The 68,722-nt window shown below is 50.6% G+C and overlaps 2 protein-coding genes, 3 non-coding genes and 4 pseudogenes across 9 annotated transcripts; 8 read left to right on the forward strand and 1 right to left on the reverse strand.

Moving 5' to 3' along the window:
- The first annotated feature begins 4,829 nt into the window (after positions 1 to 4,829).
- Positions 4,830 to 14,811, forward strand: LOC100403921 (myomegalin-like). 3 transcript variants are annotated; one of them, XM_054247531.2, is made up of 4 exons: positions 4,830 to 5,527; positions 11,210 to 12,040; positions 12,734 to 12,868; positions 14,680 to 14,811. In XM_054247531.2, the coding sequence occupies exons 2-4, from the start codon at positions 11,968 to 11,970 to the stop codon at positions 14,757 to 14,759; spliced, it is 288 nt and encodes a 95-aa protein (XP_054103506.1). In that variant the 5' UTR covers positions 4,830 to 5,527; positions 11,210 to 11,967; the 3' UTR covers positions 14,760 to 14,811. The 3 variants fall into 3 exon arrangements, with proteins under 3 accessions (XP_054103506.1, XP_078211397.1, XP_078211396.1); XM_078355271.1 differs by having other exon boundaries at positions 11,210 to 11,446; XM_078355270.1 differs by having other exon boundaries at positions 11,226 to 12,040.
- On the forward strand, positions 14,785 to 24,337 carry LOC128930166 (endothelial differentiation-related factor 1 pseudogene; annotated as a pseudogene). Its single transcript, XR_013529436.1, has 2 exons — positions 14,785 to 15,472; positions 22,558 to 24,337. The product of XR_013529436.1 is annotated as an endothelial differentiation-related factor 1 pseudogene (transcript).
- On the forward strand, positions 23,516 to 23,588 carry TRNAV-CAC (transfer RNA valine (anticodon CAC)). The gene has a single exon. It is a non-coding gene; the product is annotated as a tRNA-Val (tRNA).
- A 3,363-nt stretch (positions 24,338 to 27,700) lies between the features above and the next one.
- Positions 27,701 to 27,819, reverse strand: LOC118149298 (5S ribosomal RNA; annotated as a pseudogene).
- A 5,222-nt stretch (positions 27,820 to 33,041) lies between these two features.
- LOC118149195 (testis-expressed protein 264 pseudogene) lies at positions 33,042 to 38,356 on the forward strand (annotated as a pseudogene). Its single transcript, XR_013529182.1, has 2 exons — positions 33,042 to 33,193; positions 37,762 to 38,356. The product of XR_013529182.1 is annotated as a testis-expressed protein 264 pseudogene (transcript).
- A 2,678-nt stretch (positions 38,357 to 41,034) lies between these two features.
- On the forward strand, positions 41,035 to 52,324 carry LOC118151109 (metabotropic glutamate receptor 2-like). Its single transcript, XM_054247488.2, has 3 exons — positions 41,035 to 43,349; positions 46,162 to 46,999; positions 49,381 to 52,324. Exons 1-3 carry the CDS (start codon positions 42,744 to 42,746, stop codon positions 50,472 to 50,474), a joined length of 2,538 nt encoding a protein of 845 aa, XP_054103463.2. The 5' UTR covers positions 41,035 to 42,743; the 3' UTR covers positions 50,475 to 52,324.
- On the forward strand, positions 51,325 to 51,395 carry TRNAG-CCC (transfer RNA glycine (anticodon CCC)). Its single transcript has one exon. It is a non-coding gene; the product is annotated as a tRNA-Gly (tRNA).
- Positions 52,325 to 56,449: 4,125 nt separating the features above from the next.
- On the forward strand, positions 56,450 to 56,521 carry TRNAE-UUC (transfer RNA glutamic acid (anticodon UUC)). Its single transcript has one exon. It is a non-coding gene; the product is annotated as a tRNA-Glu (tRNA).
- Positions 56,522 to 65,329: 8,808 nt separating this feature from the next.
- LOC118149275 (uncharacterized) overlaps positions 65,330 to 68,722 on the forward strand; it is a 4,220-nt pseudogene continuing 827 nt past the window's right edge.

A 68,722-nucleotide genomic window follows, 5' to 3' on the forward strand; every position in this document is an offset into this window, starting at 1 on the left:
CACAATAAACTTCCTAATCAGCTGTCTGATAATCAAATAAAGGGGCCATGCGCCATGGCTCATGCCTGTAATCCCAGCACTTGGGGAGGCCAAGGTGAGCAGATCACCTGAAGTCAGGAGTTTGAGACCAGCCTTGCCCACATAGCGAAACCCTATCTCTGCTAAAAAGACAAAAATTAGCTGGGTGTGCTGGCCTATGCCTGTAATCTTAGTTACTCGGAGGCTGAGGCATGAGAGTCACTTGAACCCGGGAGGCAGAGGTTGCAGTGAGCTGAGATCACACCACTGCACTCCAGCCTGGGCCAGAGAGTGAGACTCACACACACACACACACACACACACACTAATGAAATAAAAAAATAAAGGAAATGTTGCCCTCCTGACTTAACTGTGGGGAGGTACAGCAGATGACATGTGGACATTAAGCAGTAGGGTATTGCCCCATCTGCTTTTCAGCTAAACGTTCAAGATATTTTGTGTAACTTCAATTTGTTTCTGTGGTGACCAGGTCTGGAGAAGGCCAAGCCAGAGGCACCTCTTTAATACCTTTGTGCCAAGCAGCTCACACAAGGGAAGAATCACCTTCCTGGTTCCCGACACTCATTCCTCCACTCTTTCCTCTGTAAATGGCAAGGGTGAATGAGTGTGCTGTCTGGACTGGTCAAGGTTCTCCAGAGAAACGGAATCACCCGTCTAACTATTATCTACCTAGTTTATTTATTTTGAGGAATTAGCTCACATGATTGTGAGAGTTCAAGGCAGGCAGGCTGGAGACCCACGGAAGAGTTGTTATTCGAATATTAGGATGTTCTGTTGGTAGAGTTTCCTCTTCTGCCAGGAAGGTCAATCTCTTTCTATTCAGGGGTTCAACTGATTGGATGAGGTCCACTCACATGAAGTAGAGCAAGCTGCTCTACTCAAAGTCTACTAATATAAATGTTTATCTCACCCAAAAGACCCCTTCTCAGAGACCTCCAGAATCATATTTAGCCACATACCTGGGCACTGTGGTCTAGCTAAGTTGACACATAAAATTAACCACTACTGTCTCTACATTATTCACTGACAGTTTTTCTTCTTGCTATTTCCACAACGATTTGCCCACCTGAGACATATCGTAGCTAACAGAATCCTGCATCTTACAGGAGTCCCATACAGACCTATAATCTCAGAGCTATTGGCACATGTTCCCTCAGTTCATCTGTTACGTCTCATGAGCAGAAATTAAGCTATTTGGCTTTTAGACACTAAATGTGATCCTTAGACAAGCATTTTTCCTCTCTCTCTCATTTGTACATTGTCAGTTATTTTTTGCCATCGGTGATCAACATGGAATTCCGGTTTTGATTCTATGAAATGAACATCTGGGTGGAGTGGTTAACTGGGATACATTCTCTGTAGGTGGTAGAGGAAAGCTTATCTAGTGTGTGAGTCTGTTTTAATGGGCTATTTGTTTGTCCTGAGACTCTCAGTACTTCCTGGTATTTGAGTCTGCAGTGTTGAGAAGCGGTTCACATCTTATCTATCTAATACTAGGTAAACTCCTATGGGTCCAACAGGTGTCAATGTCTGCCAAAGTGGAATATCTTTGGATCTACTATTGATGCACTTTTTATCCACAAGGATGATCTCCATACACAAGGGTTTTCCCTTAAGAACTCTGACTTCCATATATTGCTCTAGCTAAAGGGGATCTTGGAGCAGAATGAAAACTGAAATTGTGTCATCCAATATTCTACTTTCTTAGACTAAAGTTCCTAAACCCTATGCCCATTAATTTCCCATTCTTCCCCCCCAGCCCCTGGCACAACCACCATTCTGTTTTCTGTCTCTATGAATTTGACTCCTCTGGGTACTTCATCTAAGCAGAATCTTACAGGCCTTTTCCTTTTGAGACTGGTTTATTTCACTCAGCACAGTGTGCCTGGGTTCATCTATGCTGTAGCGTGTGTCAGAGCTTCTTTCCTTTTTTAAGGCTGCATAATATTCCATTGCATGGATACACCACATTGTGCTTATTCATTTACCTGTCATTGGACATTTGGGTTGTCTTCATTTTTTAGCTCTTGGGAGTAATAGCGCTATGGATGTAAAAGTACGAATGTCTCTTTGAGTCCCTGCTTTCAGTTCTGTTGAGTCTATACCCAGAAGGAGAATTGTGGCATCATCATCATTATTTTTAATATGTTGAGAAACCACCATATGGTTTTCCACAGCAGCTGTAGCATTGTATTAGGTCGGTGCAAAAGTAATTGCAATTTTTGCCGTTAAAAGTAACGACTAAAACCGCATTTACTTTTGCACCAACCTAATACATTCCCAGCAACAAACAGTGCACAGGGGTTCCAGTTTTTCCATATCCTCATCAACACTGGTAATTTTCTTTCCTTCTTTTTAAAATAATAGACAGCCTTGTGGGCTTCACTTTTAATTTCCATTTTCTTCTTGAAATCTTGGAGGTTGAGCAAGGAGGAAATGCACATCTTAGTGGAGAATTCATAGCTACCACCAAGCCTAATGGCTCAGAGCAGGGGTTTGGAGGACAAATTGTCTGGGTGAGTCCTGGCTCTCACTGTCCTAGAGATGATGGGGCCCTTGGAAAGGTAAGTTCAGCCTTTCGGTCCAATGTTCTCATCTGCAACAAGGGGTTGTAACAATCAACACTATCAGCCGGGAGCGGTGGCTCAGCCTGTCCCAGCACTTTGGGAGGCCAAGGCAGGCAGATCACCTGAGGTCAAGAGTTTGAGACCAGCCTGGCCAACATGGTGAAACCCCGTCTCTACTAAAAATACCATAATTAGCTGGGTGTGGTGGAAGGCACCTGTGATCCAGCTAGTCAGGAGGCTGAGTCAGGAGCATCGCTTGAACCCGGCAGGCAGAGGTTGCAGCGAGCAAGATTGCACCACTGCTCTACAGCCTGGGTGACAGAGTAAGACTCCAACTCAAAAAACAACAAAAAACAAGCAAACCAAAAAACAACACTATCTTACAGGGCTGTTATGTGGACTAAGTACGTTACTCCACAGTAAAGCACTCAGGAACCGCCAGTCACAGAATAATGCTCTTGAATCAGTTATTACTATTATTACTATCATTATGTCTTTGTTTTCATTTCTAACTGTACCTGTGAGAACTTCCAACACTCCCGAAAATAAATTAGAAGTGTTCAGTGGTTTGGGTGACCTCTTCTCCCCACATTCATGGCCAGGTTTCTGAAAAACTGGCTACTTGAAGGGTCTACTCAAAGTACAGATGTAGAATCCTATAGCAGGGTCTGTCCTCCTACAGGATCTCTGTTAGGGCATCAGGGGACAGGATCCAACCTCATCAAATTCCTGGACCCTGGACAGGCGTGATTGTTTAGCTGATGGTGGACAATCTTTTGCACATGAGTCGAGCAAGAGCCTTTAATCCATTCAAACTTAACCCAAGATTTACAAGAAAAATGCAAGTATGTACCTACCAGGGACATCTTCTCTTCTTTTGTTTTCTTCAGAAATCAAAGTAGGAAAATTTGATTTGCCTGGAATGTGTAGATTTCCTCTTTCAGTTATGATGGAATTTTGTAGCAAACCAGCACTTCCTCTGAAAAAAAGTAGATAAAATCTGGTTTAAAGCAATTCTGTTTGAAGTCTTTGAAAAGCTGGGTCCCATAGGGTCAGCTACAGAAAGTGGGGGAGGAGGAGGGAGGGAGAGAGAGAGAGAAAGAGAGAGAGAGAAAGAGAGAGAGAGAGAGAGGAGAGAGAGAGAGAGAGAGAGATAGAGAGAGAAGCTCTTGGAATGAAACAAATTTTGCCTCCTCAGGGCATTTGCTAGTTCCTGACAAGGGACAAGAGGGTGAGAAGCTGGGGAGAGGGAGTGGTTAAGAGAGAAAACAGCAGCACTTTAAGTAACCTCGTGGGGGTGGGGAGAGGTAGACATGTGGAGCTGTCCAGGTATTCTGACTTGAAAAGCCAAGATTCTAGAGGGAAATGAGATGTGAACTGAACACTTGGTAAAGGTTTTCCCCTTGCAGCATTTGCAAATTCAGCTCTGTGCTGGAGAGAGGCTAGCAGAGAGCGGCTGACAGCAGCTTTCATTGGTAAGGGTGCAAAGGAGACAGAAATAAAAATCCAATACCCTCCAAAAAAATGGTGCCTCACAAATTGGGAGGTCTAGAGGTTTACAGCCCAGGAATGTGGGCAAAGCAGATACAGACTGAGCCTTCCCATGAGTGCAAGCAAAGGCAGGTGGGTGGGAGTTCAGAAGGTTAAAATTGACTTCATCGTATTAAATGAAACCCCTACACATTCCTACTGCAAGTGTCACATGGGATATATTATTTATTACATATTAAAGGTAATACAGCACTAGGCTAAATTTATTAGTCATAGTTAGATGTTCATACTCCAGTTTTGCTCACTATACTCTTGAAAGAATGTAGGAAGTGAAAACCTGGAGAGTTCCTAAAAAGGAACAGTAAGAATCACCAGAAGTTAAAAAAGAATCATTTAGGAAAAGCCACAAGAATTGTTTTTATTGAAACTGTCCTCAAGAAAATACAACGTGCTGAGAAAATGTTTGGATGTTTTCAAGGAGCGGCATGCTTAGGTTATTTCGCTATGGTTAGAAATTGGTTGGTAACATAAGCAAAAGTGTGCACAAATATTAAAGCTGGCTGAGGAGGGGCATCCTCCATGGATACAGGGACCTCAGGGCTGAAACAGGCAGCCTTGCACTGAGTGTGGGGGACTCGCCTGGGTTCTGGAGCTACCTCCACATTCTAATTCTGTGATTGTGACTCAAGAGCTGCCACCAAGTCTTCCCCATAGCACTGTTGCTGATGTCCCAGTGACATGGGATTTGAGCTCTGGCATCTCAAAATGTGTTTCTGTCTTCATGACTCTCAAAAATTCTGGAAAGAAAAGTGCTTCCTGACCTCTGAAGGAAGTTAGGACATTCCCTGGGAACTTTATAAGAACCTGATCTCAACTATAGGAAACAAAAATACTCACCCCTTAGCTCAATTTAAACCCTGTTTGTTTTCATTCATTCGTTTCATAATTTGCCTGTGTTTTCTTCTGAAACACCTGTGGGCCCTCCCCTTCCTCCTCATCACAGCACCCCCAGTCCCCAGTAGCTGCTGTATCTCTCCTTTACCCAGTGGGTGGCTGGGTCCTCGTGGCTGAGGACGTTCTCCTCAAGGGGGCACATTGTAGGCTCACTCTTTTCTTCCTCGTAGGCTCTGCTCTTGAGATTCCATCCTCCTACAGGATCTCCACTAATAATCTAACTTCTGTAAACCATGACTGTTTCAATTCCTTTCGGTAGCTTTGGAGAAAAACTTGGCCATTGTGGAGACACGGACACCTTTCTTCTCCGTCCTTCTTTTCAAAGACGGCTGTGAGAGAGCGCTTCAGGAGAAAATGCTCCAACTGAAGGCTGGGATGCATCAGCCCTCAGAGAAGAAGGGACCTGATGAGAAGGGAGTGGATGAGCAGAAGCCTCGGCCTGAGGAAGCAGAATTCTCCTCTGTATCCCGCAGTGGGTAAGAGACTTCCCACTCTCAGCGTTAAGTCACTGCTGTCAGAGCAGCTCTCGGGGCCTGCATCCAGCCTCCAGACCTTAATCGTAGGACTTGCTCTTAACATCGTCCTGGAAATTTCTTTAGATGAAAATCTGTAAAATTTTTATGAGTAATGACTTTATATTATTCAGAGAAATGTGGTTTTATTCTAACATTGCATGTATTCACCAAATATATGGTCCTCATGAGCTTATAGAGACCATTCACATGGCTATGGAAATCTTCCAGTCATGTGAATGGTCTCTCTTCTGGATCCACGGGAGCATGTGGAATCTCCTATTTCTTCAGATGTTACTCTGGTAATGCTGAACCATCCCAGTGCCTGAGGAGGTAGATTTTTTTTTTTTTTTTTTTTTTTTTTTGACACAGAGTCTTGCTCTGTCGCCAGGCACCAGGCTGGAGTGCGAGTGCAGTGGCGCGATCTCGGCTCACTGCAACGTCCGCCTCCCAGGTTCAAGCAATTATCTTGCCTCAGCCTCCAGAGTAGCTGGGACCACAGGTGGGTACCACCACACTCAGCTAATTTTTGTATTTTTTAGTAGAGACGGGGTTTCACCATGTTGGCCAGGATGGTCTCGATCTCTTGACCTTGTGATCCACCTGCTTCGGCCTCCCAAAGTGCTGGGGATTACAGGCGTGAGCCACCGCGCCCGGCCAAGGAGGTAGATTTATACAGAGGTCCCTCCATTATACTTCATCGTACATGGAAACTCAGGTGCCTGGCTTCTGGAATGGCAATTCGATAAGCTCAGTTTTAAAAATAAGCTTTCAGAATTGTCAAATAGTTGCCTGTTGGCTAGATTTGTCAGTTTGTCTTCAATGGCCATTTTCCTACAGGTTTTTGGAAGTATTTAAATAATATGGAGTTAATCCATTACACATTTGCCTGTGAGCACCAGTTACTGAAAATATTAACTTTCACTAATTTGCCTAAATGCTGCACAGCTTTGGAAGTGATTCAAATCCTGCTTCATGCTCCATTAGGTCACTTTCCAATATATTCCCCTTAAATTTCACTGACCCAGAGAATAATGTTATTTAGATGTAACATAACTCTAGGCCGGGCGCGGTGGCTTATGCCTGTGATCCCAGCACTTTGGGAGGCTGAGGTGGGCGGATCACTCGATGTCAGGAGTCTGAGATAGCCTGGCTAACATGGTGAAAGTCTCTAATGAAAACACAAAAATTAGCCAAGCATGGTGGTGGGCACCTGTAATCCCAGCTGCTCCGGAAGCTCAGGCAGGAGAATTGCTTGAATCTGGGAGGCGGAGACTGCAGTGAGCTAAGATCATGCCACTGCACTCCAGCCTGGACCACAGAGTGAGACTCCATCTCAAAACAAAAAACCAAACCTCTGGAGTCAGTCAGTCTCATGTCCTCATTTTAGAAGCTGGAACACTTAGGCCCCAAGTGATAGTCATTTGATCAGTTGCGTAATAGCCTCTGGCAGAGATAACATTAGAATCCTGTGCTCTCGATTCACAAACCCACACTACACCCACTTTGTCAAACATATTTTTAAAAATTATACTCCTGTGATCATTCTTTTCTTTTTTTAATAGACTTTCTTAGAGCAGTTTTAGGTTCCAGCAAACTTGAGTGGAAAGTAACAAAGTTCCCACACGCCCCCGCCCCTGCAGACACACAGCCTTCCTCACTCAGTATCTTGCCCCAAAGTGATAACATTTGTTACAGTCAATGAACCTACACTGACTCATCATCATCACCCAAAGTCCACAGTTTGCAGTGGGTTCATTCCTGGTGGTATATATTCTATAGGTTTTGACACAAGAATAAGTGTATAATGGCATGTATCCACCATTATAGTAAAGAGTGACTATTCCCTGCCCTAAAAATGCTCTGTGTTCGGCCTATTCATCCTCCTTTTCCCAGCACTTGGCCACCACTGATCTTTTCACTGTCTTCACTGTTTGGCCTATTCCCTAGTGTCATATAGTCAGAGTCACACAGTGTGTAGCTCTTTTAGATTGGCTTCTTTCATGGAGTAATACACTTAAGGGTCTTTCATGTCTTTCCATGGCTTCGTAGCTCATTTCTTTTTAGTACCAAATAATATTCCATTGATTGCATGTGCCACAATGTATCCATTCACCTACTGAAGGACGTCTTGGCTGCTTCCACGGCTTTGCAGTTACAGCTAAAGCCTCTGTAAACCCCACGTGCAGGTTTTTGTGTGAACACACGTTTTCAGCTCATTTGGGTAAATACTGAGGAGCAGATCACTAGGTCATTTGGTAAGAGTATGTTTAGTTTCACAAGAAAATGCCAAACTGCCTTCCAAAGTGGCTTTACTATTTTGCATTCCCACCAGCAACGAATGAGAACACCTGTTGTACTCATCCTTACCAGCACCTGGTGGTATCGGTGTTCTGGATTTTCCCATTCTAATACGTGTAGGGTGGGACCATGTTTTAATTTTCTGTTCCCTAATGGCATATGATGGGAGCATCTTTCCGTATTCTTATTTATTATCTCTGCATCATCTTTGGTGAGGCGTCTTTTGCCCATTTTTTATTGGGTTGTTCAATAGTGCTGAATTTAAGAGTTCTCTGTGTATTTGGGATAACAGTTCTTTACCAGATGTGCCTTTTGCAAATATTTTCTCCCAGTTTGTTCTAATTTTCTTGATGAGTCTTTTGCAGAGCAGAAGTTTTTAATTTTAATAAAGTCCAGATCATCAATTATTTCTTTCATGGGTTATGCCTTTTGTGTTATATCTGAAAAGCAGTCATGCAGCTGGGCTCCATGGCTCATACCTGTAATCCCAGCACTTTGGAAGTCTGCATGAGCCATGATCATGCCATGATCACACCCAAGGAGGGCTGCATCTCTGATGTTTTTCCTAGTTGGCTATTTTAGCAATGAATGAGCCATAAGGGTTTTGTTGTTTTGAGATGCAATTTTGCTCTTGTCACCCAAGCTGGAGTGCCGTGCCTCAATCTTGGCTCACTGAAACCTCTGGCTCCTGGGTTCAAAGAATTCTCCTGCCTCAGCCTCTCAAGTAGCTGGGATTACAGGTGCTCACCCCCATCCGGCTAATTTTTATATGTTTAGTAGAGACGAGGTTTCACCATGTTGGCTAGGCTGGTCTTGAACTTTTGACCTTAGGAGATCCACCTGCCTCAGCTTCCCAAAGTGCTGGGCTTACAGGCATGAGCCACCACGCCCGGCCCACATGGGCTTTGATCTGGTACTATTCCCTTTCCTCATTTCACCCTGAGGAACAAAGCAATGAAATGTTGCCTCTAGGATTATAGCAGCCAAGAAAAGACTGGAACTTCTCAATGGCTGAGCACGTACTATGCTCCCAGTACTGACCACTATCCATATGTTGCCTCATTTAATTGACACAGGGATCCCCTCAAGTAAGCAGTGGTGTTCTGGTTTTATAGTGGAGGACACTGAGGCTCAGTAAAGTTAAGGAACTTACTGAAGACAAAGAATTTTGCGGTCATATAAATTTGAGTCTACCTGACTCAAAGCTTAGGTTCTGAGCCCTTCACTCCACAGCCTGAGAAGTCAGGGATGCGCACAGAGGATGCTCGCTGCTTCCCAGCACCGCTTTGCTGGGCTTCTCCTTCACTCCGCAGCCTGAGCAGTCAGGGATGCACGCAGAGGGTGCTTGCTGCTTCCCAGCACCACTTTGCTGGGCTTCTCCTTCACTCTGCAGCCTGGGAAGTCAGGGATGCGCTCAGAGGATGCTCCCTGCTTCCCAGGACCGCTTTGCTGGGCATCTTCACTCCGCAGCCTGAGAAGTCAGGGATGCACGCAGAGGGCGCTCGCTGCTTCCCAGCACCGCTTTGCTGGGCTTCTCCTTCACTCTGCAGCCTGAGAAGTCAGGGGTGCACACAGAGGGTGCTCACTGCTCCCCAGTACCGCTTTGCTAGGCTTCTGGAGCCAGTGTTCTTTCCATTCCACTTTTTCTGCTCCGTGCACCCAGCACAGAGGTTTCTGTGCTGTATAAGGACAAGACCTTATACATCCTGCACATCTAAGAATTTGTAAATAGATGAGCTGTGCTTGATATGCACATCATTTGTGCCAAGGAGCCAACAGGAGTTTCATGTGCATCCTTGACTCAGTTGCCCAGAGGCACTTGTTTCAACCTCAGCACAGCCCCAGGCAGTGGCAGAAAGGCAAGCACACGTTTCCCTCACCTGCAATCCGTCCACCACCTGCAGGGAGGTGTGGCCTCCAGAGTGACAAATCTGGAGAGCACCAGCCTGACTTTTTGCCATGGCCATGTTTCCTAAGGGAGATGGAAGCCCTCCTCTTTCCCATTTGAAGTCACTGTCCTTTCAGGCGGGCAACTGTCTATCCACTTCCTCTTGCTTTTTGAGCCAAAATTTCTAGAACAGCCAACCAGTAGTAGTGCACTGGCATAGCAGCTGCACTGTGAGGCTGAATGCCCCTCACCAAAGCCAAGTCTCTGTGGCTTTCCATCTGCAGTGTGGAGTGTGTTCCCCGTGGGGCATGACCAGGGAACGTTAAAACACTGATCACTGCTACAGGCAAGACTTAGAGCCTCCTATGGCCATAGCTGAGAGTAAACTGATTTCCTGGCATACAGGAGGTTTGAGAGGAGGCGGGATCACGTTTTGATTGAGTCCTACTCTAAGTCAGGCATTGCACTAAAGACGGAACAGTTTTCCTTACTCGTCATTTCACAGTGATTCTAGTTAGTGTCTGGTACTTTATACACTGGAGGAAGAGAGGTCTGCTGGAGACTGATTGAAATATCCAGTTCCTAGAAGAATGTGATACTGTTGAGGGCAAACAGAAACCTCATCCCACCTGCTCAGAGGAGAAACTTGTCTGTTCTGCAGCCCTTGATAACAATCCTTGAAAAGGGAAAGACTGTTAGACTTCTCTGAATTGGCCAGGCGTGGTGGTTCACACCTGCAATCCCAGCACTTTGGGAGGCCGAGGTGCACGGACCATAGGGTCAGGAGTTCCAGACCAACCTGGCCAATATGATGAAACCCTCTCCCTACTAAAAATACAAAAATTAGCTGGGCATGGTGGCGGGCACCTGTAGTTATAGCCACTTGATAGTCCCTGGGAAGTGAGTCTGATGACATCCGCCTTCGTCTTCATTCCCTGGATTGCTTTAATAGTTATCTTGGGCTTCCAAACAAAGCACCACAAACTGGGCATCTTAGAATGGAAATGTGTTCTCTCACGGTTCTGGAGGTCAGACATCTGAAATCAGGGTGTCAGCAGGGCCACGCTCCCTCTGAAAGCTCTAAGGAAGGACACTTCCTGGCCTCTTCCTAGCTTCTGGTGGTTTCTGGGGTGTTCCCCTGGCTTGTAGACACATCGCCCTGATTTCTGCCTCTGTTGGTACACGGTCTTCTCTGTGTGTCTCTTGACCTCTGTGTTCCTCTCATAAGGATGTAAGTCATGTTGGATTTAAGACCTACCTCCAATCCAGTATCATCCCATCTTAACTTATTGTATCTGCAAAAACCCCATTTACAAATAAGGTCACGTTCTGAAGTTCCAAGAGAACTGAATGAATGAATTCATTCGCTGAGTGGATTTTTGGAGGGCACGCTTCATCTCACCAGAATTCCCTTTAAAACACTTCATTTATGACTTCCCTGTTGGTTTCTCACTCAGATTCCTTTCTGGACAGATGCCAGCCCTGCCATTCCTGCTGATTCAGCTGCTCTACCCAGCAACCAAGAAACCAGCCCCGCCCAGCCCTTCCATCCTCCAAGCAGCACCGGCCAGCTGAGCAGGACACTAGAACATGGCAGCAGTGGCCCATGGGATGAGATGAGGCCTCAAAAATGGATGCATCTGGAGACCTGACCTCCTCCTTCTCTTTGTACTGGCCCAACTCCAAAGCCTCTGGTAAAACACAAAAGAGCACTTGGTGAAATTGAGCCCATTGATAGGAAAGACACATTCCTTTCCTGGCCAGAGAATTTTTTGATTCCTCTGATAGAACCTGGCTCACAAAAGATGAGGGGACAATATGTGGATCCGCCAGACAATGAGAACCAGCTCAGTGCTGGTTCCTCACAAGAGTCTTCTCCTAGTGCCCTACCTAGGGACCCACTCTGGGCGGGAGAGCAGGAGAAGTCAGGGACATTCTGAGGCCCTCCACAAGGAGGATGAGTGACCTCACATTTAAATGCTGCCTTCTCTTCATGCTACACCCTGTTAGGCCTAGAGTGTGAGTGTCCCGGAAGGCTCAGCTCAGATTTCCATGGGGAAGGTCTTCCTTAGGTCAAGAGCCACTGTAGGATGGGAAACTATTTCTACAGAGTCACCCACCCCTCCACACCCTTCCACTTGTTCCCACACACTGTGCATATAACCATGAGCCAGTCCTGCCCCTGTAAACATTGCTTTTGGATTTGGAGCCAGACATGCCGGCACCAGCAGCTAGAAGTGCAGCCGTTCAGAGGAACAGCTTGAAGCAGCTCCATTTCCGGGTCCCAGGTAGTGTAACAACAAGACACTTGAAATTCTCAGAGAAAAACCAGACCCCACGCAAAACCTCCCAGTGGGCGAAGCCTCTTCTCAGCCTCCTCCCTCTGTGCATCTTTTTCCTTCCTTGGAGATTGTTCCCTTCTCCTGTCCCTGTTCAGATCCTGACACCTCCACAGGCTCTTCCGTGCTCCTCTTTGCCAAAGCTGGTTAAAGGAGAACATTCGCTGTCACTCATTGTTCACAGCCTGGTTTAGTTTCGAGTGCACTTACCTTGGTCTTTCTCTCAAAGGCTGCGGAGTCAGGGGCCATCACAGGGGAGAGGGATGAGGGGGAGAGGGAGGCTCTCTGGGTTGTTATCCATGGCCAGGAGGCAGCCTTTCCCATTACTAGGTCAGCTCTGCCTAGAGGCCTTTAGCAGTTTCTCACCCAGTGTCTGCCTCCCTGAGATGTGCTTGGCAGTCTCTGTCTGGAAGGAGGCCTGTGATGTTTCCTCACAGGGGGCCCCTGTGTGGTTGAAAGTCCAGGACCTCTTTAAGTAAAGTTGCCTGGTGCTTTCTGAATGCCCAGGGGAGAGGAGGAAGCTGACCGAAGGATGGAGATAGGTAGGGATCTCGCAGAGAGACGCCAGGTGGGCCTCACAGCTGCCCAGGGATGATCAGGCTTCCCTGCCTCACACCTCTCCTGTGTCTTGGTGGTTTGCAGTAGGGGCCAACCTGCTGGAAAAGAATCTTGCTGAGATCCAGAACCTACACCAGCGCCTGGAGGCATCCGTCACCGTCAATGACCACCTGAGGGAGAGGCTCGAGCATGTGCTCAGCCATGGTGACCAAGGGAAAGGTAGGAAGGCAGACATTTTATTTTCTGTTCACATCTAGGGAGTCTCTAAAGGGCATATAGCTTCTAGGGGCAGAGTTTCACAGTTTTAAAGCATGTGGGGGTGCCTGATTTCACTTGTTCCTTACTGTCAGCCCAGACAGGGAGGCAGGAAGGGTACTACTGTTCCCACTGAGTGGTTTGCCCCAAGTAGGGATCGGTCTCCTTCTCAGGACTATGTGCAGTGATGCCATTCTTATACGTCCTTATACAGCCTGGTGCTGCTCTTGGGCTTGTGGCCTGACTGGCGAGTGGTAGCTCCAAGGTTTCCATGGTGCCCACTTCAGCAGAGTGAGGGTGACCTTCTGCTTTTATGCTGTGACTAGGTATCACCTGCCTCTTCTCTTGTGCTAATAACCCTTATTCCCACACTCTTCCCCCTGGATGCTCTCACTTGGAGGCCAATCCTTCCACACCCCTTCTTTTTCCGTGTTAAGGCCAGAAGAATGATGACCTCCCGCATCACAACAGAAGCCAGTTAGGGGAAAGACCCTGACCCGTACCTGAAGCCAGTGCACGTGAGAGTGTGTGGCCTGCTGTGGGTGCCCAGCACAACCTGAGCCTGAGCCGTATTGCACTGTTATCCCAGTGCATGGGGACGCCAGTTTCTGCTTGGCCGAGACTAAAACTTTAGTGGGTGCAGGAAAGTACATCTTTGAAAGTTTCTGTTCCCTAAATGTGTGACACAGCTGGGTTGTTTGTCTTCCCTGTGAAGTAGCTACCTCCATGTTTTATGGGGAGGACCTGTACTCCACATCCTACCTCTGCAACAGGAAAAGGACCTCAGGGAAACAAACTGGAATTTTCAGGCTCCCAGAAGGAAAAAAGCCAAAGCTGAGGTCACTTCCATATTTCTTCCTTTCTGCAGCAATGCCCAGTTGCAGAAGCAAAGAGAAGTGGGCAGCACAAAAATTGACCAGATCCACACAGCCTAAAACGATAATCACGTATTCTCAATCTAGATGAGGCTGCTGCTTACAGGATCTCACCTACATGTTCGCAGACTCCTGGCTCCAGGGGTAAATAGTTCTGGAAAATCTACATGCAATGTACAAGTTCCTTTCCCAATCTGCAGATAATCAGAGAGCTACTGGGTGTCAACTAGAAAGCAGCTTGGTGTCCCTCTTCCTGTCTCCCTCTTTCCAGTTGAGTAGGGAATAGGAGGGGGAAGCATATAGTTTCCGTTTGGTAAAATCGGTGAATTCCCTCAATCCATCCAGACTTCATTGCAGCCCTGCCTCTCCCTCCTAGGACTGCACAGTCCGCTCTAGCCCCTCATTCGTACACTCAGAGTCACTCTTCTGGCTCTGGTGAGGATATCCTGTGACATGATGCCTAGAGGGCCTAGAATAATGCTCTCCAGAACTTTTCCAGCCCTATCCAACAGAATTCTTGGGTGGGACCTTGGAGGCATTGATAGTACCTTTAAATGAAGAGATCAAATTAACAAATTATTTTTAAAACTAGGGTTTATATTTATTTGTTGAACACCTATAAAGAGTAAAATTTATGTAGAAAAGAATAAAACCTAGAGTGGTCTGAAGTTCATGGAAAAGATTGAAGGAGAAATGAGTTTTCTTTATTAGCTACCTCTGTTTCAGAGTAGAATGGGAAGTTCACCGCTGTGGGAAGGTAAGAAATATTAATGGATTGTGAGGATGTAGAATTCCTTGACTTCCATTACCTGCTTAGAAAGAACAGACAATCTATCCTATGTGAAAGGATAGCAGGATAAAATCTGAATGTTTTAAAATAAGGACAACTTACTGTACCAGGTGAACTTCATTCAAGAGGATGTCAGAACCTGCTTCTCAATGTGAATAAAGACCGAGAAGCCGGTAGCCGCTACCGCTGAGCAGCCGGAGGGACGCCCGCCTTAGCCAACCACGGCCGAGAGCGACTGGGACACGGTGACGGTGCTGCGCACGAAGGGCCCTACGGCCGCCCAGGCCAGGTCCAAGCAGGCTATCTTAGCAGCACAGAGACGAGGAGAGGATGCAGAGACTTCCAAGAGATGGGCTGCTGGCCAGAACAAACAGCATTCTATCACCAAGAACACAGCCAAGCTGGACCGGGAGACGGAGGAGCTGCACCGTGACAGGGTGACCCTGGAGGTGGGCAAAGTGATCCAGCAGGGTCGGCAGAGCAAGGGGCTCACGCAGAAGGACCTGGCCACAAAAATCAATGAGAAGCCACAGGTGATCGCGGACTATGAGAGTGGACAGGCCATCCCCAATAACCAGGTGCTGGGCAAAATCGAGTGGGCCGTCGGCCTCAAGCTCGGGGGGAAGGGCATTGGAAAGCCCATCGAGAAGGGCCCAAGGCGAAATGAACACAAAGCCTCGAAATCAGTGCGCTCCAGGTGACCTCGTTCTGCGGGTTCCCCTTGGCCGCCAGCATCTCCGTGGGTCTCCTCAAGGGCCGAGTGGAACAAGGGGTCCAGCTTGTGGGGGCCTCCCCAGCCCATTCCTGCTGTCAAACAAACAAAGCGGAAAAAAAATACTGAGAAGTCATGAAGAGCACAGCCGCTCAAGCCTGGAAAATGGCCGTTCTGACTACTGTGAGACGGTATCTCGCTGCAGTTTTAATGTTCATCTCTCTGACGCTTAGTGATGTTGCGCATTTTTCCATGTTTGTCGGTTGCTTGTATTTGTCTGATGCGTAGTTTTCAAACACTTTCTCCCATTCTGTAGGTTGTGTGTCTACCCTGTTGATTGTCTCTTTTGCTATGCAGAGGCCTTTTAAGTTTCAGTCCCGTTTGTTCATTTTCATTTTCGTTGTATTTGCTTTTGAGGTCTTGGTCACAGGCCGATGTTGAGAAGAGTTTTCTACATTTTTATAGTTTGACATCCTGTATTTAAGTCTCTAAACCATCTTGAATTAATTTTTGTATGTGGTGGGATGTCGGGGTCCAGTTTCATTCTTCTGCATTTGGCCAGCTAGTTTTCCCAGCACCATTTATTGAATAGGATATCCTTTCCCTCATTGTTTATTTTGAAAACGATGTTAAAGATGAGTTTGTTGCAGGTGTGTGGCTTTATTCCTGGGTTCTCTATTCTTATCCATTGATTCATGTGTCTGTTTCTTTACCAGTACCATGCTGTTTGGTTGCTATAGCCTTGTAGTATAGTTTGAAGGCAGGTAATGTGATACCTCTGGATTGTTCTTTTTGCTTTAGACTGCTTGGCTATTCCAGTTCTTTTTTGGTTTCCTGAATTTTTTTTTTTTTTTTTTGAGACAGGGATCTCTCTCTCTCTCTGTCTCCTAGGCTAGAGTGTTGCGGCATGATCTCAGCTCGCTGCAACCTCTGCCTCTGGGTTTGAGTGATTTTTCCCACCTCAGCCTTTTAAAGTATCTAGGACTATAGGCATGCACAACTATGCCTGGCTAATTTTTGTGTTTTTTTTTTGGTAGAGACAGGGTTTTACCACATTGGCCAGGCTGCTCCTGATCTCCTGACCTTAAGTAATCCTCCTGCCTCGGCCTCCCAAAGTGCTGGGGTTGCAGGTGTGAACCACCATGTCCAGCCCATTTTTTTCTAATTCTGTAAAAAAAAAAAAAAAATGACAATGGTAACTTAATAGGAATTCATTGAATCTTTAGATTGCTTTGGGCAGAATGATCATTTTATCAATATTGATTCTTCCAGTCCACAAGCATTGAATGTTTTCCCACTTGTTTGTGTAGTCTGTTATTTCTTTAATCAGTGTTTTGTGGTTCTCCCAGTAGAGATCTTTCACCTCCTTGGTTAAATGTGTTCCTAGGTATTTTGTTTACTTGTGTGTGTGGGGGGGGGAGGGGCTATTGTAAATGGGAGTAAGTTCTTTATCTGATTCTCAGCTTGAGCATTTCTGGTGTATAGAAATGCTACTGATTTATGTATGCTGATGTTGTAACCTGAAACTTTACTCAACTTGTTTATAAAGTCTAGGAGTATTTTGGAGGAATCTTTAGGGTTTCTAGATAGAGGATTGCGTCTTTGGTGAACAGAGATAATTTGACTTCCTCTTTTCCTGTTTGGACGGCTTTTATTTCTTTCTCCTGCCTGATTTCTCTGGCTAGGATTTCCAGTACTATGTTGAATAGGAGTGGTGAGAGTGGACATCCTTGTCTTCTTCCAGTTACTAAGGGAAATGCTTCCAACTTTTGCCTATTCTGTATGATGTTGGCTATGGGATTATCACAGATGACTCTTATTATTTTGAGTTAATGTTCCTTTGATACATGGTTTGTTGAAGGTGTGTATCATGCAAAGAATGTAAGATTTTATTAAATGCTTTTTTTGCACCTATTGGGATAATCATATTGTTTGTGTTTTTAATTCTGTTTAGGTGGTGAAGAGCATTTTTTTGATTTGCATATGTTGAACCATCCTTGCATCCTAGGAATAAGGCCCACTTGATCATGATGAATTATCTTTTTGACGTGCCGCGGGATTCAGTTTGCTAGTATTTTTGTTGAGAATTTTCACATCTATGTTCATCAGGGATATTGGCCGGTAGTTTTCTTTTTTTAACTGTGGCCCTGCCAGATTTTGGTATCAGGATGAGACTGGTTTCATAGGATGAGTCAGGAATCCCTCCGCCTCAATTTTTTGGAATAGTTTTAATAAGACTGGTACCAGCTCTTCTTTGCATGTCTGGTAGAATTCAGCTGTAAATCTGTCTGGTCCAGGGCTCTTTCTGGTTAGTAGAATTTTTATTACTGATTCAATTTTATAACTCATTTTTGGTCATTTCAGGTTTTCAATTTCTTTCTGGTTCAATTTTAAGAAGCTGCGTGTTTCCAGAATTTAACTATTTCCTCTAGGTTTTCTAGTTTGTGCATATAGAGATGCTCATAGTAGTCTCTGAAGATCTTTTGTATTTCTGTGGTATGAGTTGTAATGTCACCTTGGTCGTTTCTGATTGAGCTTATTTGGATCTTTTTTCTTGATTAATCTAGCTAGTGGTCTATCGATCGTGATTGTCCATTCAAACAACCAACGTTTCATTTCATTGATCCTTTGTATGGGTTTTTTTGGTCTCTGTTTCATTTAGTTCTGCTCTGATTTAGTTATTTTTTCCTTCTAGCTCTGGGCTTTGCTTCTTGTTTTTCTAGTTCCTTTAGGTGTGATATTAGGTTGTTAACTTGAGATATTTCTATCTTTTCGAGGTAGGCATTTAGTGCTGTGAACTTTCCTCTTAATACTGCTTTTGCTGTATCCCAGCAGTTTGGGCGTGTTTTGTCTCCACTTTCCTGTTAATACTGCTTTTGCTGTATCCCAGCAGTTTGGGCGTGTTTTGTCTCCACCTTCATTTGTTTTATTTCTGCCTTCATTTTATTGTTTACCCAAACTTGATTCAGCTGTTTAGTTTCCATGTATTTGTGTGGTTTTGAGAGTTCCTCTTGGCATTGATTTCTGCTTTTATTCTACTGTTGTCCGAGAAGACACTTGATATGATTTCATTTTTTAAGAAAACATTATGGAGACTTGCTTTATGACTGAGCATGAGGTCAATCTTAGAGAATGTTCTGTGCACAGATGGGAAGAATGTATATCCTGTGGTTGTTGGGTATTCTATAGACATCTACTAGGTTCGTTTGGTCAAGAGTCCAATTTAAGTCCAAAGTTTCTTTGTTAGGTTTCTGCCTCAGTGACCTGTCTAGCGTTGACAGTGAGATGTTGACGTCCTCCACTCTTATTGTATGGCTGTCTGTTTCTTTGCTTAGGTCTAGTAGTACTTGCTTTATAAATCTGGGTACTCCAATGTTAGGTGCATATATATTTAGGTTAGTTAAATCTTCTTGTTGAATTGAATGCTTTATGATTATATAATGACCTTCTTTGTCTTTTTTTTTAAAAAACTGTTGTTAGTTTAGTTTTTCATTTGATACAAGAATAGCAACTCCTGATCATTTTTGTTTTCCATTTGCATAACAGATCTCTCTCTATCCCTTTACTTTGAGTCTATGGGGGCTATTGCATGTGAGATGGGTCTGTCTTAAAGGCCACAGAAAGTTAGATTTTTTTTTTCCCCAAATTGCCAATCTATTCTTTCCTTCTTTTTGAGATGAAGTCTCACTTTGTTGCCCAGGCTGGAGTGCAGTGATGCCATCTTGGCTCACTGCAACCTCCGCCTCCCAGGTTCAAGTGATTCTCCTGCCCCAGCTTCTCGGCTAGCTGGCATTACAGGCACCTGCCACCATATCCAGCTAATTTTTGTATTTTTAGTAGAGATGTAGTTTCATCATGTCGGCCAGGCTGGTCTGGAACTTCTGACCACAAGTGATCTGCCTGCCTTGGCCTCCCAAAGTGCTGGGATTACAGGTGTGAGCCACCGCATCTGGACAACTCTGTCTTTTACGTGGAGCTTTTAGGCTATTTACATTCATGGTTAATATTGATGTGTGAGGTGTTGTTCCTATCATAGTGCTTAGCTAGTTGCTTTGTAGACTCAATTATGTATTTCTTTATAGGGTCTATGAACTTTGTAATTACATGTGCTTTTATGGTAGCAAGTACCATCCATGTTTAGAACATCTTTGAACATTTTTATAGAGGCTGTGTGGTGTTAATAAATTCCCTTAGCATTTCTCTGTCTGGGAAAAACTATTTCTCCTTCATTTATGAAGCTTAGTTTGGCAGAGTCTGAAAGTTTGATGGACACTTTCTTTTCTTTTAGGTAGCTGGAAAATAGGCCCCAATCTCTTCTGACTTATAAGATTTCTGTTGAGAAGTTTGCTGTTAGTCTGACGGGATTTCCTTTATAGATAATTTGGCCCTTTTCTTTAGCTGCCTTTAAGATTTTTTCTTACACACTGACCATGGAAAGTCTGATGACTGTATGCCTTGCACAGTTATCTCATGTAGGATCTTGCATAGTTGTCCAAATTTCTTGTATCTGGATATCAATCTCTCTAGTAAGATGAGGAAAATTTCTTCCTGAATTATTCCCTCAAATATGTTTTCCAGGTTACTTGCTTTTTCTTCTCTCTCTCAGGAATGCCAATAATCATAGGTTAGGTTGCCTTACATAACCTCATAATTCTCAAAAGCTTTGTACACTTTAAAAAGTTCATTTTTCTTTATTTTTGTCTGACTGGGTGAATTTGAAAGACCAGTCTTCAAGCTCTGAAATTCGTTCTTCTGCTTGTCTGGTCTATTGTTAAAACTTTCAGTGTATTTGAAATTCCTTTAGTAAATTTTTCAATTGCAGAAGTTCTATTTGTTTTTTCTTAATGCAGTTATCTTGACTTTTATATTCCGCGTTGTTTTTCTGGTTTCTTTGTACCCCGGACTTCAATTTTTTTCTTGGATCTTGTTGAGTTTCTTTGCAATCCATATTTTGAATTCTTATCTGTCATTTCAGACATTTTAGTCTGGCTAGGATCAATTGCTAGGAAACTAGTGCAATCGTTTGGAAGTGTGTAAACCTTGAGAATGCTGAGTAAACACTTGGAATTCTTGCACTGATTCCTTCTCATCCTGGGGAGCTGTTGCTTCTTATTTTTGAATTTGCTATTGTTTGGATGAGGATTTTTAATTGTTTTATTCTTTTTTCTTTCCTTGATGGTATGACTGTGGTGTATGCTGTGTATGATTGTTTGGCTTCATATTTGGGTGCTTCGAGGGGACCCAAGCTCTGTATGTGTTTCTTGGTTGTGGATAGTTTCTGAACAGATTCCTCAGATTCTGTTGTTGTAATGATGTATTGGAAGTAAAAGCTGACGCTTTAACCTTTGTTGGGGGCTGAGGGTCCGGAATCCTCAGGAAGCTTGTCTCATGGACTAAACCCTTCAGGCAGCAGGTTTTTATTTGGTGGTGCAGTTTCGGATGCAGTCCAGTAGATGGTGCTTAAGAGTAAGGGCCGGCAGGTAGGCATGTGCCTAGCGGAAACGCCTGCCCTGACAGGTGGTAGCAAGAGGTCATGCTGGGCTGTGCTGAGGCCTCAGGGGAGGGGTGGAGGTGCACCGGCTCCTCCTCCTGAGTAGGCACGAATGCGATCCGCGTCGCTCTCATACCCCTGCCACAGAGCTCACATCTTCAGTTTATGAAGCCTTCGTCCTTTGGTTCCCGGCTGCGGTGCAGCTGATGTCTGTGGATATACCACTCTAACAGCTTCCACTAAAACGGGGCTTGGGGCAAAGCTGCTGCTTCCAGTCCAGGGCAGGCAGCTCCACCGCCTGTATAGGGAGGGAGAGTCGGGCCCGTCCTTCCTGAAAGTCCAAGTGGCACAGGCTCTCTTGCAGCCTGGGTGGTGCCACCATGAAAAACTTGGAAAACGTTCTTAGTGCACACTCACTGGGTCCTGGAAAGAAGAACCACTGCTGTGTCTGCGGCCATATAGCGGGTAGGGGAGAGGTGACCCCTGCTTTTCCACGCCCGTTCCTGGGTGTCAGTGCTGCCCCCTTCTGCGATTGGTGCCACGCCAGCGTTTGCTTTGTCCCTAGAAGGGCTGTGGCAGTCTGTGCTCCCCCTCTCTTCGGGGTGGCCCAGCTCAGGGTTGGATCTTCAGGGCTCCTGCCGCTCCCCAGGGACCTGCCCTGTACTTGCCGAAGTCAGAGTAGGCAGTGGGGGTGTAAGTGCAGGTGGACAATGACGAGGGTAGAGAATCCCCAGGCGGGATAGGGCTCCACCACGGGTGCACAACCAGGATGGCGGCCGCGGGCTCCGTTTGGGTCTGAGGAGAATGCAGGCGTCCCTGAGTGTCCTGGCCACACAGTTCTCCGTCCCTGGGAAGTTTGCAAACCGCTACGATGGTGTTGCCCTGTCACAGGGGCAGAGGGTCTCCCCAGCAGTTTAGCAGTGGGTCCTCTCTCTTCCGCTCCTCTTGCCTATCAGAAACCTCACACTCCTTCCCTTTCCAGAGAAGCTTCAGAGAGTGCTTTGCTGGGTGTGCTAGACCCGGCAGGGCGCAAGTATGTGGGGCTGAGCGCGGTGCGTCCACGTTTCCTTTGCTGTGACTGTTCTTCCTGCTCCTGCAGGAAAAGACAATGCCCTTTTTGTCTTGGCCACGTGGGACTCCAAAGGGTCCAGAAAGGCGGGGAATCCTCAGAGTGGGCAGGGGAGGAGATAGAATATGGAAATGGGGCGGTAGAGGGGTGGAATGCCACGAATTTCCTGATTGAAGGCTGTCATGAAGCAGGCCTCTTTGGGAGCGCGGCCCTCCAGTCTCTGGCGAGGGTAACATCCCACCAGCATCTGGTGAGGTCCAGTCTTGTCCTCACTGCATTTTGGGCCAAAAGCAGAACAAAGCCAGCACTGCGGCCTGGTGTCAATGACCGAGAGGTCTGCATATTCCCCCGGGTGGAAGCTCTTGGGCTGCAGGTGTGAAGGAAATGCGGTCACCACTGCAGGAAGAAAAGCAACTAAGGAAAATGGCACCTTCTTCTCCGAACCTTTTTTGAGAGCCTCTCGCTCTGTCGTCCAGGCTGGAGTGCAGTGGCGCGATCTGGGCTCACTGAGACTTCTACCTCCTGGGTTCAAGCACTTCTACTGCCTCAACTTCCGAGTAGTTAAGTTTTTTGGGGGGGGTGGGGGAGAGAGAGAGAGATTTTAACGTCTTCAAACAAAAAGACTCTTTCTGCCTGTTGGCCGTCTTCTGCGAGTGAATGTGAAAATCCATCCAGACGCTTTCAGTGAAACCGCCTTTATCTCTTTGTCCTCTTAGGTTAAAATCCGCACTCCGTAACCCCATGGAACAGGAAAATCACAAAGAGCAAATATAAGACGTTTCAGTACTGCAGAAACTGCCCTTCAAGAAGAATCAGAAGACCGACGCGGGAGAGAGGTGCGAGCGTGAATCCGAGTGGGCTGCCCCGTCTTCCAGGGTTTCACACTCGGCCTCGCGAAGGCGTGGCCTGGCCTGAGCTGATGTGCTCATATTTTCAAACAGCCAAGTGCCCTGAGACACTTTGGAGCCCTAGAGGGGTGGAATCCCGCGGAATTTCCTGATTGAAGGCTGTCGTACTTTGCTACGGTACCTGCTTAATTTGGAAGTGTGATGAACTGTTACTTAAATTGAGTCGGGTAGACTAAGAGACGGCGGCAGTGAGGGACGCCCTTTGGGAGGAAGAGGTCGAGGCGCTGAGGCCCAAGGTCCGGCGAGGAAAGAGCGCGCAGCCCGGGCCCCTCGCCTGGGGAAGGGAGGGCAGGGATGATCCTACGGTTCCTGGGAGGACGCGAAGAGCGCAGAACGCTGACTGCCAGCGCCGGGGAAAGTCCCCGACGTGTGGTCCTCATCCCTGGACAGGCGGCGTCCACACTCCTCCACAGCGCGGGGCGCCGGGGGCTCTGATGCTCCAAACCCAGCTGTTGCTGCAGCTTCTGGGAGGCAGAGAGTGTCCGCCGGGAGGATGCCGCACCCGGGCGCTTAGTCCTGCAACTGGAAAGCCCACGGCCTCCGGGTTTAAAGCCCGAGTATGGTTCCCCATGGTCTTCGTTTTGGGGATAGGCGCGGAACCCTAAGCCTGGCCCTATTGGGAGCCGTAGCCTCCTTGATGGCTGGTGCTTGCTGGGCTTTTTTCAGTCAAATTTCACAGTGCGGTTGGATTTCTTACTTTAGACCCTGTAATAGAAATAGCTGATCTAAGATTTTCATTATATTTTGTCCTCTGGGCACACATGTGGTTTCCGTAGTGTAGTGGTTATCACGTTCGCCTCACACGCGAAAGGTCCCTGGTTCGAAACCGGGCGGAAACATGAGGATTTTGCCCCTAAACTTAATGAAATTAATCGAGGTTCGGAAACAAACAGAAAACTAGTTGAACCTGTGTGTACGTTTTAGACCTCATCCATCTAGACAGATTGTCGACCAGGCTACAATTGCCACTGGTCTGCCAGATCACAGCAGGCCTGCTTAATAGTAGCTTTGGTTCCAGAAATTCCTTAAGGTTCTCTTCATGCTCTTCGATCCCCTGAATTTTCACAGGCTGACGCTGAAAGTGGATGACATCTCAGCGCATTTCCTAAGCGTCCTGCCTGGCTCCGCTTTACTCTGATACAGTTGCAGGTCTGACTGATTTACGAGACGACAAAAATAAAATATTTTTTGAAAAAGTTCTAAATCTGCATCTGGAACTCGTAGAGTCAATATTCGGAAATCACACGAATTATGTACATACATAAACATTTGCATGCATACCCTTCCCCAAATAATCCTCATAAAACCGGTAAGTGTCCAAACTACTCTCCTGAGGCTTAATCAATGATTTAATAAATGCAATTCCTAATGTGTGAGGTCCAGATCCTGGATTGGCCACCCTTCTCTACCGCTTTGTCCCGGCACGCCCTCAATTTTGCCTAGATGGATTCCAGGCCACCGACTCTCGCTTTGCTTCCTGTCCTCTCCACGGCAGGCTTAAGCACTGTTGCCCCAGGTGACGCTGCTGAGAACAGCTAAGTGGCCAGCACTAGTGCAGCTCTCCTGGAGGCGGAGGCCCAGAATCCCCAGGAATCTGCCATTTACCCAGGTGAAAAGCCCAAGGGTTCTCCCCACAGCTTCCCAACAACTTCCCAACATCCCTCTACAGATTTTTTTAAAAATTAGACGTTGGGGAGAGATAGCATGGGGAGAAATGCCAGATCTAGGTGATGGGGAGAAAGGCAGCAAATCACACTGCCGTGTGTGTACCTTTGCAACAATCTTGCATGTTCTTCACATGGACCCCAAAACCTAAAATGCAATAAAATAAAAATAAAAATTAAAAAAAATTAGATGTATTAACCTGTATAGGTGGAGAGAATCAAAGAAATCACAAGATATCTCTGAGGGAAGGAGAGCACCAGGAGTAAATCACTTGAGAATACTGAACAAGCAAGCCAAGGATAAAAGAATGGAATGGAAACTGACAGGATGACTGCAGGGGATGGTACTGAGGTGGATGCGAATCACTACTTACTATTAATAGGTTGAGCCAAGCACACTAATGGGGGCATAACCAAAATACTGACGAAGGCACTCCTTTACCCACCATGTGTTTTATAGTATGGTTGCTAAGGAATGTGCCACCCTACTGGTTCTTGAAGCTTCTGGAGCCAAGGAGCCAGAGCATGAGAGCATAAAAATCCTGCAGTTGAAGCCTTGGGCTCTGTACTGCTAAGCCTGGCCCAGAGACTGGATTGCAAACACAGGGGCTGGTGTGATGGAATGGATGTTTGTGTCCTCTTCCAATTACTTATTGAAGCCTTGGCCCCCGATGTGAAGGTAATTTTGGAGGTAGGACCTTTGGAGGATAATCAGATTTAGATGAGGTCATGATCATGCGATCTCCATGGTGAAATCACTGTCTTTATAACAAACAGAGAAAGAGCAAAGTGCTCTCTCTCTCTCTCTCCATCGTGCCAGGGAGAGGAAGAAGGTGGCAGTCTACAAGCCAGGGAGTGACCCCTCACCAGGGAACTGAATCAGCTGGCACTTTGATCTTGGACTTCTCAGCCTCTCAAACTGTGAGAAAGAAATTCCTCGTGTTTAAGCCACCCAGCCTGTGGTATTTTGTTATGGAAGCCTGAGTTGAGACCGCTGGTTCACTGCAGAATCCACTGGTGTGAACCCGTGAGAAGTTTGTGACATGTCAAGTAGTTTGCTGCTCCTGGATTTGAGTATTGGCAAGAGCTGTTAGAATGAAGAGCATAGAGGGAAACAGGGTCCAGAGAATACGGTATTAGTCATTGTACTGAAGAAATAAAGGGACATGACATGGCTTTAGGCTGAAGTTAGGTGCAGATTTCAGCTGTGGAAGGGTCACTCAGCATACAGTGTGGCAAGTCAATGGTGAAAACTACACTGGCTGTAATTTATCTGCTTATGTTAATGGTCACAAGAGCTGATAGATGGAAAAGTGTGGTAATAAAATGGCAGTACGCTTGTGGAGTAGCCGATACACTTAAACATTGTTTTTTGAATTGAACTGCAATTGTTATGTCATGAAAACAGAAGAGTTTATCCAAAGGAAGATTTGCTTTGGGAAATAGGATGGATGGTGGTGAGGCTAAGTGTCTAGGCAGGGGTAGAAGCAACTTTCAGTGTCTGCTGAAACACCCAGGACCACCCGCTACTCTCTGGGAGATGCTGGCGTGGGGCTGATCACTGAGTGTTGAGGTAGAGGGTGGTACATGACGCTGACAGGGAACTCCCCGGTGTGTTGAGTTTTAGTGTCTGTGACTCTGAGATGGCATATGAGGCCTTTGTAAATTTAGAAGTTGAGAATAGAAAGGACAGGTTTGCATTTTAGAAAGAGATTTGGGAATAAATGTGGCTCTGGTTGACATAGACAGTATGTGGAGATTTGATGGCCAGAGCTGGTATGTGTCTTGGGTGTTGGGCAGAGAATGGATAGAGCCGCAGCTCTGCGAGGTCAATGTGAAGGGTGGTTTCCTTGTTGGGTTCAAGTTTATGACTCAGCCTGAACCTGGCTCCTCGGCTAGAGAAGAACATGATTTCACGTCACAGCTCCTGTCTTTGAAAAAGGCTTAATGAGTCCCAGACCCAACATGTGGCCAAACGCTAGATTTCTCTTCAGTTTAATCCCTCCAGGGAAGACTGAGGAAGGAAACCCCTCTACTCTTTGAACTTCATCGAAGACTAATTTGTTAATATTTTGACCTTCAACATTTCCTTAAACCATCTACTCCTTACATAGCCAATACATCAAAGCAGATGAACTTAGGAAATTGGATTCTCCCAAACAACGAAACACTGACTGCAAGCATTGTTAATCTTTTTACACCATATTTCCCTGTGAAGGCCAGAGCGGGGCTGAGTCAGTGTTGTATCTTGGCCCTCTGGGCCTAGAGAAAGGCAAGCCTGTGTATGGCTACAGGATTAGGGGCTTCCCAGTCCATCTGGACACTAAGGTGCTTAAGAGCCTGTGTCCCATGTGCCTGCTTAGAGGGAAGCATTGTTTCCCCACTCCTCAACACGGCAGCCTGTCCTGGTGCTTGACTGCTGCCTAGGCCCTCCTCCATGGGCCACCCAGGAAGCCAGGGCCTGCATCCATGCCAGGGAGATGAGCAGAGGTGTAAACTGTGTGGCAAGCTGCCGGCTCTGAGGTGAAAATGAAAAGTCTTCAGGCAGTGGCGGTAGCAGGCGCAGCAGGCTGGGGTGCCAGGCACAGCATACTGTCTCCCACCCCACTACCTCTCACACCTTCCCCAGGTTCCCACTCAGGCCTGGACCTGCCTTCCTGGCTCCTCTGCCATTCCCTGCCTTTCAGCCAGGGGCTCCCAGACTGGCCCTGGGCTGGATCTGACCCCAAGAGGGCTGTTATATCTCATTTCCATTATGTTTACTATTTGGCTGATCTGTTGTACAGAAAAATGGGCTGTGCTTGAGTTACCTTTGTGACTTAATGTTTGTGGTAGTCCCTCCATTGATTCTTTTTGGGTTTTCTGAGTATACAGTTTTCTTATCTTCAAATAATGGTGTTTTTATTCATCCTTTCCAGTTCCTCACTTCTTTTGAGATCATCTATTCTAATTCCTTTGTTTCTTTCTCTCTCTCTCTTTTGAGACAGTTTTGCTCTGTTGCCCAGGCTAGAGTGCAGTGGTGTGATCTTGGCTCACTGCAGCCTTCATCTCCCATGTTCAAGTAATTCTACCTCAGCCTCCTGAGTAGCTGGGATCACAGGCGCCCACCACCACACCCAGCTAACTTTTGTATTTTTAGTAGAGACGGGGTTTCACCATGTTGGCGAAGCTGGTCTCAAACTCCTGACCTCAAGTGATCCACCTGCCTTAGCCTCCCAAAGTGATGGGATTATAGGCATGAGCCACCATGCCTAGCCAAAGAGGGAAAGAGAGAGCGATAGGCCAAAAGCCTACAGCACTCGGTACTCCCAGGTAGTCTTCCATCCAAGTACTAACTACACCCGACCCTGCTTAGCTTCTGAGATCAGATGAGGTCAGGCACATTCAGGGTGGTATGGCTGGAGACCCTTTATTTCATACTTGGGCAAGAGGGAAGCCACCTGTTTGTCTAGCCAAGCCAATGCTCTGGGTTCTTGCCTGGGTGCTCCCTGCCACTTCCTGCTTCCTCTCTCCTCTCCTTGCAGTCCTGTCTTACTCCCTGTCTCCTTTCCTGCCATTTTCAGAGCTTGGGGCTCTCCTGGTGTGAGAGGAGAGTAGAGAGAAGGAAACGTGCTCACCAGCCCTTCTGCAGGCTCTCCCTGCTGTTGTGGCAAGGCCACCAAAGCACCAACAGACAGGTTTAGCTTCTGGGCCGGGGGCTTTTGGGCAGCCTGGTATGGGTGAGAGGAAAGTTTCTGGGCAGAATAATAACGTGCTACCTTCTAGCTGCAGCCTCCTGCTATGCCTCCCCCAAGCACGCACATGCCATGAAGACCAGCTGCATGAGGGGCCTCCAGGGTCTGAGCCCCCACTTGCAGGGAGTACTGTGTGCAGGAGGGTGCATTTCGGTGTCTGTAATTAAAAATGAGCACGCATCACTTCACCCAGCGAGGAGACGCCACCACCTCGGGTGGGATGCAACAGCTGCTTGCTGGCAGTGCAGCTGCCTGGGTGTCCAGCCTGGCATAGAAGGCTGGTTAGGACCGGGTAGCTCAGGGTGAATAGTAAGGCAAGGCCTAGGGCCCCTCAGCCAGACCTCATCCCTTTCTGGGCCTAGAGCTCATGTAGGAGATGTGACCCAGTCCTTGGCCCACACATTGCCTCCTCCTTTTCAGCATTTGCCACCACCTAGCTCTAAGCAAACCTCCGGCCTCTGGGTAGCCTGGGAGTGGGACCCATTGTCAACTTCCATCCTGGGCCTGACCTCTTCTGTCTTCTGTTTACGCCTCACCCCTGGCTGAAGCCAGGGCACAGGGCAATGTCGTGAGTGCAAAGCACTAAATGGGGATAGTTCAGACCCTTTCTCTTACCTCTTTTCTTTCTCTCCCCTGATTCAGAAAGACCTGCTCGGGAGGCACTGTGGGTCCCGTGGGAAACTTTGGCCTGGTGCATCAGTCTTGCTTTTGTTATGGGAGCCCTGAGCTGAATGGGCTAAATGCCTGCACCTTGCCCAGGAGATGAACTTAGACTGAGGTGAGGTGGGAATGTGTGGTGTGTCCTCAAGGTAGCTGAGGCACTGTGGCTGCTTGTGTGAGTGGGCGAGCTTCCCTTTTTTTGCCAGCACTCCTGAGTGGGTGAGCGGGTGTTAGTCAGGGTGGGGTGGTGGTAGGGAAGTGCTGGTGACTGAGGTCTCCTAGAAGTTCCTGCATCATAGGCAGTGTCCCAAGTCCCCATCTTGTTTCTGCATGTGGAAGACCCAGGGGGGATGGAAGGCCTGGAGGTATGTCTGAGGGACTGGAACTCCACATCCAGTTTCTTGCAGTCCTTGGTGCTACCTTGGCATGATTCACTGACTTTTGCCTGTTAGGTGGAGAGGATGTGAACATCTGCAACTCTCCCATCTTGGAAAGAGGCTTTATAGTCTCCTTGGGTCTGTGTGTCGGAGTGAGCTGCTCTGGGCTGTGGGTTTGTCAGATGGCCAGTGGTGTCAGTGGCAGAGCATGTTCTCATGTCCTGGCAGTGCTTCCATACACTTCTGGGTGTCTGGGCTGTGGAAGAGGGTGTGCCAGGGCTAGGAGGACTCCAGGCCCACCCAGGCTCTTCACCAGCAGGACCAGCCCAGTGTGACCTTGAGCTGGTGTCCTTGGCCACTGGCAGTCTGATCTCCAAGGGCTCCCTGGGGCTAGCTGAGGGAGAGGCAGCTGGCCTCACCTTCCTCCAATCATTTTCCAATATTTACTGTCTCATTAACATATTGCCCGGGCCATGATTCCTACCGTGCAGCAAGGACCTGAGAGCCAGCCCATGGTCACCTTCTCTTCCCTCTGAGGCTGCACCTGGTTGGGAGGGAAAGGGTTTGTCCTCTGCCTGATCACTCAGGGACAGAGCATATAGCTTGTCCTGCCCCTCACCCTCCATCCCCAGCCTTCACTAGACTCATTCTTTCTCAGTGGGCAGAGCATGGAAGGTAGAGCAGTCTCCCAGGAAGGGCCCAAGGGCAACTGCAATACCCTTCTCTGCCTGTGGGCCTGGCTTGGAAGTTTGCTCCTTTGCCTTCTTCCTGCCTCTTCTCTGCCCAAGTCTGAATTTTGGTAGGACCTGGTGCATGTGTTACAATGATTTGGCGCTGAACAGTCATGGCATTTTCATTAGCTCCATGTCTCCCTCTAGTATGGAGGATCAGAGCCCCCAGGTAACAGTGGGTAGGACCAGGCTAGTTTTGCCTCCAGGGGTCTGGAAACAGGCTCTGGAAGCTGGTGCTCCTTGTGTGGGATGCTGTGAGGAGGGAGAGCTGCACAGAGAAGGAAGGGCTGTGTGGCAGGGCCACAGTTTTCTCTTCATCCTCTGTCTCCCTTGTTCCTCTGTTCTCCCCGATGGCTTTGAGATGAAGGCGACGGCAAGGATGGAGGATGCAGTTTCCATGGCAACGGAGCTGTCCACAGCCAGGCAACTTCAGAGCGGGGCTCTCTGGAGGAGGCAGATGCACAGAGCAGCCGCAGAGCTGCCTCCTGCCTGCCATCGAGGGGGCTGGCAGAGCAGGTGGCACAGGGTGGCAGCCTGGTGCTGCCCAGCCTAGAGGAGAGGGTGGAAAGAGCAGTACTCCCTCTTATTATCTTGTTACTGCCAAGTTCCTCCAGAAGATAAGCTAGGGAAGTAGCCTGAGTGTTGAGAGGGGTTGGGTTAGGGTCCCCATTGTCCCTGGAATCTCTGGGTGGACACAGGCTCTGGCCTTTGGGATAATCTTCAAAAGCCAAATATCTGCTGCTCTGGTGATGGCTACTCAGCTGCTACCCTTTGGACCCTTTTCCCAGAGTGTGAGGATGTTGGTGAAGGCCATGCCCTGACTAGATTCAGGAAGCCTTTTCTTCCATCTAGCTACCGGGGAAGGACCTGGACCTTCCTCAGGGGCTTCCTTGCCCTTGGCTTCAGTGACCTGGCCCAGTTTGCTGAGTGGGTCTCAGGTTTGGCAGATGCCTGCCTCTAAGTGCTGGCATTGGAGGGGCCCCAGATCCTGACAGCGTCTGATTCCTGACACTGTGATCTTGTTTGGCCTCCTCCTGGAGACCAGGGCTGGAGTGGGTATGTCGGTGGGTAGGGAAGCAAAGACAGCCATCTGTGTGTTTAGAAATGGGAGGTGTTGGGGGCATGGACTCTTGAGATGGAGAAAGCCCAGAGGGCACCCAGATTGGCAAAGAAGATTTGACTTCAGCTATTAAAAAATAATGACTTTCCTTCACTGACCTTGGAATCATGAGGGCTGGAGTGTTCTACTTGACGTTGAGCACATGGAGACTTGGGATGAAAGGCTTTGCCTAGATGGCTCATGGAGTTAGAGGCTGAGCCGCAACCAGACCTGGGCCAGGCCAACCACCTCCTGTATGGCCTCCTAGATGCATCCTCCCTCCAGCTGGCTGCTGAGGGTCCTAGTTACATAGACCTTTCAGGCTCACTTCTGTTTCCCTTTATCATCTGTAGGCTTGTGTTTAACCCTTCTTTGCTTGTTTGCTTTAGTTGAAGGAGGTTCCTCAGCCCTGGGGTTGACCAGGCAGGCAGACAAGTGGAGTCCTGGAGTGGTTTCTCTCTGCAAGGCAGTTAAGTCTCTCATTACTGCTAAGTGGAAGGCTCATTTCAGAGCTGTGGTGAGAGCGGGGCAGGTGCTATAAACAGCCGTGTTGTGAAGGTTGGCGGGTGAGGAGACGGGGCAGGGGCCTTGCAGTCATCTTAGTGGGTATTTGTGCTCCACCCATTGCAGGAAAGGCGGGGGCGGGCTCTGAGCGAGAGGCACTTGACCCCTGTTCTGGCTGTCCCTGCCTGCCCCAGGCATGTCTGTGCCCCTCCATATACATTGGGGGATGGGAAGCATTGGATTCTATGTCTAGGCAGAGGGAGGTGAAGTGCCTGTTGAAACTTGGGGCCCACTGGCGGGCTGCTCCGCCTCGCGCGGGGCGTCTCCCGCCGCGCGCCGGGACCCGGGTCCGGTGAAAAGTGCTCCTAGTCCTGGGAAACGGGGTGCGGCCGGAAAGGCGGCCGCCCCCTCGCCCGTCACGCAACGCACGTTCGTGGGGAACCTGGCGCTAAACCATTCGTAGATGACCTGCTTCTGGGTCGGGGTTTCGAACGTAGCAGAGCAGCTCCCTCGCTGCGATATATTGAAAATCAGCCCTCAACACAAAGGTTTGTCCGCGTGAGCAGGGGCCTGGCGGAGCGGGCGTGTTCCATCCACCCTTCCGTCTCCCTCGCGGCCTCACTCCCCGTGGCCCAGGGGTTGGCAGGGGGCGGCCACTCGGGTTCCAGTCCTCTCCCGTCCCCGCGGCCGGGGTCAGGCAGGTGGGTCCGGCGCAGCCGCCCTTCCAAAAAAAAAAGAAACTTGGGGCCCAAAAGGTGGTACATCAGCCCATTGGGTAATGTCCTGTGCTAGATCTTCTTGTCCTGCCTGCCCTTTCAGTCTAGGGCCTCCCTCCTCCCCATCAGCGAAAACCCTGAGCCCACAGGTGAGGAGGTATGGGAGCTACATCTGATAGTCTCAGAGGTTGACATAGACTAGCAGGGGAATAAATGGGAGTGGAAGTGGGGTTTAGCTGGCCTTGACCCCTGTCCAGGGTCTGTAGAGGCATGTCTGCAAGAGCAGGAGATGGAGGCCTAAGGATTGGGGGTACTGGCCTTCTGATATCTGTGGATCAGTCAGCATTGTCCAGGGTAGACCAAAGGTCAGGGCCAGGGGGTCCTGGGATGGAAAGTCTGGCAGGTGAGAATACCTTGGCTTGGGCACGTGGGGTCCCTATCCTGGGGGTCGTCCAGGGGTGCCAAGCTTCATGGCTCTGTGAGACCAGTGCCTTCTGGAACAGCCTTTTGGTCTCAGTTGTACACATAGGAGAGCAGTGCCAGGCTCCTGGGTTCTTTTATCACCTGCCCTAGGGTGTCATCCTGGGTCTTAAGACTATTATTGCACTCTGGAGTCTGGGGCCCTGCTGTTAGGGTGCTCTATGTATGCCTCCCTCAGCAGGGCTTTGGAACTTGGAAGAGATTGAGAGGCAGAGTCAGCCCCTGGGACAGAATAGGTAATAGCCAGTTCCGGGGGCCACCCAAGGACAAGTGAGTCAGGGGCCCTGTAGGGCTCATTCTGCCTTTTGCAACTTTCTAACTAGGAGCGGAAGCTGTGTGCCCATCCTCGGCTGGAGATTTACCAGCAAGACCAGATCCATTTCATGTGCCCACTAGCACGGCAGGGAGATTTCTATGTTCCTGAGGCGAAGAAGACAGAGCAGAAATGGCGGGGGCTTGCAGAGGCCATTGATGCCCAGGTGGGTGGCACAGGTACAGAAGGTGAGGTATGAGTGTGGGGCCCTCCTGGAGCTCTTCACTTCTGGATTTCAGGGGCTTGGTTGAGGAGGCTCCTTCCTCTCTGGGTTGGCACTGTGGGTGTCAGTCTATGCTTGGCAGAGGGAGGAAGCAGACCCACCTACCTGAGGACCCATGTGGAGTTTCCTGTTCCCAGACATGTGGATCTACATAGATGTGGATTCACACACATTACCTCCTGGCAACACAGATACAAAGACCCTGCCCAGATTCCTTCCAGATGCAGCAGGAGTACGCTTGGAAACAAAGATCACAGATAGCTCAGTGCTCATGGGAGGGGGCTGAGGCTGCTCAGGAAAGGAGTCCCTTGGGTGGGGCTCAGCAGGAAGTAAGATTGGCACTGGATCTGGAAGGTAAGGAGGGGAGCAAAGAGTTCTCTTGTCTCTCAGTATGGGCCCCGCCCAGAGCCAGCTGCTTTTTCCCTGCCAGGGAGCAACCAGGGAGCATGCAGAGGGGAGCCAGGAGATCAGTCCCTGGGCCTTCCTCCAGGGCCAGCCTACACTCCTGCTGGCAGCCTCAAGGCTCCAAGTCCAGGTTGCTCAACTCTCCGCAATGATCTCTGTGACCCTGGGCTGTCCCAGGCACAAGGAGGTCTGCTGGTTACATCCCAGATGGTCTCAGGGGACCTTATAACTTTGGCCAACCATGTGGAGTCCATGACTTCTAGGAGTGGTACAGGGCTCTGGGTAGAGGAACTGTCCCTCTTCTCTCCATGACTCCTAGGAGTGGTACAGGCTCTGGGTAGAGGAACTGTCCCTCTTCTCTTCATGACTCCTAGGAGTGGTACAGGGCTCTGGGTAGAGGAACTGTCCCTCTTCTCTCCATGACTTCTAGGAGTGGTACAGGCTCTGGGTAGAGGAACTGTCCCTCTTCTCTCCATGACTCCTAGGAGTGGTACAGGGCTCTGGGTAGAGGAACTGTCCCTCTTCTCTCCATGACTCCTAGGAGTGGTACAGGGCTCTGGGTAGAGGAACTGTCCCTCTTCTTTCCATGACTTCTAGGAGTGGTACAGGCTCTGGGTAGAGGAACTGTCCCTCTTCTCTCCATGACTCCTAGGAGTGGTACAGGGCTCTGGGTAGAGGAACTGTCCCTCTTCTCTCCATGACTTCTAGGAGTGGTACAGGGCTCTGGGTAGAGGAACTGTCCCTCTTCTCTCCATGACTCCTAGGAGTGGTACAAGCTCTGGGTAGAGGAACTGTCCCTCTTCTCCTCCTTCTTTAGCAGACGTTCTGCCCATCCAGTCTTCAGCAGTCAAGGTCACCCTAGGGAGACGTGTCAGCTGGGGCTGGGCAGGAGGGTACTGGGAGCAGTCTCTACTCCCTAGGGGCCTGTGTCCAACCCAGTTAACTTCATCTGCCACTTAATTACCTCCGTGGGGTACAGCTTCCTTCTGCCTGGTAGTGCCCGGCAGACACTCTTCAGAGCCCCCACTGTGGGCACAGGACATGGCACAAGGTCAGCAGGCCCAGGCAGCCTCCAGGGCAGGAAGACAGCGTATTCACTTTCCTGTGACCTCCCGCTGCTGCCTGTCTCCCCCTCCTTGACCCACCCACCCGGCTTCCTTCCCTCCCAAACACTGCCTGCCAGGGGCATTGAAGGACTGCTTGGCATCCGCTACAGCTGGCTGCAGCCGCAGTTCCCACATTCCCCAGCTCCTCAGCCTATTTTCCTCCCCTCCAGCCCCCCACCCACTCCCTGGTGTTGAGGCCAAGGGGTCTGCCCACTTCTCACAGGGCCCATCCTGACACTCCAGGAGGACTCTGGGTGTTTGCCTGCCAGGTGCATGCCATTGACACAGCAGCTGGTGGTGGATGTATGGAGGGTGTCTGACTGCCCAAAGCTTGGCCTGTCCCTGCCTGCCTCCCTGCTGTGGCCTCAGCTTGGAGGTGAAAGGGGGTGATTAGCTGCCTTGTGCCTGTTATTACATTGATGTATTATTTAGCTCCAGAGAGGCGATGAATATTTGATCGTCTTGCACTGGCTATGGGCAGAGCGGGAGGGAGGGATTGGGGTGAAGGGGGTGGCTTCACATCCCCTGCCCCAGCAGCCATGGGGATTTAGGTAGGGCCGTGCCTTACGTGGTATCTTCTCCCTAGGGATGCAGGCATGAGACTCTGGAGCCTCATCCTGTGTAGATCTTGGTGGGGCTATAGGGATGCCACTTCCCTGCATTGCACTCTTTTTTTTTTTTAAATTCTGAGGCAAGGTCTGGCTCTATTGCCCAGGCTGGAGTGGTGCAGTGGCAAGATCTCAGCTCACTGCAACCTTTGCCTCTCAGGCTTAAGCTGTCCTCCCACCTCAGCCTCCTGAGTAGTTGGGACAACAGGCGTGCACCACCACGCCTGGCTAATTTTTATATTTTTTGTAGAGATGGTGTTTTGCCATATTGCCCAGTCTGGCCTTGAACTTAGCTCAAATGATCCTCCTGCCTCAGCCTCCTGAAGTGTTGGGATTACAGGCATGAGCCACCATGCCCAGCTGGATTCTTTTTTTTTAAATGGCATTTTGCTCCTTCTCTCAGGCTGGAGTGAAGTGGCATAATCTCGGCTCACTGCAACTTCAGCCTCCTGGGTTCAAGTGATTCTCCTGCCTCAGCTTCCTGAGTAGCTGGGATCATAGGCACCTGTCACCACACCTGACTATTTTTTGAATTTTTAGTAGAGGCAGGGTTTCTGCATGTTGGCCAGGCTGATCTCAGACTCCTGACCTCAGGTGATGAACCTGCCTCAGCCTCCCAAAGTGCTAGGATTGCAGGTGTGAGCCACTGCGCTGGCCTCTGGCTGGATTCCCTTGCTTGAAGTGTATATATGTCCCCGGGGGCTGTCTTCATCTCAGCAGGCTGTACTGGCTGGAAAGAGGCACTTCTAGGCTCCTTCCTCTGAATACTCCTAGCCTAGGAGCTGGGTGGTAGGAGGTAGCATGCTGGGAAACAGGCACATTTCGCTACCTGGGGTCCCAAGAGAGCCATTGGACAGGTGAGCAGACAGAACATACAGTTTAGTAGGGCCAGGGAGAAACTGTCTCCCTCCTTTGCTCTTTTCAGGCCTGTAGTTCCTGGGGCACTGATCATCATTTAAAGAGCAGTGAGGGCCTGGGATCCTGCCCCCTGCTCAGAAGAAACTACCCCAAATCCCCCACCACCTCACTCACAGGCCTCTGCCCTGGGAACCACACCTGGGGCCTTAGCAAGAGCTGGGCTTCCACGGCTGACCTCACCTTTGCCAGTAGTGCCCAGAGGGCATATTCTGCGGGCTGAGCGGGTGGTGGGGATAGGGAAAGACTCCAAATTCCCCCACCTCCTAATTCTCACCCACAACCTAGGCCCCAGCTGAGGCTCAAGGAAAGCCCTAGGCTGAGTCCAAGTGCCAAGCAGACCCCAACTGCGCCTGGCTTGGCTCTATCACTATGGAGACAGCAGCTGGGGAAGCTGGCCCACCCCTCACCTTCCGTGATGTTTGACGCTTGCCCCTCTCCCTCTCACACAGGAAGGGTAGCAGATCCTCTTTCTCCCAGTCTGGATTTCTGCACACACGGGCCTGAGCCCTGTGTTCCTTCTTGCCACCCCGACCTGCTTTCTGTGCCTCTGATCCAGGGAGATGAACCCAGGGGTTGCTCCTGAACAGGACAGATGAAGAGGCTCCTTACTAGGAGGATGTATTGTGGGTGGAAGGAGCAGGTTAGAAGGGGTTTGGGCCACCAGCCTGGCTCAGCACTGGTTTGGGGCACCCCACCCACCAGCAGAGTGCTCTCATGGTCTCCTTTTGCCATCTTGTGTCTCAGGAAGCCCCAGTCATTGAGGGTGGGTGGGTAAGGGTTTCTCAGAGTCGACCCAGGCATAGGGGGAGAAATCCCTTAACCTGTTTCATCCCAGCACCCTCCTCCTTGCAGCTGGTTGAGTGTTTCTCAGGCCTTCTTTATCCTACTGGCACTTCAGCTCCCTCCTCAAGTGGGGACTTGGGTGTGGGCCAGAGGCAGGGGCCTGCTGACTCCCTGGATGCTGCTCCTGGGAGCTCTGCGTGGGGGAGGGTGGGAGAGGGGTCTCCTGCTGCATTCTGCAGTCCTCATGCCCTGTGGGCGATGTTGTGTAGTTGGCCCTGGACACATCTCTCTCCAAGCTTGAAATGGGGGTGGGGGAGGTGGAGGGGACACTACTTGGGTCTCTTTATTCTACTTCAGCTCCTCACCTCAGGGCTGAGTGGCCCTTAATAAATGTGGGGGGAGGGCAGGCTTTGTGGAAGTATAGGGAGCTGAGGCTAATTCAGGGTGGGGAGAGGAGTGCACAGCTGCCTGCTTTCTCCCTCCTTCCTTCCCTGTCTCCCTTGCCACTCCTTTCCTCTGCCCTGTCTGTGTAGCCCCAGTCAGGGCAGAGGGCAGAGGGCAGCAGGAACGAGCCCCCTGAGCCCAGGAGGCCGCATTATTCATGAGTGTGCTGTGTGTGCTGAGTTGCCTCTCCCTGGATGAGGGGGTGGGGTGGTCCTGGCTAACCTGTGCTCCCTTTTCCTGGCCACAGGAGCTGACACGATGAGTGACACGATGAGTTCCGTAAGCTTGGAGGTGAGCCCTGGCAGCCGGGAGACTTCAGTTGCCACACTGTCACCGGGGGCGAGCAGCCGTGGCTGGGATGATGGTGACACCCGCAGTGAGCACAGTTACAGCGAGTCAGGTGCCAGCGGCTCCTCTTTTGAGGAGCTGGACCTGGAGGGCGAGGGGCACTCGGGGGAGCCACAGCTGGACCCTGAGACTGAGCCCCTGGGGAGTACCAAGTGGCCGTGGCAGCCCAGTACCCCTGAGAAGGGCAAGGAGTAATCTGTGGCCTGCACCCTCCTGCAGTGCCATTGCTGAGGAACTGAGCAGACTCTCCAGCACTCTCCAGCCCTCTCCCTCCTTCTCCTGGGGGAGGAGGGGTTCCTGAGGGACCTGACTTCCCCTGTACCAGGCCTCTTGCTAAGCCTTCTCCTCACTGCTTTTTTGGCTCCCAGGGCCAAAGAAGTCAGGGACTGTTTTCTGCACCAGCCCCCAGGGCTGCTGCCCCTGTTGTGTCTTTTTTTCAGACTCACATTGGAGCTTCCAGGACCCAGAATAAAGCCAATGATTTACTTGTTTAACCTAGATTTGGATTGTGTATTTGTTTGTTAGTTCTGCCTTGGTGGGCAGGGGGGTCCCCATACAGATAGGCTGGGATTGGGCAGGAGCCTCCCCTCCCCAGGACAAGGAATGGAGAGAACATGGCAGGTACCCTGGGTGTTAGAAATCCTCCATGTCCTGCTTCGTGACCCCAGTGGTCAACTACCCCTCAATTGCAGCTGCCAGAGAGCAAGCGGAGCTGGCTTGTGGGAGAGCTGAGCACGGGGCACCCTCCAGAACTCAGGAGTGGGGAGCTCACAGCCTGTCTTCGTCTGCCTCCAGGGGATGCCTCTCTGTCTGTGGCTCTAGTGTGCCTGCACGTGGTACCTCCCTAGCAGGCAAGGCTGTCTCATTGTGCCTGCCAGTGCCTGTGTACCTGTATGCGTGTGCACCCATGCTCATGCATTTGTCTCTGTAACCATGGATGGGGCTGCTTGGGTGAAGCTGTGCCCAGGTGAGCATCAGGGTGTGCTTGTAGCTGAGCATGGCTGTGTCTGTGTGGCTGACTGTGCTTTGTGTCTGTGTATGGTTGAATTATAGGAGCATGTGAGGCTGGCTAACAGCATCTCTGTGGGGGCTTTGTCCATATACAGCTGTGTGTGGCGGTGCCTGTACAGCTGTGTGTATGGTGATGTTCATGATGTTCATGTAAAAAGCTATGTGTTTTGCTATGTGTCTGCGTATAAAGGCTATGGGGCTCTGTGCAGCTGTGTATCCATAATTATGGCTGTGCACGTGTGGCCATGTCTTGGTCTACAGCTATCTGTGGTATGTCTATGTGAGCAGCTGTATATATGTGGCTGTGTCCACATGTGCAGTGGTGTGTAGGCATGTTCATAGGGGCAAGGGTTTGCCCATTTGTATTATGGCTGTTTGCAAGTATAGTTATGTGTGGTTGCATGTTCATGTGTGCTATATATGTGGCTATGTATACATGTACAACTGTGTGTAAGGCTGGGTGTTACGTCCTCATCTGTGTGCACAGCTGGGAGTGGTGGCTGTCTAGCTGTGTGTAACTGCATGTCCAGGTGCTGTGATTGTGCAGCTTGTTTGCTGCAGGCCACATCATGGGCTTTTTGGGCTGGTGCTGTACATAGCCATATCTGTGTATACAGCCCCATGCCTTTTGTGAGGCTGATGTGTTGAGCAGGCTGGGAGTGTGGCTAGTGGGAGTGTGGCTGGGAGGAGTGTGTGACTCCTTACCTCAGCACCCTCCTGCTGTCAACCCCTCCTCTCCAGAGGCCTGGCCCATCGCTCACCTACCCCAGGGAGTGGTTGCTCTGAGGCAGCCAGAGAGGGTGAGAGCAGCCGGTGGCAGAGTTGGAGGTGGAAGACAGCATGTCTGTCTCCCGCTACCACCTTGTCTCCTGTTAGTGATGGGGCTTGTGTTTATTTGGGTTTGATGTGTCTGTTTTGTTTCAAAACTGTATTCTTTTCACAGCAGTGGGACACCGGGTTTCTGTGTCCAGGGAAAAGGCTTGTCCTTGGTGATCATCCCTGCCCCCCCTACAGACTGCCACTTGCATATGTGGGGGTGTGTCCCTGAGGGCTGGGCTTGGCATGTTCTTTATCATGTATCTGAGCTGGCCTTGCTTCCACCGACACCTGTGGAGGAAAGGGCAGTGTCAGGGGAATGTGTGTAGGGATGCCATGCCCCTTGGCACTTGTTAGTATGTGTACATGTTAGGGCAGATAGCACAGTCTCTTTAATCCCCATTCCTTCAGCACAGTCTGGCACTACAGCTTACCCACTACCCTCTAACCAGGGGTGTCCTTCCCCATACTGCTGTGGGAGGGAAGAGTCAAGAGCATCTTCTCAGAGCTGTCCTCCCTCTGCTTGGGCTCCAGCTTTCACTCCCTCCTACGCAGCAGCCAGTTCCAGAAGTCTTTCCCCAGGCCCCTCCCCTTCCAAATCCCCCTGCCATCCATAACACTCCCTAAGGGTTGACCCTAGTACTTGGTTCTGCAGGTTGCTATCTCCTTGCTTAAATACCCTTTTTACATGGGAGTAAAAAGGTGGCAGGTTTAAAGGGCATCTGCAGGAAGGAAGGGGACCCCCCCACTCTCCTCTGACCTCCCCTTTCCCCAATCTTTTCCTCCTAATGAGGCTCCAGCTCAGGCTCCAGCTCTCAGAAGGGGCTGAGGACACATGCCACCAGCTCAGGCCTGGGATGTAGATCCAGCTGGTCATTGGGTGGGGAGAATAGACTCCGCCTGTTTCCCACGTGCCCATTTACCTGTTCCCCAGAGGTACCCCTTGACTCTAGGGCCAGCTCCTCCACTCTGCAGTAGCACTATGTGCACCTGTTGGGGCGCAGTGACCTTCCTCACACCTTGCCCCATGGCATTCCCCCTTCCCCCACCTGTACTCTCCAGGTGGTAGTCTGATAATGGGGCGGAGTGGGCCACCAAGCACCTGCTCCAGCACAGAGGGAGAGCGCTCGGAGATTCAGCACCAGGATGTGGACAGCTCCAGACCCAGAGGTCCCAAGAAGAGCTGGAGCGTGGAGGGTCCAGAGGCTGGCGGAGGCAGGGTTGGGAGCTGGAGACCTGGAGTCAGAGTAGGGAAGAACGGAGGAGGGGCTGGGGGCGGGCCGGGGCCGGGGCCAGGGCCGGGGCGGGCCGCGATTGAAAGCTGCGGGGCGAGCGAGCGGGCGGAGAGTGCAGAGCCAGCTAGCAAGGGAGCGAGCGGGAGCCAGAGCCCCGCGTCCCCCGCCCGCTCCACTCCGATTCTCTCCGCGCCAGAGCCGAGCGCACCAGGTAGGGTGAGCCGGTGGTGCCGCTACCGCTGCCAACCTTTTTGGCCCTGACCTCACGTCCCAGGGCCCTGCAGGCCCTTGAGTTGTGGGGCGCCCACGCTGGGATGTCCAGACAACGCTCCCTGGGAGCTCCGGGAAGCGGGAAGACAGCCCTGGGCGTCCCGCCTTTCTTCCCCAGAAAACGCACGCTCGGAATAGCGCTTCCCGGTTGCTCCTGCTCCAACGTCCTCTGGTCCTTCTTTCTGTTTGTGCCTCCGTCTTTGTCTCAACCTCTCAGGCTCGTTCTCTCCCTGCCCAGATTTTGTGGCCCAGGTCCCTGCCTGCCTGACTCCGGGTTTCTGTCCCTTTCCTTCCTCTGAGCTTCCGTCTGGGCCTCCCCTGTGGGAGGCTTGCGACTTGACCAGTTTTGGCCTCAGCCCCCACCTGGGTCCCTGTCCCCATCTGCGCTGGTCTTCCTTCCTGCTTCTCCTTCGCCTGCCTGTGTGAGCTGCTTCTTTCCTGATCCCCAGAGGAGCCCAGTGCCCCTGCCCTGGGAGCTGAGGGAGCAAAGTGAGGAGCCTCAGCCTCTGTGGCCAGCACATGGGGTCCTTGAATTAGTTGCTGCCCTTCTTCAAACTCAGTTTCCTTTCCTGTTCTGAGGAAAGAGGTGTAGCCCTCTCCCAGCCTTTCCAAGCCTGTGCGATTGTGAGAGCCTTTGTGGGGTGTGTTTGGGAAGGCAGCTGGAGTACACATGATAGGCTGCAGGGGGGAAGAGACAGGGATGGGGTTTCTGAGGGTCATGGCTAGGGTGGGCAGGTCCCTGAAGCTGAGGATGGAGAGATTGGAAATGGTGACTTTCTCTGCTGGGTATGGAGTGAAGAGAAAACAAAGGCACAAAGTCTCAAACAGCATTCTACATAGAGCTAGGGAGTCCCACACTCTCACCCTCAGCACTGTTTGGAGACTCTATCCCCCAACTCTGACACACACGCTGCTTGCCCTGTTGACTTATGACCTTTGACCACTTGGGTACCCTCCCTGGGGCCAGCCTTTCTACGTTGCTGTCTCATTCCCAGGGCTTAGGGTCTCTATCCCTTCCTCAGTTAGGACACTGTGGGGATGGCTTTTTAAGAACCAAAGGCTAGGATTCTTGGGTGTTCACATAGGCTCATCTCCCCATGGGTTGGAGACTGTCCCTTAGAGATTCTTCCCTGATGGGTCCTTTATTCTGGAAATCCAAGGCTCAGGATGGAGACCTCTGAGTTTGTAACTCTGACATAGACTGTTCCAAAGGTATTGGCCTCGTGATCCTGGGAAGTTTGTGCTGGTCTTGGACACCCTTTGATTTACAGAGGGGTGAGCATTGGCTGGGGTCTCCTGTCATCTGCCTGGGCCTTCACTCTTTGCATCCCTCCCCACTGCTGGTTTTGGTAGGGGACTAGGCCCCATCTCTTGCCCAGCTGAGACCAGGGCTGAGAGATAGGCCCAGGGGAGTCCCAGGAGCTTCTCAGCCTAGTTCATGAAACCACCCTGTCCCTGGCTCCTGAGTACCTAGGAAAGGCAATTGGGGGGAGGTGGAGTCAGAAGGGGCAGCTGCTCTCAGGTTCCACTTTTCCTGGTCTGTTTGTCTATGTTTCTATCTCTGCAGGAGCTGGGTCCCTTCTCATCTCTCTTCTTGTCTGTCCTTTACTGGTCCCTGTTTCCTCCGCTCTTTGCCTTTGCTGCCTCTAATCTTATCCCCCCTGGAGATCCAGGTCTGCTGGACCCATCCATCTCCTCTGGGGCCATGGGATCGCTGCTTGGGCTCCTGGCACTGCTGCGGCTGTGGGGTGCTGTGGCTGAGGGCCCAGCCAAGAAGGTGCTGACCATGGAGGGAGACTTGGTGCTGGGTGGGCTGTTCCCAGTGCACCAGAAGGGTGGCCCGGCTGAGGACTGCGGTCCTGTCAATGAGCACCGTGGCATCCAGCGCCTGGAGGCCATGCTTTTTGCACTGGACCACGTCAACCGTGACCCGCACCTGCTGCCTGGCGTGCGCCTGGGTGCGCATATCCTCGACAGTTGCTCCAAGGACACACATGCCCTGGAGCAGGCACTGGACTTTGTGCGTGCCTCACTTAGCTGTGGTGTCGATGGCTCACGCCACATCTGCCCCAATGGCTCTTACGCCACCCATGGTGATGCTCCTACTGCCATCACTGGTGTGATTGGCGGCTCCTACAGTGATGTCTCCATCCAGGTAAGTGGAGGTCCCCCAAGTGGGGGCTAGGGAGGGAGGCCAGAGATGGTGACCTAGAATTCCTGCTGAAAAGGGATTCAGGGATGCTGTGCATTAGAAGGGAAACTAGAAGCTTCCTTGCAGTAGCTTTTACAGAAGCTAAGAAAGTGCCCCAATCACATAATGGCAGTTGATTTTTAGAGACTGTGCAAGAGAAGAACATCTTACTCACACTCCCACTACACACACACACACACACACACACACACACACATACCCTTATCCTTGATGTTAAACAGCCCTGAGGGGCCTTATAGCCAGGTCTCTGGAGTCAGGCTTCTGGGTTTGAATCCTGGCTTTCCCAGTTACTAACTGCCTGACCCTGGGCATGTTATTTCTCTTTTCCATGTCATAGTTCCTTCCTTATGAAATCAGATTCACAACACTTTTTTTTTTTGAGACAGAGTATCACTGTCTCCCAGGTTGGAGTGCAATGGCGTGATCTTGGCTCACTGCAACCTCCGCCTCCTGGGTTCAAGTGATTCTCCTGCCTCGGCCTGCCAAATAGCTGGGATTATAGGCAAATGCCACCACGCCCAGCTAATTTTTGTATTTTTAGTAGAGAGGGGGTTTCACCATGTTGGTCAGGCTGGTCTCAAATTCCTGACTCCAGGTGATCTACCCACTCAGCCTCCTAAAGTGCTGGGATTACAGGCATGTGCCATTGTGCCTGGCCCGAAACGCTTTCTACTTTTAGGTTTACCACGGAAATTTAATGAGTTGATCCGTGCCCAATATGTATCAGGGGGCCTGGCAAGTCATAAGGGCACAGTTGATATTAGCTGCTGTTATTTTTAACTCATTTTATAGATGAGGAAACCGAGACTCAGAGAGAGAGAGAGGTGGGGCCACATTCAAGGCACTGGTGGAGGGGAGCTGTGGAATCAGCTCTGGGCCAAGGGCCTCTCCTGGTTTGTCAAATCATCTCTGCCTGAATGGGAGAAGGGTGGCCAGATAGAAGCCAGGAGTGGCCAGAGGAGAAATTCAGGGTAGGGGAGTCAGGAGGAAGATAAACAGAATGTGTGTCGGGGGAGGGTACTGGAGAGTCTTCAGGGGCACAGGATTTGAGGGTGTGGGAAGGGTGGGGAGCCAGCTCCCCTGCCCTCTGCCTCCTACTCTCCCACAGGTACCAGAAGAGGGTGCCCTGTGGCTCAGCTTCAGCAGAGGCTGCTGGCCCCACTGGCACCCCTCTGCTGCTCCCAGGGCTGTGCCCAGCTCTGATCCTCTTACTCTCTGACTGGGTCCTCGCTCTCACTCAGATTCCCACTTGCCAAGTGCCCAGCACAGGCTGCTGGAAGATGTGGCTGGAGCTAGAATCAGGGCTGGGGGACATAAGGTTGGCCTTGGCTGGGCCTCAGCTTCCTTTAGGAGAGTGAGTGATGCCATTGCCGTCAGGGAGAGGGACAGGCCCCCTGTCCTGCAACAGTTGTTCAGGAGAAATGGAGCAGAAGGAGGAATCAGAATCCTGGAGTCAGCTTCTGGCCTGGGGTTGGGGAGGCCTGGCGGCTCCATCCACTGCTGGGAGTAGATTATCTGTCCTGCTAGTCCCAGTCACCGGAGATGGCTAGGTAGCAGCCTGGGAAGATGTGGTTATGCTAGCATCTACATCTGCAGCTCTGGGTGGGGGCAGGGATGAGTGGGTGGCCTCCTACCTACTGCTGTCTTCCAGGGCCTCTGCTGATGTCTTCTCCACAGACCTCTTTAGGGCCCATGCATTTATCTCCAGGAGTCCAGTTATCTCCTTGCCATCCTGAGCAGCCTGCCTCCTGGAGCAGGGCCCACGCCTCTGCAGCGGTCTGCTTCTCCCTTGTCCTGATCAACACAAGGCTAGCCCGTCACCCATAGGCTGCACCTGCCTGTTAATATTTCCCCTCATGACTACTCTCCTCTCTTGCCCATGTCCCTATCATCTTCCCTTTGCCAGGCACTGTGGCCTCCCATGCATGATCATTTTTATCCTCTCAGCAGCCTTGTAGGTCAGGGATATGAAACTGAGGCTCAGGGAGGTTTGCCAACTCCAGGGGCCCAAAGGTAGAACATGTGGGGTGGGGGGAGACGCTGAGCCCTAGACTGTCAGAGCCATAGCCTGTATCCAGTTGCAACACAGGACTCATCCCTGTGCCATAGAATCTGGGCCATGCTCTGCTTTCACCTGCCCACCCTCTACCAGGCCCTTGGCTAGATCCCACTCCTGTGGGACCTGAGGGTGGGCAATGGGGTGCCGGGCAGTCAGTGGTAGATCAGGAACCTTGTTTATTTAAGACTCGGGTATCCAGTGGAGACCAAGCCTTGGACTATTAGGGTTATGGGACCCTGAGATCTGGGTCTTTCTTCTTAGGGGAACCTTTTTCTTCTTTCTGTATCATTCCATCAGATTGATTCTGGGGAAGCACTACCTACCCTCAAATAGGTAGAGAGCAGAGGAGCCCTGAGCAGCCAGACACCATCTTGCGCCTCCCTCTGCCCCAGCGTAGACAGGTGTCAATCTCCTTCCACCCAGGCCTTCCCTCAGCCCCCCTGCCACGTGTTTAAAAGGGGTTGGCAGAGGGGATCAGGTGTGGCTCATGACCCTGGTGTCTCAGCCCTTCGGAAGAGAGAAAAAACTCCCTGCCCCAGAAAGAAGACTGTCAAGTTAGGGTGCAGCCTGTAGAGAGGGAGCCCTTAGGGCTGAGCCTGCAGACACTTGACACAAGACCTGCTAGCTGTGTGGGGTGCACCTGTCTCTTGCGTTCGATCCAACCTCCGATCTTTGCCTTCTCTACTCCTGCCCCAGGTGGCCAACCTCTTGTGGCTATTTCAGATCCTGCAGATCAGCTACGCCTCCACCAGTGCCAGGCTGAGTGACAAGTCACGCTATGACTACTTTGCCCGCACAGTGCCCCCTGACTTCTTCCAAGCCAAGGCCATGGCTGAGATTCTCCGCTTCTTCAACTGGACCTATGTGTCCACTGTGGCATCTGAGGGTGACTATGGCGAGACAGGCATTGAGGCCTTTGAGCTAGAGGCTCGTGCCCGCAACATCTGCGTGGCCACCTTGGAGAAAGTGGGCCATGCCATGAGCAGTGTAGCCTTTGAGGGCGTGGTGCGAGCCCTGTTGCAGAAGCCCAGTGCCCGCGTGGCTGTCCTGTTCACCTGTTCTGAGGATGCCCGGGAGCTGCTTGCTGCCAGCCAGCGCCTCAATGCCAGCTTCACCTGGGTGGCCAGTGATGGCTGGGGGGCCCTGGAGAGCGTGGTGGCCGGCAGTGAGAGGGCTGATGAGGGTGCCATCACCATCGAGCTGGCCTCCTACCCCATCAGTGACTTTGCCTCCTACTTCCAGAGCCTGGACCCTTGGAACAACAGCCGGAACCCCTGGTTCTGTGAATTCTGGGAGCAGAGGTTCCGCTGCAGCTTCCGGCAGCCAGACTGTGCAGCCCACTCTCTACGGGCAGTGCCCTTTGAGCAGGAGTCCAAGATCATGTTTGTGGTCAATGCAGTGTACGCCATGGCCCATGCGCTGCACAACATGCACCGTGCCCTCTGCCCCAACACCACCTGGCTCTGTGATGCCATGCGGCCAGTCAATGGGCGCCGCCTCTACAAGGACTTTGTGCTCAACGTCAAGTTTTATGGTAATGGTGCTGGCCAGTGTCCACTGGTCTGCTGGCTGTCAGAGGATGAGGGGAAGCAGGTCTTCAGGTTCCATTCCTTTGCTAAGGAAACAGTATAGTGAAAGTAAAGGACTCACCCAGAGGCAGCTGGCATCAGAGCCAGAGCAAGGATGCTAGGCAGAGAAGACTCCAACTGCAGCAGGGGCTGAGGGTTCACTTTCTTCCAGAGTAGACCTCTGGCCTGGTCCTGCCATTTTGAGGGTCTCTGGCTCCTCCCTGGGCCTTGCCTTCTACCTTCTGTCTCCTTATCTTGCCAGGGGTGGAGACCAGGAGACCTCAAGCAGCCCATTCTCAGGCAGCAGTGAGAGTCAGAATCCGGCTGGCTTGAGGGTGAGCATCAGGATGACACTATCTATTCAGGGAAAATGTCTCTTTCTTTCCTTTCTTTCTTTCTTTCCTCTTTCCTTCTTTCTTTTTTCTTTCTCTCTCTCTTTCCCCTCTCCCTCCCACTTTCTCTCTTTCTCCCTTTCTCTCTCTTTCTTTCCCTCCTTTCTCCCTCTTTCCTTCCTTCCTTCCTTCTTCCCTCCCTCCCTCCTTCCTGCTTTCTTTCTTTCTCTTTTTTATTTCTATTTCTCCTCTTTCTCTTTCTCTCCTTCCTCCCTCCCTATTTCCTTCCTTCCTTTCTCTCTTTCTCTCTCTTTTCCCTCCCACCCTTTGTCTCTTTCTCCCTTTCTCTCTCTCTTTTTTCTCTTTCTCTTTCTCTCCCTCCTTCCTCCTTCCCTCTCTCCCTCTCCCTCTCCTTCCTTCCTTCCTCCCCCCCTTTCTTTCTCTTTCAATGGGGTCTCACTATATTGCCCAGGTTGCAGTGCAGTGGCTATTGACAGATTCACAGGCACAATACCACCTCCAACTCCTGGGCTCAAGCAATCCTCTTGCCTCAGCCTCCTGAGTAGCTAGGATGACAGGCATGTAGCACTGCGCCTAGCTTCAGGGAAAATTTCTATTCCTAGTCTTGGTTTTCCACTCAAGGTGGCCTGAAAGTCTCCCAAAATCAAAAGTTATTTTAACAAAAGTACCAGCTTTAAGAGGAATGAGCGCTGTAGATCATCACGATGCTTCAGGAAGAATCACCGTGGGAACAGTGGGAGACAAAGCTTGGAAGCCCTGGCCCAGGGTTAAGATGAAGAGTAATTCCAATAGAACTGACATTCAGACTTATGCTACAATCAGGGTAGGGGTTAGGGTTGGACTCGGGTCTGATTGGGTTGTTGGAGCAAGGCTAAATTCAGCCTGTTTGGCTTGGGTGGAATTTACAGTAGGGCTAGAGTTGGATTTTGAGAACTTTGAGGCTGAGTAGAAAGAGTAGGTGCTTGAGGGGACCTGGGTTTGAATCTAGGCTGGTCCTTCAGCACATCTTCTGTTTTCTTGAACTTTGATTTGTCACTGGGGCTGAGGATGGTTGTAAATCCTGGCTAGAGCCTGGCTGGGAGATGTGGGGTTCATGGGATGAAGTCGGGGTGGAGAGGAAGTGGTTGCAGGTGATGACCACTGAGGTTGGGATTCAGTTTGCACCAGAGTGGCTGTTAGAACTGGGGGTGCTGCCCCATGTTCTCACTCATAGGTGGGTGTTGAACAATGAGAACATGTGAACTCAGGGAGAGGAGCATCACACACTGGGGGCAGTTGTGGGGGGGTAGGGGAGGGACAGCAGGGGTTGGGGAAGGTGGGGGGGTGGGAAGGGAAAACATGGGGAGAAATGCTGGATATAGTATACACCTAAAGTAAAATTAAAAAAGAAAACTTAGTAGAACTCCTCACTACCTAATACTATAATACTATTCTATATAACTAGGATTAGGTATAGTATTTTAATCTTTAAAAAGAAAAACTTTTAAAATAAATTAAGTAAATTAAAAATAAAAAGAACTGGGGGTGCTGGAGCCAGAGTTGTTGTTAGGGTTAGTGGGGACAGGATTGGAACTGAGACTGGGTTTAGCCTTAGCACTGAGTCAGGGGAGAGGGCTGTGGTGTATGTTTTGATGAAGTTGGGATTTGGGGCCGGGGTTGGAAAGTGTTGGATAGTACTAAAGTTGAATTTGGGGAGTCACGGTTGGAACTGATGTGGACCTTAGGTTTCTGGAGATGTCTGGGCTTTAAGGCTGGGATTACACTTGGCATTTAAGGTTGGGGTTTGAGGTTGGAGTTTAGGGGTAAGACTTTGTTGTCATCTCTCTGTTAGAAAAATGACTGGGGTCAAGGCAGGATTTAGTTTTGGGTTAAGGATTGGAAGGGCTAATGGTGGCCTCAGCTCTGGTGGTTGGGTTTTATGTTAGGGTGGATGTTGAGGTCACATCAGGGTAGCACACCAGTCCAACCGTCTCTTCCTTCCCTCCCCATCCTAGCCCCCTTTCATCCAGCTGACACCCACAACGAGGTTCGCTTTGACGGCTTTGGTGATGGTATTGGCCGCTACAACATCTTCACCTATCTGCGTGCAGGCGGTGGGCGCTATCGCTACCAGAAGGTGGGCTACTGGGCAGAAGGCTTGACTCTGGACACCAGCCTCATCCCATGGGCCTCACCCTCAGCCGGCCCCCTGCCTGCCTCTCGCTGCAGTGAGCCCTGTCTCCAGAATGAGGTGAAGAGTGTGCAGCTGGGCGAGGTCTGCTGCTGTCTCTGCATCCCGTGCCAGCCCTATGAGTACCGATTAGATGAGGTCACCTGTGCCAGTTGTGGCCTGGGCTACTGGCCCAATGCCAGCCTGACTGGCTGCTGCGAACTGCCCCAGGAGTACATCCGCTGGGGCGATGCCTGGGCCGTGGGTCCTGTCACCATCGCCTGCCTGGGTGCCCTGGCCACCCTCTTAGTGCTGGGTGTCTTCGTGCGGCACAATGCCACCCCAGTGGTCAAGGCCTCAGGTCGGGAGCTCTGCCACATCCTGCTGGGTGGTGTTTTCCTCTGCTACCGCATGACCTTCATCTTCATTGCCAAGCCATCCACGGCAGTGTGTACCTTACGGCCTCTCGGTTTGGGCACTGCCTTCTCCGTCTGCTACTCAGCCCTGCTCACCAAGACCAACCGCATTGCACGCATCTTTGGTGGGGCCCGGGAGGGTGCCCCGCGGCCACGCTTCATCAGTCCTGCCTCACAGGTGGCCATCTGCCTGGCGCTTATCTCGGGCCAGCTGCTCATTGTGGTCGCCTGGCTGGTGGTGGAGGCGCCGGGCACAGGCAAGGAGACCGCTCCCGAACAGCGGGAGGTGGTGACGCTGCGCTGCAACCACCGCGATGCAAGTATGCTGGGCTCACTGGCCTACACCGTGCTTCTCATCGCGCTCTGCACGCTTTATGCCTTCAAGACCCGCAAGTGCCCCGAAAACTTCAATGAGGCCAAGTTCATTGGCTTCACCATGTACACCACCTGCATCATCTGGCTGGAATTCCTGCCCATCTTCTACGTCACCTCCAGTGACTACCGGGTGAGCTACCTGCCATAGAGGTGGAGGGAGGTGGGACACCAGACCCTCTGTTTCCTGGTATCTTATTTAATCTACTGGTAGCTCTGGGGCTCCAAGAGGTTAAATGGCCACTCAGGGGACAGCAGCTTGTGTGGATCTCAAGGGGAAGGTGGGAGGGCTGAATAGGGCCTAGGGAAATGCCCAGGGAGATGGGGAACTCGAATTACGGAGAGCTGAGATTTCAGGATGTGCATGTCATCCTCTAGCCTGGGAGGAGATGGGGGGCAGAAATATGTTCAGATGAACGGGGTTCTGCCCTGCTCCACTGAGGGGTTCTTCAAGCAGACAAATAGTATTATAATGATTACAAGACTGATCATCAGTTATGCTTTTGCAAAAAACAGCTACAAAGGACTAACTCAGTGGACCAACCTTTGTTTCTTCATTATCTCTACCTGGATTCTGGCCTTTTATTTTCTCTTTCTACTAATTCTAATTCTGCTTCTGCTTCTCATTTCTTCCCCAGTTAGAACTTTATTTACCTAAACTACCTGTTGTCCCCTTCTCAGAGCCACTAAGCAGCAGTTTGAGGTTGACAATTGAAGAATTAGGATTAGAAAAAAGAAACACGAATGACCTTTTTGTGTTTCATTATCAGGGGTTTGTAATGCAGGTAAAAAGACCTTTTTCAGAGTTAAGATTTTGATACAAAAAATAAGCTATTTTAATATTTATAACTTTGACTAGTAGAATTTTTGTATAAAAACATTTGTTTGGATGTCTTTGTTAGCGTTGAGTGGACACTGGAAAAGCCTCTTCTAACAGGTTCTATGTCTTTCTGGATACGCTTTTCAGTATTCTGATTCCACTAGACAGTGACAAGAGGGAAGCATTGGTGGTTCAGTGGTAGAATTCTCGCCTCCCACGCGGGAGACCCGGGTTCAATTCCCGGCCAATGCAGTTGGGCTTTTGAGCTTCACTTCCCTTATGGCTGCTTTAACCCTTCTGCCCAGCAAAATTATACCGCATACTCTAATAGTGCATTTAGAGGCTTCATCACCGAAAGGTAAACTGACCAAGGTCGTGCCAAAAGACATTCCGGGGACTAACCTGGGACCCCTGCAGTCGTTGGACTCCACAAACCATTTAGCAAAGTGGCAAATACGAAGTATTTCTGGCGAGTCACTGCAGTTTTGATATTGGTACCTGTTACCTTCATCTATTTTCTGGGTGGATCCCTGCAAACCCAAGAAACCATCAGGTTCCTGATTCGCGTGCTGGACCTTGGGCTTCCCGCTGAGCCACAATGCTGAGGATCAAGAAATGATGCTCGGGGAAGGAGAGAAGCTGTGGGCGGGGCAGTCACCTCAGAGGTCCAAGAAGCTCAGCGGCCCAAAGAAAGAAGTGTGTGGGGGAGAATCTACGCGGAGCTGCGGGGAGCTGTGGAGACTGGTACTAGTGCAGGGGACCCTCGGGGCTGTACCCCAGACACCAAGAACCGAACTTGCTAACATCGTCAGCTACCGGGGCCTCCGAGTGTTTTGTGGGCCCATGGTGTTCCAGGAGGGGTTCCAGAATCTGTGTCTGGAAATGTGTGTCAACAGGTTTTGGCCTGAAATTTGGCCTGGCATGGGGGCTTGGGAGGCTGAGACGGATGGATGGCTTGAGGTCAAGAGTTCAAGACCAGCCTGGCTAACACGGTGAAACCACATTTCTACTAAAAATACAAAAACTAGCCGAGTGTAGTAGTGTGCACTGGTTATTCCAGCTACTTGAGGCTGAAGCAGGAGAATCGCTTGAACCCAGCAGGTGGAGGTTGCAGTGAGCCAAGATGGGGCCACTGCACCCAGCCTGGGCAACAGAGTGAGCCTCTGTCTCAAAAAAATAGAAAAGGTGTTGGCCCGAAAATTACATTTATATTTATTTTTTATTTTTATTTTTATTTTTTTAAAGAGACAGGGTCTCACTGTTGCCCGACTGCATTGCAGTGACGCACTCCTAGCTCACTGCTGTCTGGAACTCCTGGGCTCCAGTGATCCTCCCACCTCAGCCTTTGGAGTAGCTGAGATTACAGCTAAACCACCATGCCTGGTCTGAAAAATATATTTGTAATACAGGAAAGCAAAGAACGGAACCTGGGAACTGTTTATCTTGTTGTGTTGTGAGGATGTTACTGTGTTAGAGACACAACAAATGACAGCAGGTGATGAATTTCCTTCCAAAGAGTTTACTCGGATCCTGGGCTGCAGGGCACCGTGGCTTCAGTGCACCTCTGCCCTTAAGACTATTCAGAAACTGTCTCTGTGAGGCCAAGAGGCTGTGTGAAGATCAGCAGTTTAGGGCTCGCCTGCAGCTTGCAGTCAGGCGGCAGCTGTGTTCTGGATCTCGTGGGCGCCTGCATGCACACCTCTCCGGGAAATTTCTACCTGAATTCTTAAGGCATTTCCAGTGGCTTAGCTATCTCTTTCTTTTGCTTACTGCCACACACATGCCACCAAATCCTGCACTCCAAGCTTCTCCTCCTGCACCCTGGACTCCCAACCTCCAGTTAGACCAGCTGCATCTTCCTGCACCTGCCTGAAGCTCCATCAGGCCACGGTGCCTCCCACAGCAAGCAGGCCAGGCGGAATCCGAATTCTTATTGCACTTCTGAGGAGGGTGGCCAGGCAGTGTGGAGGATGCGGGTGAGAGGGGTAAGGTTGAGGGCAGGAGTACACTGCGGGCTCCTGTCTTTGCCCTCACTGGCCCAGGTGCTGCCCACTCTCTGGTTGTCTGCCTTCAGCTCTGCATGGGAAATCAGGTCTGCACCTTGATCTTCCTGACTTGTCATTTTGTGAGGAGCCTGAAGGGATGAGCTGTTGCTCTTGTTCCACACATTCTGTCCAAAAGGTGCCATCCTCTCTACTTGCTCTAGGGCCTGCCCATTGAGCTCTGGCGCTCAGGCTGGGATGCTGCCCAGTATAGAGGCTCTGCAGCCTCTGTTCTGACTGTCCCACACAAGCAAGACAAAGGCCACAGGGCACTCTGTGGTGGGACAGCATTCAGAGGCGTGGGCCAAAGGCCTCTCTTTCCACAGTCCCTTTGCAGACCTCGTGGAAGAGGCATCCCTTTGAGGAGCAATGTGGCCCAAGGCCTGGCTTCACATGCAGGCTCTTGGGTCCAGTGGGTCCTCCCTGTGCCTGGTATAGCCAACTGCTCCACACATCTCACCTGATTTTTCCTCCTCCACCACCTGAGCTCCTCCTCCACCCCCTTGCTCTGCTGTCCTTAGGACAGCAAGATCCCAGGCCCTTGGTAAAGCCCCATCCCCAGTGTTGGGGGAAAAACTTGGGTCCAGGTCATTTAATCCCAGAAGAACAGAGAACCTGAAGCAGGAAGGAATCCTTTCCCTTGTGGAGGTCTCTTAGCACAGCCCATCCAGGGGCCTGGGTCAGGGTCCAGATATCCTCTACCTTCCTTAAGGGCCTGGGTTTTCAGGCCCCCGTGGTTGGTCAACATAAAGTCTTTCCCATTCTTCATCTGGGAACTGTAGGAATATCGCATGGGGCCCTCTCTTACCCATTAGAGATACCCAGAAAATAGTAAGCCTTAAAGTCAGATAGTGCAAGTCCTTGTTTTGCTCTTTTTCACACAGGGCAATAAATTTTGAAATAGGTAATAAGTCATGAAACCCTCACACACATCGGGATATGCTGTCACTTCCTCCCTCTCTGATATGTTTGGCTGTGTCCTCACCCAAATCTCAACTTCAATTCATCTCCCAGAATTCCCATGTGTTGTGGGAGGGACCCAGGAGGAGGTAATTGAATCATGGGGGCTGGTCTTTCCCGTGCTATTCTCCTCATAGTGAATACGTTTCACTATCTGATGGGGTTATCAGGTGTTTCCGCTTTTGCTTCTTCCTCATTTTCTCTCGCTGCTGCCATGTAAGAAGCGCCTTTTGCTTCCCGCCATGATTCTGAGGCCTCCCCAGCCATGTGGAATTCTAAGTCCAATTAAACCTCTTTTTCTTCCCAGTCTCAGGTATGTCTTTGTCACCATCGTGAAAATGGACGAATACACTCTCATTTCAGAGTGGGACACATGCTCTCACTCACATATACTGGTTGCTGACTTGTGACCAAAGATTGTCTATTGCACCCTCTGGGGACAGTGGATCTCCAGGCGTTTGCAGGACGGATGAACTCGCAAAAAGTCCGCAACACTCGGCACAATCTGGATTTAGTCCCATTGGTCTGAATGGGACTAATACTTTTATAAAAGGGACCCCAGAGGGTTCTCTCACCCCCTTTCTGCCCTGATGATACAATGAGAAAGCGCCAGTCTATAACCAGAAAAGAAGTCCCTCGCCATAATCCTACCATGTTGGCTCCTTGATCTCGGACTTCCAATTTCCAGAACTGTGAGAACTAGATTTCTGTTGTGAGTTAGCCCCCCAGTGTATGGTACATTGTTACAGAAGCCCGAACTGAGACAGAGATGGAATCCCATGGACAGTCTCTAATTTACTAAGCTGGTCATCAGGTGGGATGTTGCCAGCTGGAAACAGGAAGAGCTGGCATTTTGTGCATAGGAAGGAAGATAGTGGACAGGCCCATTGTCGGCTTTGTCCGCCTTGGCAAACTGGAGACGGTGACTCAACTCACCTTCACCAGCCACGGGAACACTGGGAGGACCTCCAGAGGAGGTTAGGTCAACTAAATGGTAACTAGATCCTGCAACCTCATGGGATTTTTTTCTCTTCCCTTTGATCTCTCTTCTGCCTAACCAGTATGACGGGAGTCACACTTTCCCTTCAGAAAGGGATCCCTTTCGGACAGGACCGAAGTGGTCAGCTCTTTCCCCTAAAGCTTCTCTGCAGGCTCAACTGAAGAGACCTGAAGCTCCAGGAGAGGCGAGTGAACCCAGCCGTCTTCCCGGCTGGCCCTGGTCAATAGGCTCGGAAGAGGCCGATTTGGAGGACAGAAGGGAAGAAAAGACCTAAAGGTAGAATCTCATGATGTCCAGATGTCAAAAGCCTCAAATCCTAAGGTCCGACTGTGCGGGGGAGGGAGGGGATCTGAAGCTGGATGGACCCCCGAGCCTTCATCTGGAGAGTCCTCTGCACAAGCTCAGAGAGCAGGACTAGGTGCACCAATGGTTCTCAACAGGCGGCAACTTTGCCCTCACACCCCTCCCCCATCCCCGCTGGGACACTAGGCCGCGACTGGGGGAAGCCGGAGGGAGAACGTCAAGCCCCTGACATCCATCTGGTCAGAGGAGGCGGGGGATGCCGCTAAACACCCCAGATCCACCCAAGGGCCCCTCCCCCACCCCGCCCCGAAGTAGCTATTCCGCGGAGGTAGAGAAACTCCCATGTAGGTCATCAATGTCCACGCACTTGGCCGACGGGAAATCGGGAATTGGCGACCAATTGGATCTTGGATCTGAGGAAAAAACTCCAGCGTCAGAGGAAACTCGGGTTTTGCCCGAAGCATATGGAAGGGTGGCATAGCAGTTGCCTAAGATGGGAAAACGGCAGTTGTCGCAGGTTGCAGGGGGGAAGGTCAGAGACCAGTTCAGGGCCCCGATCCTTCCTGGAAAGTTTTCCATCCAGCCCGCCTCGGTTTCTGCATCCGTCTGAGCCCTTTATGATGCTGAGGGCATCCTGGTCTCACTCCGGGTCCCTCCCCGCTCCCGCCTCCTCCGGGTGACCTGGTGTGTGGCTCGGGCTCTGGCAACCTGCAGCCTCCTTTCCACGGGCTGCCGCCTGGCAAAGGCACATCTGTAGGTCAGTGGTTAGGTGTGGCCGGGAGGCTGCACCTCGCTCAGGAACTCGGGACTTGTGGCCTTGGTGGGCCTCGCTGAGCACTCATTGCGTTGCCTGCGGGCTCTTCTTTTGGAGAAAAGAGGGGACGGCCTTGTGAGAGGACTCCAGGAGCCATCAGGGACCCTCACAAGGCCGAAGTCCTCCCAGAGCACAGGGAAACTGTCACATCAGACCAACAACAGAAGAGAAAGTGCTGTTATGCGTCTCCCTGGTGGTCTAGTGGCTAGGATTCGGCGCTTTCACCGCCGCGGCCCGGGTTCGATTCCCGGTCAGGGAAGCTTTTGGCACCAGCCTTCCTCCCCTGGGGAATCTTCTTACTCCGCTGTCAGCTGGCCTGCTCCAAGGGCCAGATGCAGAAGTCTCCGCAGTGAGGTGCAAACCCTGGCGAAGGAGGCTAAGTCCCGGTGGACCGCCTCTCAAGACACCGCTCTGGCTTATCAGTTATCCGCGGAAGCGGCTTTAGAGAGATACTGAGGGTCTCACTCAGGTGTACCCAGCCGTGCAGAGATGCCAGCCCCCGCGGATCCACACACAAAAATCCCACCCTTTTTGCCGCCGCCGCCTGGGAGGCGCCGATGGGGCTGAGCTGCGAACTAAGAGAGAGGCCAAGCCGAGTCGTGGCTTTGTGTGTACACGGGCGGGTCAGCTGAGCCTCCTCACCTCCCTTCACAGCTACCGTGTTTCTTAGGCCTTCGGAAGAGGTGACTAGAGGCGATGCGCGGCAGGATGGGAGGGGAGTGAGCGCAGAACGTGTCCTCCAGGGCCCTTCCGTTTGTAGATTGAGCTGTGGAGGAAGACGATGTTCGCTGACCAAAGGCAGCAGGTGGGGGAGGCATAAACGGAAAACTGCTGCCGGTGTCCTAAGCAGAAGGCAGGTGTAAAAATCAGCTCCGGGACGTCAAAACAATGGTACCACAGTCGAATCCCACAATGTCTGCACTCTGCCAAGCACTGGCGCACGCTTCCCCTTTTCCACGCAGAACCCCGCGCCCTCAGTAACATCAGGGGAGAGCGGGAGCCTGGGGGTGAAGTGCACAGACTCGGCAGAGGCGGGTAGAGCAGCTGCAGTGAGACGGTGGTGGCTGCTGAAAGGAGGCCTGAGTAGTCGCGTGGGTGACCGTGGATGGAATCTTTGGCGGAGAGAAAGCGGAAGCTTCCATCTTTGGTGGAAGAATGGCAAGGGTGAGCACACCGCCAGGGGAGAGGAGGCTGTGCTGTCCCTGCAGGTTATGCGCTCATTCATACTTACCTGGCAGGGGAGAGACCATGGTGACAAGGGGGCTCTCCCAGAGTGAACCTTCCTCATCGCACTCTAGACTTGCTGATCCCGGTGATTTCCTTAATGTGGGAAACGGTGTTTGTGCTAGAAGAGGGCTGCGCTCACATAACCGGGTTCAAGATTGACATGGTATCGCGCCCACCCAAAAACGTTTATGGCTTCCTTCTCTCTCTCCTTCTCTCTCTTCTGTCCTGAAGCTGCAGACCAGCCAGGTTGAGAGTCGCTTCATAGTTTCTGCTAAACAGTGAGACATAGAGCACGTTGAAGGTTTCTCTTTGGGTCCCTTGTTTGTGAACTATTGCTTTCTGGCTGCAGATAAAGGCCGCAGCTGGTGAAAAAATTAAAAGCAAACCAAAAGACACGTGGGTTCCCCCGAGTGGGTCCAAGTTATAGCCAGACTGTACCGGGATTAGGATTAGAAACGCGGTTGCTGCTTTCGGTGCCGGCAGCGCTCACACCAACATGGTGAAAGTTCCTAAAACCCGCCGGACTTTCTGTAAGAAGTGTGGCAGGCATCATTCCCACAAGTGACACAGCACAAGAAGGGCCAGGATTCTCTGCATGCCCAGGGAAAGCGGCGTCATGACAGGAAGCAGAGTGGCTGTGGTGGGCACTAAGCCCATTTTCCAGAAAAAAGCCAAAACTACAAAGAAATTATGCTAAGGCTTGAGTGCCTTGAGCCCAACTGCGGATCTAGGAGAATGCTGGCTGCTGAGAGACGCGAGCATTTTGAATGGGAGGAGATAAGAAGAGAAAGGGCCGAGTGAGCCAGTTCTAAGTGTCATCTTTTTTTGTATGAAGACATTAAAATCTTGAGTTTATGCTCAAAATCAACAACAAAAAAAAAAAAAAAAGAAAGAGAACCGAGGTTGCTGCAGGCAGGCAGGGTCCCAACTACTGTAGAATCCCAAGGCACCCCACACCTACTGCCCATTGTTTTGCTTCCCTCCCCCCACCTCTCTCTCTTTCTTTTTTTCTGTCTTCCTTCCTTTCTGTACTTCTCTCTTTTGACAGTTTCTCTTTGTTGCCCAGAAGCAGGCACTTTGAGGGAGGGAGGGGCAAGACAGGAATTTAAGTTGAATGAGTTGGCCAAACAGACATATTCGACAAGTTATAGGAGGATTCATGAATATTTATGAAGGGGGAACTCATGCATGCTTATTGAACAGACATTCACATGGTATACAACCTTGTTCACCTTGTGGATACTTAGCATTTAAACGCATTACAATTAGGCCCTATAGGCAAAGGTCTTTTCAGGACACAAAGGCCTGCAAATGCACAGCTACTGTAAATCTGATAGAATCAGTCCATGGTCGCTGGCCTTCTCATCAGAAGAAAGTTACTGAAATCAGTGTCTTGTCCAATCAAGGCTGCAGTTACGGCTTGTGGAAAGGGGGGTTCAGTATCTAGAGAGGGGTGAGCAGCAAGTGCTTCCACACTCCTCTACTCAGGCCAGGGCTTGTTCAGCTGCTAGAGAAAAAGCCTGTGGCAGTTAGAACATAGTTTATTCTTTACTTGTAGGGGGTGCGTGATTTCACCCTTGCCTGGCGTGGTCCTATGTCCTGTTTATAATTTGGTGTCTTAGTGCCATAAAGAGCCCGTTCCGTCAGTCTTATGATTGCTATGATAACATTACGATTGGTCAGTTTTGTTCAAACTGCAAAAGGGTGGGAATATAATGAGGCTTGTCTGGCCTCCTGTTTCTTCTTGGCCAGGGTCTCAGCTTTTAAGGTTTGTCCAGGGTCACATTGGCCAACGGGAGGTCCATTTAGTCAGTTGAGGGACTTAGGATTTTATTTTTAGTTTATTGAACGAAGTTTGGTCCACCTTCCTTGGGTTAGCTAAATTACAATACAAAACCAAACTGTCTTCCTAGATGAAAGGAACAGAGGACAAAGTGTGGACAAGCATAGCAGCTGGAACATCAGGGGGTTGGTGGAATCTCAGAAGGGAAACAGCACGTAGTGTGACTACAGCTAACCGCAGTATATAGTGTATTTCACAGTAGCTAAGAAGAGAGATCTGAAATGTTCCAGCACAAAGAAATGATAAAATGTTTGAGATGATGGATATCCTAAACACCCTGATTTGATCATTATACACCGTAGGCATGTATCAAATATCATATGTACTCCCATAAATATGTATAATTATTTCTCATCAATTAGAATATAAAACTTAAAATAATAATAATAAGCAAAGAGGGCAGGAGAAAACTTTTGGAGGTGATTTTTTTTTTTTTTAAGATGGAATCTCACTTTGTTGCCCAGGCTGGAGTGCAGTGGTGTGATCTCGGCTCACTGCAACCTCCGTCTCCCAGGTTTAAGCAATCCTCATGTCTCAGCCTCCCAAATAGCTGAAATTACAGGTGTGCGCCATCATGCTGACTCATTTTTGTATTTTTAGTAGAGATGGTGTTTCAACATGTTGGCCAAGTTGTTATTGAACTCCTGACCTCAAGTGATCTTCCAGCCTGGGCCTCCCAAAGTACTGGGATTATAGGCGTGAGCCACGGCGCCCAGCCAAATGATTTCATTATATACATTGTGGTGATAATTTGATGGGTCTATACTTATTTCAAACTCAGCAAGTTGTGTTCATTAAATATGGACAGCTTTTAGTATACCAAACACACATCAGTAAATTGTTTTAAGAAAAAAATACAGCAAATAAGAACATATAGTTATTGTAATTGTCCTGTGATTAATAGATGCCAAACAGAGACAAATAGAAAATCTAAGAAAACACAGAACAAACAGATTCGTGCCGGGATATTCATGCACAGCAGCCTTTTTCATAATAGTCCAAACCAGAAATAACCAAAGTGTCCGTCAACTGTGGTGTATTCACACATTGGAATAGCGCTCACCAGTAACACCCAAGTCAGCTAGATACGTACAATAATGTGGACATGTATTAAAGACATGGAAAAACAACACAAAGAGTGAATTATGTGAATTTCAGGAAGTGAGCAGCGTAATCTGTGGTGATAAACAGACTGGTGATTAACTAGGTGGAGGATGGTGGGATTGCCTGGAAGGGGGTCTATGGACCTTTACAAAGTTTTATTTTATTTTTTTCAATTTGAAAATTTTTTTTTATAGAGATAGGATCTTGCCATGTTGCCCAGGCTGGTCTCAAACTCCCTGGCTCAGTCAGTCTTCCCGCCTCAGCCTCCCAAGTGCTGGGATTACGAGCATGAGCTACCATGCCTGGTGTCAAGACCTTTTTGGGATGATGGAAATTTTCTGTAACTTTATCTGGGTGATGATTTCACTTGTCAATATTTAGTAACCTGTCTAGTTAATATATTAGAATTTGACATTATATGAATTACATTTCCTTAGTTTGCTCTTTAGCATCAACATGGGGGTTGGGAGGTGGAAGATGGAGACAAGTCAGTGTAGACCATGGCAAGGAGCTTGGATTTTATTTTAAACTCAGTAAAAGCTCATTTTCATTCCCCACCCCCCCAAATCCTTGCTACTATCTCAACCAGAAGAACAGCTGTGACTACACAGTTTCCTGAGTGGAAAGTACAGAGAAGTCTTGAGAAGAGGCATTTCTCCTTGTGGGGTGGTTCAATGCATGCCCAGACATGAGGCACCTCCCAGTCCCCAACGACCTAGTCCAGGGGTGTTCTGCTGGTCCTCACTGGGTCACGCTGGCAAGTCAGTGGTACGCCTCATTCTCTGGCCACAAATAATGGTTTCAGCCACTGTGAAGAGCAGTAAAAACCAGTTATGACCACACCACTGCGATAGTGGAAGCCACCACCAGGGCGGATTGAAAGGTGGCGTTTTACCTTTTGGGATATTTTCTGCTCAACGGTGAGACACAGAGCGTGTCCTGGGCCCCAGGTGTGTGCAATGGGGGCTCTCCTTCCCTTTGCCTGACCGCACCGCATTGCAGCAGTCAGTGGTAAACCCCGCTGAAGGACTCAGCCCGTGCGGGGATTGAAAGCAAACCAAAAGACACCTCAGTTTCTACCCAAAAGACACCAGACACAGCATTTTGGATTGGAACCGAGGTTCTGCATTCACAACGCAAAGTGCTCGTCACTATGCCACCACGGCACACCGTAAACTTGCTGGCAGATGCTGCTTTCCTTTAATACTTTGGATGTGAAAATACTAACAATATTTTGTTCTTGCATCGCTGGCTTTCTGACAGGTGGGGTGGTAAGAAGCACAAATTCCTATATCCTGTTCTTTCAAAAAATGTTTAGTTTGATCAGAATGCAGGATATTGAACAAGGTAACTGGCACATCCCCTTCAAAAACTTAGCAACAAAAACAAAGAAATGGAGGGACCGTTCTAGGAAACTAAAGTGCAGTTGAGGAACTTTCCTGGGAACCTGGGGAATAACATCAGTACCACAACCCACTTCTCTCTTTCTTAAATAAATAAATATTATGTATACAAATGCATATATACATTACATATGTATATAAGGTATCACACACACACACACACACACACACACACACACACACACACACACACACAGAGAGTTTAATTAAGCAAAGAAGAACTCCTGAATCAGGAAGCTCCAGAACCAGAACAGGTTCAGAGGCTCTAGTGGTACCACGTGGTGGAAGAAGATTTATGGATGGAAAAAGGAAAGTGACTTACAGAAAACAGAAGTGAGATATAAAAATAGTCAGATTGGCCGCAGCTCTGAGTTTGTCTTATTTGAACTCAGTTTGAACAGTTGGCCACCTTTGATTGGCCCAAACTCAGTCATTGGCACAAGAGTAGGTTACAGGCTGTTGGCTGGGCACGGTGGCTCACGCCTGTAATCCCAGCACTTTGGGAGGCTGAGGCAGGCAGATCGTGTGATCTGGCCAACATGGTGAAACCCCGTTTCTACCGAAAATACAAAAATTATCTGGGCGTGGTGGCGTGTGCCTGTAGTCCCAGCTACTTGGGAGGCTGAGGCAGGAGAATTGCTTGAACCTGGGAGGTGAAGGTTGCAGTGAGCCGAAATTGTGCCACTGCACTCAAGGCTTGTGCCTGGCCACAGAGTGAGACTCTGTCTCAAAAAAAAAAAAAAAAACCAGAGAGAGTAGGTTACAGGCTGTTTACACATTCAGTTAGGTTACAGTTCACTACATATGAAGAAACCTTGAAAATATGTATAGAGGCAGCTTTCAGCTAATGATATGTATATATCTTTAAATTAAGATATTTATGCATATACATATTAAATTAAGACATTTATGCATACATAATGTGTGCATGTGTTTTATATGTGTATAACATACATGCACATATGTATATATAGATATTTATGCACATATAGTGTGTTGTATGTGTAGATATATAACATGCACACACTATGTTTATGCATAAATATCTATATACACACATACATGTGTATAGATGTAACATTTTCTAAACAATTTGACAATTTTTATCTGGACTATATGCTAGTTAATATTATTGAATTAATGTGAATATCCTTAGGTTTGATCATTGAATTGTATTATAATTATACAGGATAATATCCTTAATCTCATGAAATACATGCTGAAATATTTAGGAATGGAGTGGAGTTTCTTTTCCTGCATTTACTATGAAATATGCATGTGTGTGTAGGTGTGTGTAGACAGAGAGAAAAGGCAAAGGAATGTTAATTGTTGAACTTGGGTGAACGGTGTAGAGGCGTTCATTTTTTTCTACCTTGCTATAGGTTTGAAATATTTCAAAGTAAATAGTTGTGGAGGAAAATGGAACACATGGGGGCTGTGAAGAGCTGGCTGAGTTCTAGGCTAAAATTTGGCTCTCTGTGGGTCTCTGCCTTGCACGAGGAGTGGCAGCTCTCAGTACCTCTCACTGCTAGAAGAAAGTGCAGGTCACCAGTCTGCTGTACAAACCTATCTAAGGGATCCTCTCCTGTCACCCAGGATATGGGTGAAATGTCTTCTTAGTCCTTACATGAATCAGCCTTCTAGCCCGAAAGTCCGGTAGGTAAGTTTAAGGCTAATTTGTATGTTTCAAAGCTTCTGAAGAAGATGTGCCACTTTTACACTGGATTGCAGAGGACAAGTCAATGTGTATGAAGAATTCATTCTCAGAAAAATAAATCCAAAGGAGAGTAAGTTATTTGAAACCTAACAGTCCCGTTGGGGTATGTTTTTACCTGTTGGTCCTACAGAAATCTCGAGGGTGGGAATTTGGCCTGCACAGGATGGTTTTTCTGGTTCATGAGTAAATAGCAAACTCTAAAGATGCTTTTTTGGCAGAGAGTCTACTGAGGCAGGACAGTGGCAGGACTTCCTTCCAGGGGCGGCCCGGCTGATCAGAGAAGGGTCTGGTCCAAACAGGGTGTGGTGAAGAAGCTGACCAAAATCAGAAGATGGAGACAAAAGCTGCTTCCAGTTACTCTCAATGCTCATTAGCGCAACGACACTCCCACCAGTGCCTTGACAGTTTATAAATAAAAACATCAACATGCCATGGCAACACACAGGAAGTTACCTTATATGGTTCTGGAAACGTCCCATCCCTTTTCCAGAAAGTTCTGAATAACCTACTTCTGAATTAGCATCTAATTAAAAGTGGGTATACGCACAGCTAGCTAGCAGCCCACACGCTGCCTACAGGTTACCGGCTCCACCAGAAGCAGCACCAGTTTAACCAGAGTTGCTTTCTTTCACCGCCAGGTTGCCCTTGAGTTCTTACCTGGGAAGAGCCAAGAACTCTCCTGGGCTAAGCCTCAATTTTGGGGTTGTCCTGCCTTGCATCTTCTGGTGACCACAAAGACAAGATAAGACAAGATGGGATGGGACAAGACACAGGACGGGACAGGACAGAGTCAAGAACTGTTTAAGGCAGGACACTGGGTTGTGAGAGTCCCTTACTGTGTGGACCCTGAGATGCCAGAGTCACATTGCTCTGTGGCCCCAACTTGGCCTCTGGGGTTCACCATTGGCCACCCCTGGAGTTCCAGCATTTGGTGTGGGGAACCTCATTGGCTGATGTTTGGGTACTCTGGGTTTTTGGCATTTTGTTGGGTGTGAGAGTCCCACTGTCACTGCTGGCCTCCGCCTGGATGCTCTGGGCTTTTCAGCACTGACATTCCCTAAAGGGTTGTGGATGAGAGCCCCTCCCCAGGGGGAGTGCGGATGTCATCTTCTCTGCCCTTAAGTTAAAAAATTACCATTTTCCATAACAGCCAGTTGCGGGCCCCTTCCTATGTGACCTTGCTCAAGGCCATACTGAACTCTTGGTCACAGGGGACAGGGGTTCCTGGGCCCCCAACCCAAGTGACAACTGCCCAAAGTGGCAGACAAGCAGCAGCCACCCAAACATTTTGCCCAAACATTTCTCTTCAGTGTTTGTGGCTGCTGGGTAGATTCTCTGGCAGCTCAGGGGACAACACTGTTCACACCTTCCCTTCCTCCCTTCCGTGACCCCCTTGTTTCTTTTAACCTCTCTTTGCCCAAACTAAAATGCTTTCTTCACTCTGTGGAATTCAGACCCATCATTCTGCTCATTCATATTTCATAGTCCACTTTCATAATGCTTTGCTCCCTGTACTTGTATCTTCTCTGCAGGAGGTGGGAATTTGAAAGAAAAAGTTACTGGGCTTTTGCTAGACTTAGAAAAACTTCTGGGGTAGCGGAGCAGCCTGCGGCCCGGCTGGGCGGAGAGGCTGCGGCCGGCAGGGGCAACCCAGCCCGCAGCGGCGGCGGCGCTCAGAGCTGGCTCCAGACCGCCCTCTGGCGCGACCGAGTTTGTCTCCAGGTCCCAGGGTCTGCACCCGCTCTGCCGGCCCTCGCACGCCGCTTCCCCGCCATGGCCCTGGTGCAGGGCGCAGAGCCTGTGGCGGGGCCCTCCCGCTGGCTTCCCACGCCCGTCTGGGTGACGGTGCTGCGGGGCAAGACGGCAGCACCAGCGACGCCTACACGGTGATCCAGGTGGGCCGCGACAGTACAGACGTGGGTGGTGGAAAAGACGCAGGCTGCCCAGAGCGGCGTGAGGACTGCTCATTCCAGCCGCCGCCGGGCGCCCTGGTTGACCTGCTGCGGGCGCAGGAGGTGGATGCGGGCCAGGCGCCCTGGGCCGCGGGCTCCGCCGCCTGTGAGCTGGTGCTCACACCAGGCACCGCTCACTCATCCGCGACGGCAAGTTCCTGGGCCAGTCCATGGTGGCGCTGGATGCGGTCTTCTGCGCAGGCTGAGCCGAGCACACGCAGTGGTACAAACTGCACCCCAAGGCAGGCAAGGAGAAGGAACGTGGCGAGATCGAAGTCACCATCTAGTTCACACGCAAGAGCCGGAGCGCCAGCATGTTTGACCTGTCTGTCCATCAAGGACAAGCCAAGGTCCCGCCTCAGAAAGCAAGATCAAGGACAAGATGAAGGGCAAGAAGAAGTATGATCTGGAGTCTGCCTCTGCCATCCTCCCAAGCAGTGCCATAGAGGATCCTGACCTGGGCAGCCTGGGCAAGATGGGCAAAGCCAAAGACTTCTTCCTCTGCAAGAAGCTGCGCACGTCGTCCCTGACCCAGTCCAGCACGTCTCTGGGCTCGGACAGCACGCTGTCCTCAGCCAGTGGGAGCCTGGCCTACCAGGGGCCTGGCGCCGAACTCCTCACCCGCTCACCGAGCCGCAGCAGCTGGCTGTCCACCGAAGGGGGTGGGGAATCCGCACAGTCCCCCAAGCTGTTCACCCACAAGAGGACCTACAGCGACGAGGCCAGCCAGATGCGCGCAGCTCCTCCTCGGGCCTTTCTCGACCTTCAGGGCCACCTGGATGCTGCCTCCCGCTCTTTGCTCCGTGTCAATGGGAACCACATTTACAACTAGGAGCCCCAGGCCCCTGTGCTTCACCGGGGCTCCATCTTGGGCCTCCAAGGAGGGGCCTCGCTCCACAGAGGACTCCTGGGCCAGAGGCAGTCTAGCAACAGCAGCTCAGAGGCGGTGCTTGGACGGGAGGATCCCAGTGCTCAGGCTGAAGTCCTGGCCTTTGGGGCAAGCTGCCCTGGAGAGGTGGCGGGGCCCGGCTGCCAGAGGGCAAGCCCTTCCAGGTTGCCACACCCATAGCGGCCTCCTCTGAGACTGTGGGCAGAGAAGGAGGGAGCCCGGAAGGAGGAATGCAAGCCCCAGACGGGCCTCTTCCACCACCACCACCAGGGCCTAAGTCGGAGCGAGTTGGGGTGCCGAAGCTCTCAGGGGCAGAAGGGGGGTCCTGCCCTGGGGGCCTCCCCGCATCACTCGTACAGTGGGGAGGAAAAGGCCAAGAGTAGCTGGTTTGACTTGAGAGAAGCCAAGGAAGCAACTCAGAAACCCAGTGCCTTGAGGGCCAGCCTTACCCCCTGGCCTCCCCTGGGAAAGCCCTGCCTGAGTGGGACAACACCTTCAATGTCTTCGCTGCCAGCAGGCTGTGTCCAGAGGCCAGGAGCAAGATCCTGGCCCCTGCAGGAGGGGGGCTGGAGGCAGCAGGGCTGCAAGACCCAGGCCCCATGGCAGCCAAGCCCGAGGGAGAGCCCAGGGCAGGAGGGGGAAGAGGTGGGAGCAGCGTGCTGCTGGAGCCCAGGGTTTCTGTTGACCTGGGAATGGACCACCAGAGCTCGAGTGCAGCTGACCTGGGGGCCATCGGGCCCATCCAGGCCGGCCCGCCCACCTCATCAGCCCAGCTGCATCTGAGAGCCTCAGCCTCAGAACCAGACAGGGAGCCGACAGCCCCGGAAGGAAAAGGGCAGAGTCCGGCAGACAGTGGGACGTCTCTGTTGAGCCCCCCAGAAGTGATCAGTGTGTGGGAGAGGCTGCCGGGCTGAGACAGCACTGCTGAGGGCCAGGACGATCAGGCCTCCCCAGGCGAAAATCAGCTTTTCCCTGACGTCAAGACAGCTGATGATGCCTGGCCCTGGGATGTGGTCACCGTTTCTCCTGCAGCTGAGATGGCCTCATTCATCTTGCTGGGAGAGTCTGATGAGCCTCTGCCCCAGGTGCAGCCTGAATTGCCAGAAACTGTGAGCCCCAAGGGGAGTGAGGAGCTTCCCCCGCTGGTGCCCGAGCCTACACCTGAGTGGGTGTCTGACGAGGGACTGCAGCCCAGCATCCCACCTCCCAAGCCACTGTGCCTCTTCACACCCTCAAGATCCCAGGAGGAGAAGGCCACAGCAGGGCTGGGTAACAGGGGGACAGAGACAGAAGGAGAAGATGCCTCCCCAAGTGCACTGGCTGTCAGTCCCCCAGAGACACAGGAGGAGGGAGAGAAGCCTGAATCGGAGGAGTCTAACAGCTGCTCCTCTGCAACACTGCTGGACGAGCCTGGCCTGGAAGAGCTAGTGGAGGATGCCAGCCCCACCTCACCCCCATGTTTGGCCCTGCCTGTCTTCACCCATCAGCTGCCCTGAGGGTCCTGCCCTCATACCATGTGCATCAAAGAGCTTGGCTCTTCAGAGTCAGTAGCCATCTCCAGAGAGGGGAAAAGGCCCCCAGGATCCTGAGGCACAGGTAGGAGAGGGGCTGGGTCCCTGTCAGTTACCTCCCAGTAGGCTGATGTGTGAGTCTCCAAGAAAGATGACTTGAACCCCTTCTTGTTTTGGGGGAGCTGAGATCCTCCCAACCACTCATCTGCATCCCCACCAGGGTCTAGGGAATCTTCTATTCATTCCAGCCCAGAAGAGCTGCCCACCCTCCCAGAGCCTGACTTTCCACCGCCTCCTCTCCTGCCTTGGGCCAGCCACCACCATGGGGGGCCCAACCCTCCATGCTCTCCCCTGTCTGGAGCCTGGCCCCCTGACCTCATCCTCCCCACCACCAGGGGAGCCAGCCTCACTCTCTGGCCCCCTTGAGCTCTCCCCACCTGGGGGCTCCCTGTCCCACTTGGGGAGGATCTTGCTGCAGCCACCGCAGCCTCCCTGCTTGTGTCTGCCTTTGTAGACAACTGGCTGAGGAGCCACAGCCCAGTGCCAGTCCCCACCCCGTGAAGCCCCTCAGTGCCCCGCTGTGGAGGGCAGCCCGGCAGGAAGCAGTCCTGCTCCAGTCAGCACAGCCCTGAGTAGTGGGCTGGAGAAGCTCAAAACAGCCACATCCAGGAGTGTTCAGCCTGTGACCCAGGCACCCCACGCTGGCCAGACGGTGGACACCAAAAGGCTGAAGGACTCGGCTGTGCTGGACCAGGCAGCCAAGTTCTACCACCTGACCCACCATGAGCTTGTCAGCCTGCTCCGCAGTGGGAGT

Source organism: Callithrix jacchus, chromosome 18 (genome assembly GCF_049354715.1).
Source record: "Callithrix jacchus isolate 240 chromosome 18, calJac240_pri, whole genome shotgun sequence".
Lineage (NCBI taxonomy): Eukaryota > Metazoa > Chordata > Mammalia > Primates > Cebidae > Callithrix > Callithrix jacchus.

What these genes read in the sequence shown, in the direction of transcription:
- LOC118151109 (XM_054247488.2), top strand. Translation starts at nt 42,744, where the DNA reads ATGTTTCTATCTCTGCAGGAGCTGGGTCCCTTCTCATCTCTCTTCTTG. An exon ending in ACAGTGATGTCTCCATCCAG is followed by an intron (nt 43,350 to 46,161) that starts GTAAGTGGAGGT and finishes CTCCTGCCCCAG; the next exon opens with GTGGCCAACCTCTTGTGGCT. An exon ending in GCTCAACGTCAAGTTTTATG is followed by an intron (nt 47,000 to 49,380) that starts GTAATGGTGCTG and finishes TCCCCATCCTAG; the next exon opens with CCCCCTTTCATCCAGCTGAC.
- LOC100403921 (XM_054247531.2), top strand. Translation starts at nt 11,968, where the DNA reads ATGCCGGCACCAGCAGCTAGAAGTGCAGCCGTTCAGAGGAACAGCTTG. An exon ending in GCTCCATTTCCGGGTCCCAG is followed by an intron (nt 12,041 to 12,733) that starts GTAGTGTAACAA and finishes GGTGGTTTGCAG; the next exon opens with TAGGGGCCAACCTGCTGGAA. An exon ending in CCATGGTGACCAAGGGAAAG is followed by an intron (nt 12,869 to 14,679) that starts GTAGGAAGGCAG and finishes TTACTGTACCAG; the next exon opens with GTGAACTTCATTCAAGAGGA.